The 67,487-nt window shown below is 52.0% G+C and overlaps 1 protein-coding gene and 1 long non-coding RNA gene across 3 annotated transcripts; both read right to left on the reverse strand.

Moving 5' to 3' along the window:
* Positions 1-18,980: 18,980 nt before the first annotated feature.
* On the reverse strand, positions 18,981-49,839 carry RIPK4 (receptor interacting serine/threonine kinase 4). 2 transcript variants are annotated; one of them, XM_070597916.1, is made up of 8 exons: positions 49,557-49,839; positions 35,568-35,859; positions 30,303-30,451; positions 28,680-28,729; positions 26,312-26,470; positions 25,084-25,187; positions 23,361-23,622; positions 18,981-21,445 (listed from the first exon to the last, which is right to left on the reverse strand). In XM_070597916.1, exons 1-8 carry the CDS (start codon positions 49,565-49,567, stop codon positions 20,286-20,288), a joined length of 2,187 nt encoding a protein of 728 aa, XP_070454017.1. In that variant the 5' UTR covers positions 49,568-49,839; the 3' UTR covers positions 18,981-20,285. The 2 variants fall into 2 exon arrangements, with proteins under 2 accessions (XP_070454017.1, XP_070454016.1); XM_070597915.1 differs by lacking the exon at positions 49,557-49,839 and adding an exon at positions 45,853-46,107.
* Positions 49,840-52,697: 2,858 nt separating this feature from the next.
* LOC139079965 (uncharacterized) lies at positions 52,698-57,063 on the reverse strand. Its single transcript, XR_011534025.1, has 3 exons — positions 56,884-57,063; positions 54,790-54,945; positions 52,698-54,428 (listed from the first exon to the last, which is right to left on the reverse strand). It is a non-coding gene; the product is annotated as an uncharacterized lncRNA (long non-coding RNA).
* Between the last annotated feature and the right edge of the window lie 10,424 nt (positions 57,064-67,487).

Genomic DNA, 67,487 nt, shown 5'->3' on the forward strand with positions numbered 1-67,487 from the left:
GGCAGCTGTGGGTCCCTGGGCCGTGTGAATGATTAACCTTGTCAGGGTGCCACTAGGGTCTGATGGGGACCTGGGCGCCCACAGAGATCGGGGCTGTCCCAGCAGCCTCTCTGGGGTCCTGCTCTGACCTCTGGGCTCCCAGGCTGAATGGTCTCTCAGGTGGGGAAGGAATCATAGCTCCCCCATGCCCCCCTCAGGTGTCTCTGCACACACTTTCCATGTTGCTGGATATCGGCCAGGCCACCTCCCAGTGTGGTTTGCTCCGCTCCCAACCCCAGAGGTATGTCCCATGATAGGTGATGTCAAGGTCGCCCATGACAGATGGAAACCTGACCCCTGCCATTTCTATCACCATAGACCCCCCCTCCCCGCGCCAGCCACCGGAACTGAGTCCTGGCTGCTCCAGCGGCGTCCCCTCCAGGATGTCCCACGGGGAGTGAGGCCGACGTTCTCTCCCCAGCACCGGGGTAGGGGGTGCAGAGCTGGTGGGGGCACAAGGTTCTGAAGCCCCCCTGTGCCAGGAACAGCACCCAGCAGAGAAGACCCCAGTACAGTGCGTGGCTGGCCAGTGCGTCCTCAGCAGCCTCGGGCTCCTTGCCCCAGAATAGAGGAGAATTCCTGCCCACCTACTTCTAGGAGCACCACAGGACCCCACGCCGAGGCCCTGGGTGCTCCATGGAGATCCTGCTCACAGTACCTGTGAGGACATCCCAGGGTCACACGGGGTCAGTGACACCTGGGCTCCCACACAGGAGTTGCTGATGCTGGGGCCTTGGCTCCTAAGGGACCCATGTGGGCAGCACCACCCAAGATGGAGAAGAGCCTCTCTTGGGAGCACGGTGCCCTGCCAAGGTAGCCATTTCTGGGGCATTTGGCACCCACCCCTCCAGAACCGCGGGAGAGGACAGTCCCTCACTGTCTCTCCCAACAAACTCTGGGGCTGATGGAAGAGGAAGGGTGTCTCTCTGAGGAAACTGAGGCACAGAGCGTCTGAGCAACTTCCCAGGGCCACAGAGTGGGAGAATTAACACAAGGCCCTCTCTCCCCCTGCACTCACCCCTCCCCAGCCCTCTCCTCCCCACCGGTGGCCCCCTTTCCCTTCCCCTCTCCCCCACCTCCCTCTCTCTCTTGCCCCACTCCCTACACTCTCCCCCTGCCCTCCCCTTCCCTCCCTTCTCCCCTTCTCCTCCCCTCTCCCCTGCCCTCTCTCCTTTCCCATCCCTGCCCCCCCACCCAGTCCTTCCAGACGGTGCCAGGAAAAGTCCTGGGGAGGACTGCGAAGGCCCCCCACCCACCCAATCCCTGGGGCCCGGGCAGGGAGTGTCCAGTTGATCAGGCCTCTCTCCCTCCTATGTCCACTCCTGAAGAGGGGGCAGCCTCGCCCCATGGGAACCACACACACCAAATGTGAGTGTGTGTGTATGTGAGTGCATCCATGGGGGAAGGTGATAAAGGCTGTCCAGTGCAGAAACTAGGCCCTCCAGGAAGCCCGTTGGTCCCTTCTTCTTTTTCTTCAAAGTGCCAAAATGTCCAGGAATGGCTGTGTGACTCAGCCTGGCCAGTGAGAAGTAAGATGAGGTCACTGAGGGCCTCTGGACAAAGTAGGACTCTGTGATCAAAGAGTTGTGAGAAGGAAAGGCCTTTTTGCTGCCTGCCCCTCCTTCTTGCACTGGATGTTGTCCTGAGAGGATGTGATGTCTAGAGCCCCTGCAGCCATCTTGTCACTGTGAGGAAAGCCAAGAAAATCTCGCCAACTCAATGCTCTCCCTCGACACCTTATGAGGCAATTGAGAGTATTGCTTTGGCCTCTGAGGGTTAGCAATCCTGCTGTTTACAGCAAAGCTTTCTAACCATGGCATCCAGGACCAGTCATTCTCCTGACAAAGAGCCAGAGACAGTCTCCTGATAGGCAAAGGGCCAGGAGGCCAGCTGGTGTTCCTGCTCTCTGCACGTGGTCATTTTGTGCAGAATTTGGCTCTGAGACCTGGCCCGACACCCTCATTCCAAGGTGCTATAAAGGAAAACTTTGCTCCTTGAGATTTCTCCATCTCCCCCTTCCCACAGGCCACACCGTCTGTTTGTGAAATGATCCTGGTTGCCGTGGAGACCAGGACACCTGCAGTGGAGCTTTTGGTGGGGTCCAAGGTTCAGTCCTGGGGGCAGGCAGTGGGGAGGCCCATTCACCGGCCCTTCTCTTTAGTGGCCTAATTATTCACTAAATCTTTCCCTAAGCGGGGAGTGGTGACAGACCTGCCCAGGGTCACCTCCTTGTCTTCACCAGTGCTTTCCTTCTGGCTCCTGGCTGTGCCCCAGCAGGGGGTCTCCAGGCAAATCTGACCCAGGGTCCCCCGGGAAGGAAGCAGATGCTGGCACCACACCCCAGGAGCCGCGGTGGGCCCAAGCAGAAGCCCACACGCAGCATTATCCCCCCAGGGCTGCGATGGGACCAGGGCAGCGGGGCCGGAGGGACACAAGTCCTATTTCCAGGCCCGCTGACCTCCAGGTGCCGCAGCAGACAAGCAGGTGGGCAGAAGTAGCTGGGAGGCACCCATCCTGCTCCTCTGCAAGGAGATGAAGCTCTTCTAACACCTGCTGGACAGACAAGGGAGCCTGGACCGGGCTCCATCTGGTCACTGGGGTTTCATTCAACACCTGTTTATGGAGCATCTTCCACGCACTGTCTCTCTGCTCTCAGGTGGGGGCTCCTGCGGTGGCAGAATAACACCCCCCCCAGGTGAGGGGGCATCTGCTGCAGCACCGGGGGCCTCCTCCAATGCTCCCTAGTTAGCCAGACAGCATCTTTCCAGGCAGCTGCTGGGTCAACAGCTGCACTAACAGGGCTCACGGCGGCGAGGGGAGTGGGCAAGATGGCTGTGGAGCTGGTATCAAGCGGCAGTGATTTTTTAAATAACAGTTTCATTAATATATAATTTATATACTATACAAGTCACCCATTGAAAGTGTACACTTCAGCAGGTTTTAGTATTTTCAACGATATTTAGTATATTTAGTGTGTGCAACCATCACCACAGTCAATTTTAGAATGTTTTCATCACCTCAAAAAGAAACTCCCTACCCTTTATTTTTTATGGCTTTTTTTTTTCTTGATGAGGAAGATTGGCCCTGAGCTAGCATCTGTTGCCAATCTTCCTCTTTCGTTTTTTTTTCCTCCTGAAAGCCCCAGTACATAGTTGTATATCCTTGTCGCAAGTCATTCTGGTTCCTCCATGTGGGATGCCACCACAGCATGGCTTGATGAGCGGTGTGTAGGTCCATGTCCAGGATCCAAACCTGTGAACCCTGGGCCACCGAAGCAGAGCACACGAACTTAACCAGTTGGCCATGGGGCCGGTCCCAAAACTCCCTACCCTTTAGCCAGCATCCCAAAATTCCTCCACATCCCCCAGCCCCCGGCAACCAAGAATGTCCCCTCTTTCTCTATGGATCTGCCTGTTCTGGACATTTCATATGAGGGGGATCATGTAGGATGTGGTCTTTCGTAAGTGGCTTCTTCACCACGTTTTCAAAGTTTGCCCATGTTGCAGCGTGTCCGTACTTAAATTCCTTTTCATGACCAAATAATATTCCACTGTTTGGCTATGCCACCTTGTGTTGATCTGCTTGTCCTTGACGGACATTTGGGTTTTTCGCATCTCTTGCCGATTATGAACACGGCTGCTGTGCTATTCGTGCACAGGCTTTCTGTGGACACAGGTTTTCATTTCTCTTTGGTGTATTCCTAGGGGCTGAATGGCTGAGTCGTATGGTGACTTTATATTTCATCGTCTGCAGAACTTCCAGATGTTTTTCCCAAGTGGCTGCACCATTTTCCATCCCTCCAGCCATGGACAAGCGCCCCTGTCTCCCCTCCTCCTCCCCAGCGGACTCTGCTACGCGTGTAACGGTGTCTCCTGTGGTTTTGGCTTGCGTTTCCCCTCTAAAAACGCTGAGCATCTTTTCAGGTGTTCACTGGTCATTTTTGCCTCTTCTTTGGGAAAAGCACCAACCATGGTAAAAATAATCAGCTGGACCTAGAGGCAGCAGGATTCGGGGGGGCATCTGGGGCTTCAGAGGCTGGAATCCTGGGTTTACATGGATTCTCCTGGCTGGAAATCAGGGTAATAACACTAAACTCCCGGGACGTTGAGAGGGTCGAGGTAATGTAAGTCCAGTCTCTGATGCTCACCGGGTGCTTCATAAATGGCTACTACTGTTTATTATTATAAAGCAAATGAGGGCTGGGAGCGTCCTGGCGCTGGCAGGGAAAATGGGCAGCATGGGGAGGCTTCCTGGAGAGAGTGGCTGGGGGGGGCTGCGGGCCGGGCCGGATGCCCCAGCAGGAGGCGGATGGATGTGCAAGCCAGGCCACTGGATGCTCACGGGCTGGGACGGAGGTCCAGGATGGTGAGCTGAGAGGCGGCTGGCGACAGGCTGGAGGAGGGGCCTTCAGTGGAGGGCCTGTGGAGGCGTCAGGCCTGGGAGCGAGAGGCAAACAGTCCTTTAGAGTCCGCTGGTTGCTGTGGGGAGAGAGGCCCAGAGGGGCGAGATGGAGGGAGGCCTGGGCCCTGGAGCTTCTCAGAGAGGCCGTCCTGGCCAGTGTCTTGAATTAATCTCAAGAGCTAATTCACGCAAACAGCAGGGAAGAGGCCAAAGCTCCCGCAGGCGGGAAACAGATGCCCTGACCGGGGCCTGAGTGCCCTCTGCAGCCTGACCTTGTCCTTCACACTTTCCCCCCAGAGCCACATCTGGCCAACATCCTCGTGCGCTCTGCAGTCTCCTGACCCCCTCCCGTGAGAGGTTCAGTAACTCGCGTGCCTGGGCGTGTCTGGCTGCACCCCCATGCTTGGCCACGTGTCTCTGTCCCAGGGCTCACCCAGGGGCTGGCGGCCTCACAGACTGGGAACGTGTCGCCTCGGGCTCCATCACCCTCGGAGGGCCCCCCCAAGTCCTTGGTCCAGAGACGAGAAACCGGTGACTTACCATTTTGAGGAGAAATCCTGTTCCCTTCATTTCATGTCTCATTTCGCAAATGACAAAGCACGTTGTCTTTGTAACGCACGTAATGTAACCTTTGTTAACAGAGTCATGGTGTCTGCGGGTCGCTGTAAAACCCGGAGAGTACGCTCCCTCGGGAGAAAATCGAATTCTGGAGCATTTAACAACAAAGTTTTAGACCTTTCAAATAACCAAGCATTGCTGGGAAGATGTCGTATAGGTGGGGTTGTCAGATAAAACACAGGGCGCCCAGTTAAATGGGAATTTCAGATAAACAACAATTTTTTAGTATAAGTATTCATAAATAATAAAGTGCAAGTATACATTATAAATAGTCATAAACTATGCATAAACTTATATACATCCCATGCAATATCTAGGATATACTTATGCTTTAAAATTACAAATAATTTTTAATAAACATTTCAAATAAAATGTTAGTTTAATTGAGAATTTTGAATTTTAATAAAAAATGAATAAACTGTATTCTGGACAACGTTTTCGTATAAGTCAGTCTCGTGTGATATTTGGGATGTTGGGGAGCAATGGCTTTTCCTTTATCCAAAGTGGGTTCATCTGGCCGGAGAACGAATTAAATTCACATGAGACAGAATAGCAAGAGAAAATTAAACAAAGCTTTATGAGGAGCCATGGCCCAGGGCCTTTCTTCCCGAAGGAAGAAAGGGCACCGAAGAAGTGAGGTATACAGAGTGGTTATATCCCCCCAAACAGGGTGTTTCACATATGATTGAAATGTCCCTCCCACAATAGTCACAAGATTGCCCTGTCGGCGCAGCGCTTGATGGACACAGCAGGTAGTGGGTCTGCTGTCTCAGTGGGCGTAGCTGGAGGCAAGTCTATTGTCTGGAGCTGGGTGGTCACAGGTGAGCGCAGCAATCAGTTCCTAGCCTAAGGAAAGGTGCTTAATCCTTAAAGAAATGCCAACGTTGGGAGGGGGAGGGAAGTCAGTTACAGGAGGTTACCAGACAAGCACAATAAAATGCAGGTTTAAGTCCTTGCCTTCCTCATTGATTAAGAGTTTCTAGAGAGAAGGTCATCTCCCCTTCCTCCTGGTACAGAGGGAGATATCTTTACAGACGGAGAGTTCCTTTACAATGTAAATGTCTCTTACAAAGGGTAAGTAAATTCTACTTTTCAGTTTCTTTCCTGTCTGCAAAGTAACTAGCCTCAAATAATCATCATCCCCAAGAGACATATCTTGGGGTGGCCATTTCCAGGTCCCCACAGGACATACTGAAAGTTTCCAGGCTAGTGCTGCCTGATGGGGTCCAGGGTCTCAGTGCCTCCCTGGGCCTCCCCCACCTGCCGTCTCCGTGTCACAAAGCAGGTGGTCTGTGAGCAGCTGGGCCAACACCTGCCTCCCCAGAGAGATCTCGCCCTCCAACGGGGGCAAGGCCTTGCCCGCCCAGCAGAGGCAGAGGCTCCTTCCCCGTGGGCCAAGGGGCCCACGCCCGAGAGCAGAGAGCCGGGAGCCAGGCCGACCTGCCCGCCTGCGGGCTGCTAGGTGGCGGGATAAAATCAATTCTTTCAAATGCTCGGACTGAGGATGGTCCTGCAGCTGGTCCAAGCTCCGTGCTGTCCTCTCTCCTTCCTCCCTCCTTCTTTCTCTTCTTTCTTTCAAGAGTAACCACAACAAGAAGCAGAATGAAATTCCAGGCCGTTCAGAAGTCCTGGCAGAATGCTGGGCAACCCAGAGAAAGGGGGACTCCTGCTACCAGACCAGTTCTGGGTGATTTCCCGGAGGAAAATGGCCGGTGTCCTGAGGGGTGAGTGGCCTTTGCTTTGTTTACGGCAGAGAGGAAGTGAAGGGCACCCCAGGGGTGAATCCCAGGATCAAAGAGGGGAGGTAGGGAAGACCACAGCCGCCAGGACCAGGCGCCCCTCCCCAAGGGCTGGACGGCCACGGGGAGGAGCACAGAGCCCTGAGCCCGGCTGAGGTCTCTCTCCCCAGCTGGAGGACACGAAGGTCACTGGGGTTGTTCCAGGATGTGCTCTAGAGAGGTGGCCAACCGCGGGCTGAGACCTGGCGGGAAGGACAGAGAGCAGAGGGCAAGTTCTAGAAGTTAGGAGGCAGAGAGGCAGGGCTGGGGGGCGGCAAGGGAGACTGCAGTGTCCTGGCCCGGGTGAGGGGGCGCTGGTGCAGCAGTAGAGACTGGAAAGAAAAGGCCGGTGTGAGGGAAGTGGGCGGGGGAGAGTTTACTCTCTGAGTGAGCAGCATCCTGGGGTCCTGGGGGCAGACCCTGCAGGCACAGGACAGGACTCACCCCGGGTCTCCCCAACACCAAGGCCTGGCACCTCTGACCTCGGGCCTCTGTCGGTGTGCGTCCAGAAGCCAAGGCCCGGGCTCCCACCGCTGCCCCTGCTCCTCCGTGGGCACGGACGAGATGCCCACCTCCTCATCCCCCAGGAGTGACCACATGGGCCTCAGTTTCAAGGAGCAAAGTCAGGGCAAATGGGCCCCCCACTGCGAAGCCCTGGCTTGGGTGAGCCTCCCCCCCAAGGGGTGGTGGGACCACAGGGAGCCCTTCCCCTGGGCCATGAGGACCAGGGGGTGGCCACCTGGAGCGTCGAGGCCCGCCTGCCCCGGAAGGCCGTGCCCAGGGAGGTCGAGGTGATGATTTCCTGTGGCAGGTCCTGACAAGCCACCGCTGGCGTTGACAAATAAAGGAAAAATGTGCCCGGATAAGTAGAAGCGGTTCCTGGTGACTTGGCAACCTCGGCATCGTGTGGTTGTCTGCGTTAACCCCTTCTCTCCCAACGTTTCCTCTCCCGATTGGAGGAGCCGCCCAGCCCCTGAATGGTCCCCCATCTGCATCCCTGGAGAAGCCAGCCCCCTCGGTCCCCTGAGTTTACCTGGATGCCAAGTGGGGACAATTATGCTCATCCAACTGAAAGGGGGACTCAGGGGGAGGCTGGGTTGAGTAATGTGTGAGCTTGGCTGGGCCATGGTTCCCAGACATTTGGCTCAACATTATTCTGGATGTTACTCTGAAGGTGTTTTGGATGAGATCAACATTTACATCCATGGACTCTGAGCAAAGCAGATTGCCCTCCACAATGGGGGTGGGCCATGTCCAATAAGTTGAAGGACTTAGAACCAAAGGCTGACCTCCCCAGAGGAAGAGGGAATCCTGGCCAGCAGCCAACCTTCAGACTTGAGCTGCAACATCAGCTCTTCCCAGGGTCTCCAGCCTGCCGGCCCACCCTGCAGATTTAGGAACTGCCAGCCTCCAAAATTGCATGAGCTAATTCCTTACAATAAATCTCTCTATATAGCTCCACATCCTATTGTTCTGTTTCTCTGGAGAGCCCTGTTGAACACGGGGAGCATCAGGCCATCGAGCTGCCCCTGCCCCCTGGCCAGGGAAGAGAAGGCCCAGCCCTGGGTCCATGTATTGATGACAAGCATCAGACACACTGCTCTCCAGACTGAGCTGGGGCTGACAGAAGCTTTCTGCAGGGGTCAGATTTGGGCCAAATAACCCGGCAGACCCCACAGAGCCCCTCTCCCCGCCGCCTGTTCCAGCCCCACCTCTCCATCCTGGACATCGCTGCACCACGTGTGGCGATCATTATTGCCGCTGCTAACAATGCTCTGCCGGGCCCCTGTGCCTGCCCACTCAGCACTTCACAGCACCCAGGGCTTTGCCCTGGATCTCCGCCGCCTTCCTGGGTGTATTTCTGCTCTGCCTTTTCAGAAGTGCTCCCACAGGAGGTGTGGTTTTGGGGACCCACCGCCTGGGCCTCCCCTTTTCCCACAAAGATGAAGACATTTCCTTCATGTTGGGACTCCAGTCATGCAGGGGTCCCACTGTGGAGGTCTGCTGGGGAGGGGCCCTGCCAGCCAGGACGGGAAGCGGCAGGAGGACGGGGACCCCTGGAGTCAGGGTTCCTACCCGGCCTCAGCCCACCTCCCCAGCCCACAGGAGCCTGGTGCTGAGAGCTCGTCCCTTCTGTTGGGAAGAGCCCAGAACAGACCAGGACAGCCCCTCCTCATTTGCATTCTGGGGCCACAGGAAGGAGCAGTGTTCTGAGCCACTGCCCACCTGTCTCCATAAAGTGTCCAGAATTCACTCGAGGAGACCCCAGGCTGCTCCCTGTGTCTCCAAACCCGCCGTTTCTGGCCAGAGTCGATATGACTCCCAGCACACTCATTCTTCCTCCATGGCTTTCCTGAAGGCACCGGCCTCACCCAGGACCGTCACCCAGCGGCCACCGGAGGGCTGACCCCTCAGGCTGGGACCTCTAGGCCTCTTCCCTCTCACTCTCCCAGAGGCCGGCTGCTTCCAGCACCCACTGTCCTTCAGAAGGTGGGTAGAGGGACAGAGAAGACAGTGGAAGAAGATAGATGACTGGAGAAATGAATGAATGAATGAATGAATGAATGCTTGAGTCTGACTTCTTCATATGGCACAGCTGGGTTCCATGACTTTAACACACCTATAAAAGCAACAGGGCAGATCATAAAACAAGAAAAAAAAGTCAATGTGAAAAATGGGGATACTCAATCTGGCTGGATTCCTGGGTGAGCCCCTCACCACCCACCTCGTTGGAGGGACTGGAAGAGGAACATGAGTAAGCGGCCATTTGCTCGTGTTTCTTCGGGTTCTGGCAGCCGGAGCACTTGTTTCTGTGGAGGAGCCAATAACACTGTTTTAAACTCGTTGAGCCGAAATGCACACAACACAAAATTAGCCATTTTGCAGAGAACAGTCAGTGGCACTGAGCACATTCACAATGTTGTGCAAAAACCACCTCCAGCTAGTTCCACATTTCCAGCCCTCAGAGTCAAACCCTCGGCCCATGACGCAGTCTCCCCCGCATTCTCCCCATCGCCCAGCCCTCGGCAACCCCCGGTGCGTCTCTATGATCTGCCTGTGCTGGAGAGTTCATGTAAACGGCATCACACACCAGGCGACGTTTCATGTCTGTCATCTTCCTCTCAGCATGACTTAGAGATTCATCCACGTTGCAGCACGCATCAGGACTTCATCCCTTTTTATGGCTGAGTAATACTCCACTGTATGGGGGGACCTCATTTTGTCCATCCATCCATCCCTTGATGGACATGCGGCTTCTTTCCCCCTTTCGACTGTCGTGAATGATGCTGCTAAGAGCAAGGTGTACGTGTCCTGATTTGAGCCCTTGTTTGCAATTCTGTGGAGTGTACACCACCAATGATTTGTCATAAAACTTGGAACCCCCTCAGTTTTCAGGCATTATAACATGACCAAGGGCACCGAGTCAGGAACCGCAGGGCCAGGCCTGGGACCAAGGTCTCCTGATTGTGCGCCGTGCTCTCTTCCTGCAGCCACCCCCACGTTGATAAAGGTCCCCGAGGAAGGAAATGGAAAATGTGACCCACTCGCCTACGTAGGTTGGGCAACACCCACCAGGCCAGGCCTCAAGCAGTGTTGTCAGGTGAGGGGCCCAACCGCCTTCCACCACCCACCACGGCCACGTGGAATAGCTGGGATGGCCCACCTGCTGGGGCAGCTCCAGGAAATCTGGTTAGGGCCTCGGAGAGGGATAAGGGTTCAAGCCTCACACGGTCGGAGGCAAGGCCTTTGCTTCCGTGGAGGGTTAATCCAGAGTCTGGGTGGAGCGAGGTGAGCAGGAGGAACGAGCTCCTTAGGGAGGCCCCACCCCGTTACTCAGCGCCAAGTAAACATCAGCTATTCCCACTCGGGGCTAAAGGGATGAAAAGGAAAGTTCCTTGTGGATGCCACCATCCCGAGAGGCCACCGCGAGCCTTTGAGGGTTTCTCTGCGTGGGAAGAGAAATCGGTGTCAGCTGATCAGTTCCAAACCAACGGAGCGGGTCTTTGGGGTCAACGGGGCTCCACGTCACCCAGGACGCCCCTATGGGCAGCTTCCTGTTCTCCCTCACGGAAGCCGTGACATTCTCTGCACCTGGTCTGGTGGCTGGCGCTTCGGAGAGGCCGGAGAAGGTCTGTTGAATTGAAGTTGAAACTCAAGGCAGATGCCCTAAAAAAGTGAAAGCAGCTGCCCTTGATTCCTGTAATTCGGGATCCCTCAGAGAGAAGGGCCTCCCACCATTGGGTCCTCCCTCGTGCCCATTTCCCGAACCCCATGGCGCTCTCTCGTTAGCAGACACACAAGTGGTAGACGGCATTGTCCATCTCTTTTGTGTTAGTTTGTCTGCTTTTTAATCAAATCAGTAAAAATACACAGTGTAACTCACGACAAGGAAACAGGACACAGCGGTCCCCCGCCACCCCCTGTCCTGCCTCCCAGCCCGCCTGACCCAGCTCTGGCCTGGCGGGGCGGCCATGTCCACCTCGCAGCCTCTCCTTCTGCTGTTCACCGTACATCACATGCTGACGCTGCTGTCTGTCTGCGTTTTCCGTTTAAGATTTTAGCTATTCATTTCCGACTGTGGAAGACGACGTGTAACTCTTTCACAACAACCCCAGCCGCACCCACAGCCACCCAGCAAAGTTATGTCATCGTCGTCGGTGAAATCAAATTCACTGCTCATCCATCACTACGACTCATCGATCTTTAGACCCCCCACCCCTCGCCTGTGTGGACCAAACGTGAAAACTTTCCCACTGCTCAGCTAGAAATGCTGCATAAAATGTGAAAATCCTCTTCAATGACTAGCGAAACAACCCAGGAGGAAAGGAAACACCATCTCCAGAAAGAGAAGAGAGACGTGAAGAGCAGCCTGGTGAACGTGGCTGCTCGGGGACCGTGAGACTGTGCCAGTCTCCATCCCTGGGGAGCGGGGGTTGACGTTCCAGAGACAGGAGAGAAGGCTGGGGGCCCACGGGAGGCAGCTGTTCTACGTGGGACCCTTGAAGGGCCCCTCCTGAGGGCAGAAATCCACCCGCCAGCAAAGGGAGAGGATCTAAAAGCGAATCCATCTCAGCTCGCGTCGTGGGCGGGAAACAGTCTCTCTGGGAACTTGTGATGATGGGCCTGTCCTCTGCAGGTTTGGGACTCAGATGTGTTCCATCCGCATGGTCCGGGACCCACAGAGACCTGAAAATGCATAAAAGTGATCACAGGCTATACAATACAAACCAGAAGTCCTACAAATACCAAATCTCTCAGGAAAGACGCAGCCTCAGCCCAGGCCCAGGAGGTTCCCACAGGGAGAGCTCTGCTGAAATGAGCTCACAATCCAAAATGATGAACCACGAGCAGCCATCCACCAGCAGACCCAAGAAACGGGGAAATGAGGTCCCTAAGAACCTCAGGGAAGAGGAGTGTCAGAGAGCGGCTTTAAATAGGTATGTTTAAAACTATTACAGACGTAAAACAAGGAATTGAACACAGACACTACTGAGAAAATAAGGCAGATTTAGAAGAAATGAAGTAGAACTTTTAGGAATGAAAAATACAGTGAGTGAAATAAATTTCTCAGCGGGTAAGTTAACCACGGACTAGATGCAGTCTCGTTATCACCAAGTCGGCTCCACTCAGTGACGAGAAGACACGGCTCCTATTTAGAGGTGAATTATGAAGAATTTAGCAGACGGAGATAAAAAGATGGAAATACAAACAGAAAGTTGGGAATTGAAGGAGAAAATTCAAAGGAGCTCTAGATTGAAAAATCGCTTTCCTCGGCCCGTCGACGGCATTGTTCTCTTGTCTTCTGGCTTCTCCTGTTGTCCGGAAGTCTGATGCCAGATGACTTAGAATCCCCCCCACCCCTGAAACTTTTAGGATCATCTCTCCATCCCCGTTCTGACACTCCAGGGTGTTGCTCTGACGGCTGTCCCCTCTGTCATTGCTCTCAGCACACGGTGGCCTTCTCTGAGATTCGTGTCTTATTTGGGGATGTTTTTTTCTTTCTCTGTTTCTGGAACTCCTATCATTGGGATGCTGGGTCTCCTGGAACGATTCTAACCTTCTTTCCTTCTTTTAACAGTTTTATTTCTCTCATCACGTTTATAATTTTTTCAATTTCTGTTCTGGTTTCCACTTACGTGAAATCTTCTGTTTTCGCTCTGAGATACTTGTAGATTTTTTTTTTTTTCTCCTGATCCATCCTTTGTCTTCTGATTCTTCTCTCTGCTCATTGGGCTGGTTGGGAGTAGCATCTTCGGCTTTCTGGTGAGGGGCATTCTTTGTGTCCAGAGGGATCACTGTTCATTTTCCAGACATGAGTTCGTAACAGATGTCTGGAAACCCCGTGTGCACGGGTGGGGCATATCTATGAGTGTGTGTCTCTGCAGGATGATGGGGGCGGGGACCTTGGAGCGTCAGGCTGCAGATCTTTTCCTGCTTGGAGCTGCTGGATGCTGAGGGAAGGGAGAGGCTGGAGGGGTGGGGCGGTGAGGCGCTTCTCACCTTCAAGTACACGGATTAGACCTAATTTCCTCCCACTGAGTTCCTTCCCCAAGCCGACTCCACACGCACCAGGAGTCATCGGGTCCAGGCACATCTGGTTCAACCTTGTCCCATCTGATGGAGTGGGGGCAGGGAGGGACCCCTGGCTGTGTGGGGCGAGAGGAGGTCTGCGTCTCCCCGTTACTGGTAAAGAAGAACAACCTTCTTGCGTCCGTCCCACCCTTCTCCTCGGCCTTCACAGTCAGGTGCAATCACCCCTGCAGGCTGACATTATTATCGTTAGATTCAACAGATTTGGTTGACTTTGTTCCTGGAGGCACAAGGAGAGGTCGGGAGGCGGGGGAGAATCCTGCTCTCCCCAGGAGTGGCTGGCCTTCTTGAATCAGCGAGACTTTGCCTGTGGGCAAGCCTCTCTCCCCACAACCACCCGGGAAAGAGAAAGAAAGAGGACGCCCCATGGCCACAGCCCACAGAGGAGGCTGCTTTCTCCCTGAGCAAGGGCCACCTCCCCACCAAGCCCACTCACAGGGCTCGCCAGGTGCCACCTCACCTCGGTCTCGTTTTTCCGGTGGCACAGCTGGTCCAGGCAGTGACGTGGGAGGAAGGAAGACACCCACAGGGACACCTCATTCTTCTTGGTTGCCACAGAGGGACCAAGGCTTAAGGAGACCTCCAGGCTCCATTCCAGGGGCAGCATCTGACCCAGACGTTGTCATATAAAAAGTGGGGGTCCTCCCCCAGTGCCCTGGATCCCCACTCTCTGGGGCAGCTCTTACTTGGGGGAGCACCTTCTGAAGATCTTCACACAACCCTGTATTTATTCTTGTAACTGCACACGATCCTACACGTGAAATGCTAAGGCGGGGACATCTCCTGCCCTGGAGCCTGCTTGCTTATGTCCCACTGCACTTTTTCTCTTCCTAATCCAGCATCTGAACACTTTTTTTTTTTTTTTTTTTTGAACTTACTTCTTTTAGTGCAAACATTTTCACTATAGATCTTAGCACTTTCCACCAGCCAGGGAGACTCCGTTTACTCTTCGTTACTCTCTGTTAACCTCTTCATCATCAGGGACCACAGCAGTTACCTGGGAGGCTCTGGAATGTTCTTTCCCTCCCGTGGAGAGCAGAGGCAGTCACCCCGAGAAAGGGGGCTGTTCCTACAAGCCTTTCCTCATTATTCGGTGGCTTCATTCCTTCAATTAGGTGGGCTCTCTCTTAGGTCCCACTTGGCTTAGGTACGCTGGGGCGCCCCCACTCTCCTCCGCTGGGATCCTGGCTCTGTGCCTCCCCTTCCAGGCAGAGCTCAGTGGCTGGAAGTGGCTGTCCTCCTCACTCCAGATGTGGTTTGGTGCTTCACTGAGCTCTGGGATCAGGGGTTCTTCCTCCACCTCTGACACAGCTAGCGGGTAGCCCCCCGACTCTCTCTGACCCACCTGCTGTGGCTTTGAAGTCACTGGGCACCATCTCCATTGCTGGGCTGATGGGTGGTTCTTCCAAAACACCCGCTGCCCTTCTCCCATGGTTCCGAGAGGGGCCGCCACGGATCAGGGAGCCCCATCCGTGTTCCTGAGAAATGGACACACACACATTCCACACACTACTTCAGGTCGTTTGCAGGTTGTCCCAGCTGCTCTGTGGCTCTCCACAGAGGGTTCCCCCATGTGAGACCTCCTGTGGCTGCAGCTACCCAGGAACGAGTCCATCTTGTCCAGTAAGAGCACCCCCGATTTTCCTTTAGGCAACTGCCACCCCCACTTTCAGGGGTGAGATCCTCCAGCCTGATCCAACCTGGTCAACCAGAACATTCTCTGCCCCTGGCTGCCACGATCGTTTTTAAGAACAGGCAGGGCCACACACAAGGGCCACCATATTGCATCAATTCTTGAGATGCCATTGATTATAAAATGTACCATTATCTAAAGCACTTCCAAAAGAGAAAAAACGCTGCCAATTTGAATTGTTAGATACCATCAACTCTCTCAAGTTAAAATTTGGGGGTTGGGGGAAGTCTAAGCATCTATGAAGTATGTTTAATTTGGGAGTTAGGAAGCGGGAATTATTGTGGAAAGAAGCTCTCTTTCTACTGGAATCCTCGAGCAGAGGTTATTTAAGCTTAGAGATGTCAGGGCCATATTTTTGCAAGGGGCCTGACCATTAGTGAAGCCAACATCGAGGAAAGGTGAGGCCATGCGAATGCCTGGATCCAGCCATTCCTGACACTGGTGTTTCATAAGGCAGTACATTTTTTTTTTTGCCAGTGGGGCCTAAAGCAGTGACTAGCACCAGTGCATGGAACAGACTGCACATCCTGTGTCTCTTCTCATGCAACAGTCACCATCAGTGCCACTGTCCCTCTGATCATGGATGTGTCCATGCAGACACAACAGAAGGCTTGAGCTCCAGCACCTGAGAATGTTGGTGCAAGGCCTAGTGTGGTGGAGTTCTGAACTTCTGACTTTATGTGATAATTAATTATAAAGGGAGGGAGGGAAGCAGGAAGGAAGAAGGATGGATGGAAGGAAGGAAAGTGGGGGAGGTAACTGGTGAGGAAATCTTGTCCAGGGTTAAGAGTGTGTTTTCAAGAACTGGCCACGACAGTGAAAGCTTAGGGGCAAGGATTCTCTCTCCTCTGAATGCCGACTTCTGTGAATGCCAGCTCCCTTTCTGCTGCCGTGTCACCCAGAGGCCTGCAGAACACCACCCACCACACCCATGCTTTTGCAATAAGCAGCTAATGCTTGGCACAGCGAAATGCCTCTGGAAGACAAAGGCCCCAGAGAACTGGAACCAGGCTCAATGACCCGGAAGAAGATGGTGACTCTTGGCTCATCAGTGCTGTGGAGTGGAGCGGTCGAGGGGTAAGCCAGCTGTTTGCTAAGGAAGCCCTTGGTACACAGGGACGCGGGCCACCAGCCATCACCGTGAGAGCTCCAGGAGGCTGACTGGCTGCCCAGCAGGGACTTCAGAAGGACGCTGCACTGGGGCCCAACATCTCCTAAGATTTGTAGGACACAGTCATGAAACCATGGAACCAGAAGGAATACGCCATTCATGGCCAGGCGGCCAACCTGTGCTCTGAGACAGCACAGCTTCAGGCGTGTGTCTGTAAGATTTGCTGACAGACAATAAAGTCGTGGTGCACCTGAGCCCAGCAGGGCCCGGCTCTCAGTTGGCTGGAGGTGAGCAGAGATGGGCATAAGAAGAGCCACGTGGACCTGGATTCTCCGTGCCCGGCAGGGTGGATGGTGGACAGTGGTGGGACTGACTCCGCGGCTGAGGGTGAGAGCTTTGCTAGTGGTTTGCTGGGTGGCCCCCAAGCTGGGTATCCTGGTCAGTAACTGGGGAACGTTTGGTGCCGACTCCCCCCGGTTCTGACCTCATCCCAGGCTGCTAGGAGGAATGCAGCGAGCAGACCATCTGTGGACCCGGATGTCAGGGCTTGGGGTGCTGCCCTGTGGCTCCCCTTGCTCCAGCTAAGGAGAACCACTTCTCTTCTAGAACCTTCCATCTCCATGTCTCAGAGCTGCTGCAGAAAGGCTGGCATGCCTGACAGTGCCTGGGGCTGGGGGCCTGGAGGGATGGGCTGGGGGTGTCCTAAAGGACCCTCAGCCCCAGAGCAACAGCAGAGCACATGTAAGTGAAGACCCACTTTTGCTTCCTTCCAGGAACAAAGGGGCAGTTTTTTCCTAAAGTGGAAGAACTAAGAGAAAAGATCATGCGGTCCTCAAACCAGGGTGAAAAAGCATGGAACAGGGATCAGAGGGAAAAGGGAAAAAAACGTTCAAATTTCTGAGAAGTGAAGGAAAAATGTAACATTGTTAACCTATCTCAAGACAGGAAGGGAAGTGACAGAGGTACCTAACAGAGAAAAAGCAAAGTTAAGCCAAATGGCAGAGTCTTAGTAAGACAAAGTTCATAGGTCTTGATTCCTGGCACAAAAGGCTTTTTGAAAGAATTGTCACTCCACAGGCTGGGGAACTTGGCTGGCGCACTGCTGGGCACAAGGCTGGGAGGAACCTGGCTGGCTCAGCCTCTGTGAAGGGACATAGGCTGAGGTAGCAGTCAGCATGGCAGAGAGATCCACCACACACTCGGGACCCGGCAAATGTGCACATATGTTGAGGATGATGGGGACGGACCTTCTCCTTGTCAGAGGAAGTAGATGCAACATGGATAAGCTAGAATAAATCCTGGGATGTTCGATTCTAATTGAAGGCATTGTTGCAAAATCATGGTTCTTAAAAAGATGCAGAGATGTGTACGTGTATATATGTGCAAGTTATGCACACACAGTTTCCCTACGTCTGTCTGCAGAGAGAGCACAGCCGTGATGACACCCCCGGAACAACGAGCACACCTAAGGCCCAGATCTTGGTTTCTAAAGACCATTCTCCACTGAAGAAACTGGAGAAACGGCTGCTTCTGAGGCTGGGCTGGGGGAAGCACAGATGAGCCTGGAACATCTCATGTGTCAGAAAGGAAGATGTGCTCAAAGGACGATGGAGATGCTTCACGGGGACACAAGCGTGACGGCACTCGAACTGGCCAACTCAGGGATAATTTGAACATCAAAATGAGTGATAACAATGGAGTGGAACCTACGGATCAAAGAGGACTCCGTGACTGCACACTGATAGAAATAAAAAATTAAAAGGAAAGCTACACTTCATACACAATAGCCCATCTGTGGTATTTCTGCCCAAAACACACAGCCTAAATTAAATCCTTAGCAGAATTAAGACAAACCTAAACTGAGGACATTCTACAAAATAACTGGGTGTACCTCCCAAAAAGGCAAGGTCATGAAGGACAATGCTGAGGAGCAGAGGCCTGAAGAGTCAGGATAACCGAATACAGCGGGGGCCCGGCCAGAGGCGGAAGGAAGACACCCTTCATTGCTGCTGGTGGTGGTTGTTTTTTCTACAAACAGTTTTGAGACAATCAGAAAATCCTTGAAAAGGATTTATAGATCAGGTGGTAGTATTGTAGCACTGTTAATTTCCTGATTTGGAGGGGCTATATAGGAGAAAGTCCTTGTTTTTAGGAAATACACACTGGAACATTTAGGAGTCCTGGGGCACATTGTCTGCAACCTACCCAAATAGATGGATGGATGGATGGGTAGATGGGTAGATAGGTGGATGGATGGACGAGTAGATAAGTGGGTGGGCGGGTTGATGGATAGACGGGTGGATGGGTGGATGGGTGCGAGATGAGAAAGAAAACAGAATGATCAGGCCAATGAGATAAAATGTAAAAAACTGAGAAATCTAGGTGAAGGGTACCCCAGAGTTCTAGGCACTATTCTTATATTCTTTTCTATAATTTGTCATTATTTCAAAACATAAAGTTAACAAATGAAAACAAGAACTATAAACTTAGGAAGAAAAAAAAAACCTTGTGTTGGGAGCTTCTTCCACCAAGACTAGGTCAGCTCCCCGCTGGTGCACAGTGTGGAAGCCGGGGTCCAGCCTTCCACCTCCTTCGTGCCCCCACGTCACAGGCAAATTCAGTGCATACGGACCGCCCTTACCCAGGGCATCTCCACACCACAGAGGACCGTCTCAAACCGCTGGTTTTCAGAAGTCAGACGACTTGAGCTCATTTATATGAAAAAGCAGTCTCACTGACTTCAAAAAAGTAGAAGAGTACTTTGCTTTATTGACATCAAACAGAACTTTTTTTCTTCTACGCGTTCTATATAACAGTAGCACAAGGGAGTTAAAAGCAGGAGGCATATTAAAACATAGCCACTTCTAAGCAGTCTGGATATTTCCTATCATAGAAAAGAAGTACCCTGCCCACAGATTCACATTAACATACACGGTACGTTAACATCAATCTCGGTACCGCACGCCGGGCCACGGGCGTGTGTGCGTGCGGGGTTGCAGGCTGCAGCAAACTCGCGAACAACAGTGTTCGGGGGGGGCACCACGTGGGACACACGTGACAATGAGGAATGAGGCTAATCTAATCTTTTACAGCCAGGAGTGTGCGGGGGTCTCCGGGAGCCGCCTGGGGGGGCTCCTGCGTGGTGCGGCCGTCTGTCCGGCAGGTCAGACACGCCCGTGGAGCCCCCACAACAGGGGCGTTCAGCACAGCCAGCCAGCCGACCGAAAATCAGAGCTGGAAAGAAACCGACGAGGAAGGAGGTTCCTCCACCTCGGTAATACTGTTTTTAGTCCAAAACTGAGGTTACTGGCTCTGGAGTTCAAAAAGCATTTTATGCCGTAAGAACGGAACGAGAGCAAGAAGATAGGCGTGTGGCCGCCCACGGGGACTGATGGAAGGACACATCTGGAGACCTAAGGGCTGGTAAGATAGCCGTTTTTTGTTTTAAAAACCAACCTTATTAATTCATACTCATTCCTCACAGACCAGACTATCCAATGATCTGAACATTTTGAACAGGTTTAAAGCAACAGTTGATACTGTGTTCATCTAGCAGAGATATTCTATTAAAACAAGAATCCCACTAAACTTTCTGGAACAGGCTGCGTGCCCTGCGGCCGCACATGAAGACAAAGGGCAGCTCCTCTGGTGTCTGCCTCCCCAGCTGGGGCCCCGAGCAATCATTAGGTGGCTCAGCTCAGGACAAGGCAGACCCAATCCTGCCCGCGGTTTTGTCACCGAGGGGCCAACATCAGGAGCAAGGAGCCCAATGAAATGACTCCGACCCATCGTCCCTGACACCGGGCGCACTGAGGGGTGGACGGGTCACACATCCTAACCAACTTCATCCAGGGGGGAACACGCCCAAGCAGACGCCCGGCACGAATCAGGAGTCGGCAACCCCCTGCCTCTTGACAGCCCGCTCGGTCAATGTTCCGCCAGGCCACTGACAAATGAGCGAAGCTGACCAGTGTGGTGTCATTCCGTCCCCTCAGGGGAACATGACGACGGGACAAGAACCCCGCACAGGGCCCCGGTCTCCGTGGGCAGCAGACTAGGTCTTGCTCCGCCGGAGAAGTGTGGCTGAGGGGCTGTGGCTGCCCTGGAACTTGAGGCTCTGCAGGTTGACGTGGGCCCCGTGCTTGAGCAGCGTCTCCACTGTCTTGGCGTGCCGGCCCTGGGCGGCCAGGTGCAGCGCGCTGAGGCCCTGCTCGTCGGCCAGGTTGAGCACGTCAGCGCTGACCAGCTCCTCCACCACCTCCGAGTGCCCGCTGGCGGCGGCCAGGTGCAGCGCCGTCTGGTTCCGGGGCCCCCGGGCCAGCACATCGGCCTTCTCCTCCACGAGCAGCTTGACAGTCGCCAGGTGCCCGTTCCGGGAAGCCAGGTGCAGGGCAGTGCAGCCCTCCGCGGTCACTGCCTCCCTGCTGGCGCCGCGATGCAGGAGCAGCCTGGCGGTGCTCGTGTGCCCCGTCTCCGCGGCGACGTGCAGTGGTGTCTGCGCGAGCAGGTTGCGGACATTGATGTCGGACCGCAGGTCGATGAGGATGCGGGCCACGCGGTAGTGCCCCCGCTGGGCGGCCAGGTGCAGGGGCGTCCTCCCGTCCAGCGTCTGGGCGTTCACGCTCACCCCCGGCTGTTTCGCCAGCAGCTTGACGATGGGCAGGTGGCCCTGCCAGGCGGCGTAGTGCAACGGCACCCAGGCGTCCTTCCCCTGCAGGCCCACGTCAACACCTCGGCGCAGCAGGATGCGCACGATGCTCTCCTGCCCGTGCTGGCAGGCCACGTGCATGGGCGTCCGGCCCTCGAAGTCCACCTCATTAATGGAGGCGTTCTTCTCCAGCAGCAGCCGCGTGCTGCACTCGTCCCCGTTCTGGGCCGCGAAGTGGAGGGCCGTCCACTGGTCCTCATCCGTGGCGTTGATGCTAATCTTCCGGGACAGCAGGAGCTCGACGACGCCCCGCACCCTCCTCTCCACAGCCAGGTGCAGGGGGGTGGAGCCCTTCCTGTTGGTCAGGTTGGGGTTGGCATTATTGAGGAGAAGCCACTTGACACACTCCTCCTGCCCAGCCTCCACAGCCAGGTGCAGCAGGCTGGCGCCACCGTCCAGGACCAGATCAACGTCCTGGGGCTGCAGGATCTTCATCAGCCTGCTGGTGTCCCCGTTCACGACGGCGTCCACGAGCTTCTTCTTCTGGACGTCTGTTGTGCCGAGATCTGCGGGCAGAGCAGACGCAGGGGTCAGGAGAGGCTGCTTACCTGCAGGTTCCCCCTGAGGCCCGGCTGGTGTCCTAACGGGGCCCACACCTCCCCACGGCCGCCACGTCACTTTTCACCTGAAACTGCTTAAGTCTTGTGCTGTCTGCACTGATTTAATCTTGGGTCTAGCGGGGAGGGGGAGAGCTTGGGCAGGTCAGTTAACGTCTCCAAGGTGCTCTTTTGTCAATTTGCAAAACAGAAATCATTCTGGCCATCCTGTAGGGCCGTGATGAGATCAAGAATGTAAAACTCAGGCCCCTGCTGGTGCTCAGAAATGGCAGTGATTACCAACAGGAAGGGAGGGAGAGAGGGAGGGAGGGCACAGACCGGCGCAGCCCCAGTCCACCTGAGAGCTAGCAGCTCCTACCTCAGCGACACCCCTCCAGGGCCCACCTGCCTGCTCCCAGCCCATCCTCCAAATGGTGGTTCTCGTCCCGGCAACACCACTAGAAAATTTCCTGCGATAACCCTCAAAGGACTGAGTCTCCGATTTCAGGAGGACCCTTATTCGCCATGAAAAGGGTTTTTAACATAAAAACTCTCCTGCATTGTCTAGAGTCCTGATTCACATTGAACAATATGCCCTCGCAAGAAACACTGCCAAGGGGACTTGCCTGGGAGGGCGGGGTGCTGGGTGGAACTAAGAGAATGCCATCAACCCAGTCTGGACCTGGTGTTTTTACTGTGACTTCTGAGTTGGGCCAGGAATTGATCCTCCCTAAGTAGGAAGACGTCATCCAGACAGAAAGTTCTACATCTTTCTCCGAGGGAGACGGGGTATTTCTTTCCTTTTATCTCATCTTCATGGCTTACCTCCCATCTGGCTGTCCAGCCACAGCCTTCCCCATCTCTGTGTCTCCGTCTTTTCTCAACCCTAAATGCCCTCTTTCAGCTCAAATTTTCCACTCTGAAAATCCCAGGAGGCCCACAGCATCCGGGAAAAGTGCTCCCTTCCTGGAGGAATTCCTCGATTCGTCAGGAAAAGCAAACATCCCCTCCTCCTGGTGTCTGCACCCCTTCCACGACCCTCCAGCACCGGGCCACCCCTGCAGTGCAGCCCCGAGCATGAGCATCTGTCCTCCCCTCCCAGGGCTGCAGCCTCCTGAGAGGCAGGACGTGACCGCAGCCCATCCTCGCAGGCAGCAGCGAGGGGCTACAGTAAGCACCAGCCCCCACACCCAAGGACCAGCGCTCAGGGCAGGGAAAGGGAAAAAAACACCCTCTAAAAAGAAAACCTATCAAAATTAACATCAGAAGACAGGATGAGCTAACTGAGAAGGGTCCCACCTAACAGGCAGCATAGAGACATATAGATGGGACCAGAGTCTAATAACCTCCCAGGATAAGTCACCCCTTACAATGCACAGCTGTAGTAGATGGGGACCCCAGAAACGAGAAAGCATGGGGCTATTTACCCAGCACTGTCTGAGAAAGGGGTGCAGGGCTGATATCAACAGAGAGAGATCTCCAGGGTGTGGGGTTCAATTCACCCACTGGGCTCCCTTGATGCAGCTTGGGGTTTTCAAGCTGCAAACCTGAGGTTGAAGCCTGCACTGGGTGTGGGCACAGGTAAGACCCCCCTCCCCCCACCACGCACAAGCAGGTGCGTGGCCCCATTCCCTTACACTTAAGTGACACCCCACAGAGCTGCCCAGCCAGTGTCCATCTGTGCTTTGTGCTCAGTGAACTAACTATGCCACTGACCCCCAAAACCAATTAGTGAAGGGAGGGAGAAAACAAAGAATTACTGTGTGGTCAAGAAACGGGGTGCCTGATCCTTTTTAGTCGCTCACGGACACCACACACCCTGCCCGCGGCCCCCCAGCCCCATGATGAAGCTCATTCTTCCCCAGGGTGTGGGGTCCTTGCTCACCGCCCGTCGAAGGCTCCCGCTCAAAGGACAAGGACAGCGACCCTCTAGAGGAAAAGGCGGAGTCGACGGAGGACACCCCTGAAAGCCTCTTGCCGCTGTTGGCCGAGGGCAGCTTGGACTCCGAGGAGCTGCGGCTGAGCTCTTCCGGGCCCTCGAGGGTCTGAGAGATGCCGGAGTCCAGCTGAGACAACAGCTCGGAGAGGCTGCAGTCGGTATCGAAGGTCGGGGCAGAGGCTCGCTTGAGGGGCGCGGGCACGGGTGCCTGCAAGGACGAGCAGAGGGAGGTGGCTGAGACCCCATCCACGACACGAGCGGGGAGGCAGAGGAAGGAGGGTGGATGGGAGGAAGGAAGGGAAACATGTGGGTGCACCGTAAGCCAAGCAGGGGACTCAACTCCCCGTTACCATCCGCGCGGCGCCAGGGAGCCCAAAGACACCGCGCTGGGTCCACCAACGGAAACGACATTGAAAGATAAAGTGGACTTGATAAAAACGGCAAGTCCAGCATCACGCTGCCAGGGCCCCACCTGCCCGGTGGCATGGCACAGAGCGCCATCCGGACAGAAGGCAGAACACAAATAAGCTGCCTAAGCGTGACGCCTGAGTGCTGGGCTGTGTCCGCCCGGCACGGGTTGGCAGGGTGAGAAACAGAGGAGGGAGCCGGGTCCCTGACCACCTGCGAGGCCTCCGTTGAGCCGTGCGAGTCTGGCTTGGGGGCCGTGTGGACAAGGACAAGGAGTGGAGCCAGCTACAGGGACAACACTGGGCTCCAACCCAACATGGACCAACGGGACCCTCTCCAAGGGTCTCTCCTGACCGCTGACGAGAAAGGTGGATTTCTGGTAAGTGACCAGAATCCGTGGGTAACTCATTCTTCAAGTTCACACCCACTTGTCCCCAAATCCTCCCTCTCCTTGGGAACTGCCCCAACTTGCAGCACTGACTCACAGGCGCTCGCTGGGTGCCTTCCTTTTTCCTCATCGGGGGCCAGCTCGCCTACCTCGGCACCTTTGCTCCCCAACCTCACACACACGCCCCTCCATGTTCAGACGCTGAGTGCCCCACAGAGGTTTGCTTAGCTCCCAGCCTAACGCCAATGGCCTGGGACAAACGCCAGCACCAGAGAACACGTCAGGAAGTCAGCTTCTCAGGCTTCACCCAATGAGTCTCATTACCTTACAGGTATTGGGTTAGGCCTGGCGTAATTTCTTATCACATCTTACGTCACCGGTGTGGCACTCAGGGAACAAATCATTTATGAGCAGTTAAAAAGTGCCAGGCCCCCAAGCCATGAGTGCAAAGACCCCCAGACCCCACACCCACTCCCCCAACCGGGCCCAGCAGGGGCCTCCCATCCCCTGCTGCAAAGAGCAGCCAATGGCGGCATCGTAACGCCCAGCACAGGCCTGCACTGTTCATTTGTGACCACAGCCAGGGTGGGGATGGTCGCAGTTGGGCAGAAAATGACTCTGGGGCCACCGAGGGTGGCCACAGGACCTGCCCTCCTGCCACCAAGCACAGGACTCCCAAGACTGGTTCACCAGAGCAGCAAGCACGTGGCCGCCTGGCACAGGATGGAGCTCAGATGGCAGGTCTGAGCCACAGAACAGGGGTGAGGGGTCCAGGCTGGCAGGGGAGTGTGCAGAAAGGAGAGGCCCGGGGTTCGGAAAAGTCAACCCGAGGCCCATGCAGCAAAAAGAACGCCTGCGGGCGATGCCCATTACCTCGCTCTTGGGCGCAGGCGGCGTTTTCACGTCCAGATCTCGGGTCATCTCTTTCACCTCCTCGTCAGGCTTTTCACACAGGTCCTCGGTTTCAGAAGTAATTTCTTTTGGGGAGAAAACGAGAAAGGGCACGTCACTCGGAAAAGGACTCGTGAGTACAGCTCTACTGAAACGTGCAACCTTGGGGATGGAAGAAGCAACACCCTAAGGGCACACGTCTTGGTGGACTCGGTCTGCACCGCAATTCCCACGCTGCTGGCCCCCCGCTGAACTCACAGACAATCGCCTGGGGCCTCTGAATGGGCCAAACCAGGCCTCCCACCAGCAACCATCTGCAGGGTCAGACTCAAGCAGGAGCCACGCTGTTGCAGTTTCCAAAAATCCTCAGGGAAACATCAGGGGACCATCTGCCAGACCCACCAGCCGGAGTCCCCCTGACGGCCAGGCTGCCAGCACCCAGCACCTCATTCAGGTTGTTTCCCTGAGTATTGCTGTTTTGTTTTGTTTTTTTGCTGAGGAAGATTCACCCTGAGCTAACATTTGTTGCCAATCTTCCTCTTTTTTTGCTTGAGGAAGCTTGGCCCTGAGTTAACATCTTGTGCCCATCTTCCTCTATTTCGTATGTGGGATGCTGCCACAGCTTGACTGATGAGTGGAGTAGGTCCATGCTCAGGATCCAAATCCGTGAACCTGGGCCACCAAAGCAGAACATGCAGAACTTTGACCACTTGGACAGGGGCCAGCCCCTTCCCCATGTGTTTTAAATGCAGTGATCGTCTTCATTTTCCTAAGGATCATTTTTCTAACCAAACAACACATCTGTTCCATGGGGACAAGACCCCAAGAGAAGTGCAAAGGAAGCCTCAGGCCAGCAGTCACAGCAGTCCCTAAAAGGCACATCGCTGCCTCGGACCCTGAACCACCAAGTATGGGCCCCTCCGGGCAGCAAGCCCAGCCCCGGGCGGGGGGTAGGGGTGAGCGGCTGGAGCTGACCACGCAGTTTCTGTCACGCCATCCCAGTCCTGAGGGCTGGAGGGCCTCAGGCAGGTGCCAACCTGTTCGTGCAGGGCTCACCTGGGTGCACATGTCTCTGCACAGCCTTCCCCATCCAGCCTCCTCCCCACCCCATCCTGGTCATCAACTCTGTCCCCTGTGACACCAGCAGAACAATCTAACAGCAACATTCCAGGGAGCCCCGAGGCTGGGACCCCTCGGGTGGAGCGCTCACCTTGGAAGGTGGGCCGTTCGCGCGGATCCCCATGCCAGCATCTCTGCATGAGGCGTATGAGGTTCCCACAGGCGCGCGGCCTGGGTCTGCAGACGGGCGGCAGCTCCGGGCGGTGGCCCTTCACCACTTTCACCATAATGTGCAGGATGTTCTTCTCATCTGCGAAGGAAACACGCCCGCGTCAGCACAGCTCTGCGGGGCTGGGGGCCGATTTCTCACCTCCGGGAGGAAAGGACGAGGAGCGCGCAGAGTGAAGCCCTCAATGTTCGTCCCCTGGAGCACTCCCCACCTGCACCCCACCACCGGGAGACCACGTGACTTCCTCTGCAAAGCACAGAGCTTTCTTTCATTCCTAGTCTTACAGGGCACGTGTGTTCTCTATTTTCCAGGTTTTAGCAACTACCTCTGATCTATCAAATGAAATCAGTGCATTGTATCACAGAGCAGATCTTTCTGGGCATGGAACTTAAAGGAAAACCGAGTTCAAAGGAGGAAAACATCGAATGAGACATGTTCCGCAGTGGGCAGTGCCTGCTGAAGGGAGAGGACACTTAGAAATCGTGGAGCCACATCATCCAGCCCCCAAGTGGACCCAAGCTCCCTGCAATGATGGACAAATGCCTGAATTCTGATGCCTACCTCTCCTCGGGGCACACAAATGGGGGCCTTTGCGCCCCACAATTCATAACGTGGGACCCCACCTGTCCTCCTTTCTAAACTCCATCACAAGCACGCCTGGACTCATTATTGCCGTCATCATCATCATCTTGGTCACAGACTGGGGGCGAAGGTGACCCTCGATGGGCCAGATTTCTGCTCTGCTCAGCCTAAAACCACACTGTCCATCAAGCTGCGTCTGAGCTCCTCATTCCCAGCAGCCGTCCGCAGCCGCACGGTTCCCAGCACGCCCACACGGGGTACCTCAGCGGGCAGCAGACGCAGAGCAGCAGGTGCGGGAAGTTGGCCCGGAGTCCCCGACGGCTGCCAGGACTGTATTCCCATGTTTTGTTTCACTTTCCCGTTAAACCTTGTGCAATAACCATCTGAGGTATCTACACATTATCTCCATGATAACTCAAGACGTCCAAAACCCAGCACGCCCTCTCAATAAAATGAAAGTAAATCCAACACCTGCAAGGCTTTCTACTGCCGAACACAGATGGAGAGAGTTCACGAGCCTCCTGTTCCTGCACCCTGCACTCCCCTATCTACCAAGCCACAGAGCACGCAGGCCTCGCCTCTTGGCCTTTACATCGTGAACCTGGCCTCAGGTGTTGCATCCGTCAGACAATTTCACGTCAGGCTGGCATGCTGCCACGCGGAAAAGAATTCAGACCACAGACCTCCATGGAGGAGGGCAGGGAGGGAGACGGGGGATTGGTGGGAAGACAATGGAGACACAACTCTACACTGGCCCCAGTCTGCACCTCAACCAGCAATGGACACCCAGACCTGGGGGCCATGCATTTACTCTGATCTGCATTTTTACGTATTTTTGGTCAAACCAGAAAATATCATGAGTAGCCCAGAGACGCCTGTAGAGGAAAAGGGAATCTTTCTCCAAAGAAGTGAAGAAGTGGTTGACTTTTACAATAAACCAAGTCAAGGCAGCAAAGCTTGGAGGACAGAAATCAGAACAGCTGCTGCCTGGAAGGGGGAAAGGATGCTACAGAGCTCGAGCCAGGTGGTGGCAACCTGGGTGCACCCGTGGGTGTCAAAATCCACTCCACGATTCTAGAGACTGGTTGCCCGACCATGTGAACGTACTTCACATGACTGAACTGGACGCTTAGAAATGGTAACGATGGTCAGTTTAATGCTATGTGTATTTTACCACAATTAAACATTAGAAAATTAAATAAAAGAAGGACTAGCTAGGAAACAATCACAATGGGCAAATCCAGAGACAGAAAGCAGATGAGTGTTGCTAGGGGCCGGCGGTGGGGGAATGGGAGTGACTGCTTAATGGACGTGGGGTTTTCTTCTGGGGTGATGAGAATGTTCTGGAACTAGATAGTGGTGATGACTATATAACACTGTGAATGTACTTAATGCTGCTGAGTTGTACACTTCCAATGGTTAAAGTGATAAATTTTATGTGATGTGTATTATATCTCACACAACACAAGAATTAGCTGGCACCTAAAAAAATAATCCAGTGAACAGACCCCTGCAGACCGGTGCCTTTTCCTGGATGGGAATGACACCACAGGAGCACTTTGTCAGCATATACAAAAGCCCACAGTGAGGTGGGCTGTGGGTCTCCATGTGGACCTCTTGGGCAGGACAGAGCAGCCTCACCACAGGAGAGAGTGCCCTCCGCGGCTCCAGGAGAGCCGGACCACTGCCCCAAGTCCAGGCCACTCACCTGCAAATGGCTTCTTCTGGGTCAGCACGCCCCACATCACGATGGCGAAGCTGGAAGGAAATCGGGCACGTCAGTGTCTGTGAACCTCTTTACATAAGGTCACGAGATCTCACGCTCAGCCACAAGCTTGAAGAAAACCACTCCAGTGTCTTGGAGAGAGAGATGACACCAAGACTTTCTCGTGAATTTTTTAAATGAGCAAACACTCTTATTGTGGGTCACACCACATCCATAGCTCAGAGGCTAAACAGACAAAACCCCGCCAACTGAGACCTAAGTTCCAGCAGCATGAGGGGTCCCCCAGAAGGATGCTGCTCTGTGACTAGACCATCAGCTCGCGGGAGAACGCCCATGCCTCCCGAATTCACCACTGTCTTCTCGCAAGCACTGAGCCTCAAAATGCTGACTACAGCTCTGGGTGTTGCGAGCAACCTGCTCACGGAGATTCCATCAGAGGGCTACTGAAGACAGCACACAGCAAAACGAGGTGGTGATCCCGCTGAGCCTCCCAAGGCCCTGTCTCGGTTGTTGGAAATTATCCACATATATGCGTAATATATAAAATCACTCGATACTACAAAAAAGAGCTCAATCTGACACTTTTTAAAAAAAAAAAAAACAAAACCAGGAGTGCACACCTTGAGCCAACACCCTGTGCCGAGTTGACGGTGGCTGTTTAGAGAGAGGCAAGAATTCTTCCTTGAAAATTGAAATCTGCAAGTTCAAAAGTTGAAACGCTCAACTCTAAAATAAACAGGGAATCTTATTGTCCCCAAACTCGACAAGCTGTGACTGGCCCCTGAAGATCCCTTCACCAGCAGACGTACAGCTAAAGCCCAGCTAAACACACACACAATGGTGACTGTCAAACCAGTCCACCGGGACTCCAGGCGGTGGGTGGCGATGACAAGAAAGCCAAGATCGAGTGCTCAGGGCTCAGGGTCACAGTTACCGTGTGTAAGACGAGAACCACAAGGAGGAGCTGAGGGCAGGCCCGCACACTCCCTCTCTCTGTTCTTCTCCTAGGAGTCTGAGTGACTAAGACCTTTACAATTTCGGAAAGGAAGGCATCGGATGACTCGTGGCTTATCCTCCAGGACATAAATCCCACGGATGGTGTTTTGTGAACAGTCCCCAGCGCGTCTGCACTCCTCTGTCAGAGGTAAGTGACACTTGGCAGAGTGAGATGCTGGCCCAGAGGGGACTGGATTTCAGAGAGCCCGAATCCACATGCATACAGACACGCAGACTGCTTAAAGCCGCAGGTTTTCAGCAGATAAGCTGTAAAAACCCACGTTTCTTAAAAATACTAGAGCTTTCACAGTGTGCAAGCAGCCAGTCTAGTTACATAACTGGCTCCAATCATTAACATTTTGCATCCTTGGCCAGCAGCACCCACAGGAGACAGCGGTCTCTTGTCTACCTGGGGTGGCCTGCAACCACCAGCTCAAAACCCCAAACCCTTTCATTTGGACTGAACCTCATGTCTGATGGCACCAAGGGGCCTCTGGGAAAAGCACCGCTCAGAGCATGAAGAATCGTTCAGAGCTTAAGAATCGAGGTACAAGCCCCCCGCGGGGCCAAGCACGCAAGGGCTCCGGGGGCTGCACACCTGTCACACACCTGTACACATCGTGCTTGGTGTCGAAGAGCCGGCTCTTTTCTCGGATGCGCTCTGGAGGGAGGTAGGCGATGGTGCCAAAGAGGCCGTCCATGCTGAGGTCGTGCGAGTGGGACAGCCCATTGCACTTGGCCAGCCCAAAATCGGAAATCTGTAACAGAGCAGTGGGAAGTAGGCTCAGCGAGCTGCTACTCTAGATGCTTTATTAACACCTCCCCTCTGCAGTGTTGGAGGGCGCCACTCCCCAACACGGCCGTACCAGCACAGTCGGGAATCAGCCCCTGAGAGCCATCACCTGAGCTCCCCCGGGCAGGCAGGCAGGCAGGCACAATTGGCTTAGAAAGAACGAAGCCTGAAGCCATCAAGAGCTTGATGCATGGGGGAAAAGGTGACACTTTAAGGAAGGAATTCACTAGAGGGAGAGAACTCAAGAAGAAATATAATCCTACTTCTGTCAGGCACAAAGTCTGCCATTGTGGTCGACAGCCCCCAAGGGCACGAAGGGAAAAGGCAGCCCTGAGAGTTCTCAGACAACACGTGAGAAGCCGGGTGCTAGAGCAGTGGTTACACAATCGCCCCAGCTGGGCAGGCGGGCAAGTGGCAGCAGGTTCCTTAAGGGGAAGTCCAAGTGCCTTAAAGGGAAGGGCACCTTCAGAAGCCCTTCAAAGCAAGCAAAACACACCACACAACCTGGTCCTCCATCTGCACCGTTCTGGGATCTAGACACTTGCTGGCTCCTTCACCAAATGTGCATCTCCTCCACCACAGGCCCACCGCCTGAGGGGCACCTGGACCCAGCTGCTCAGACCCACTCCTCCGCCTCCTCATCTCCTCTGGGCAAAGGTCTCCAGAAAGCTCCTGGAACCCATGATGGGGGAAGCAAGCCATCCCGGACTCCCCATGGGGCGCAGGCTCTGCCTCCAGCTCCCCACCTCCTGGTGTGAACCAGGCCCCCCGGAAGCCGCGTGTGTGGGATTGGGCCACACTTGCTGGCAGTAAGGGACTCAGGATGCCCATGGAAAATGGCCCCTTTGGATGCTCCTTCAAGGCTTACGGATTTTTTTAAGACTTCTAATTAACTCCGGGGCTCCTCCTCAAACACACCTACATAGGGATAGGAAACGGGGCTGAGTCAGGCCCTGGGTTCTGGGCTCACGGTGCCCATGGGTGAGCCAACGGCCTGGCGCCACCACCACGGAGCACGGGGAGAACTTAGGACTGGTGACTCGGTCCTTCAAGGGCTCTCTGATCACATCTGCTGGGAGGTGATAGGAAGGAAGCTCGCCAGACTGGACCCAGCTTCCACTTCTGCAGCCAGGCTGTGCCAGGACTGGCGTGGGTCTACAGAGTGGCCTGGCCCACTCTGGGCCCCTGGCAAGGTCTGTTCTCTGGTCTTCAAGAAACTCCTCACACTGGAAGGGACATCACCCCGAGTCTGCAGATCGGTAAAGCAGCTCGGGGCTGGGGAATCTCAAAACAAGTTTCAGCTCAAAACTCTCAGCAGCTCGAACCTTTAAAAAGATGGACTGGAATGCAGGGATCCTGGTACCCAGTGCCCCTCTTGCTGGCAGCTTTTTCTCTTCATTTCTGCCATTTTCAGACAAAGTCAGCCACTTGAAAATATATTTGGTGAAGGAAAATAAGCATGAATTCTATGTAACAGCTCTGGCATCAAAAAGCAAACTCGGAAATCAGAATTCTCTGATGGCTGCCAACTCCCCACCCTGCAGGGTGTCTGTTCCGTTCTCTCTCACCTGTCCTGCCCAGGGCCTGCCTCGTCTGCCCCCTGCTTCCTCGACAGGAGGACACCACACAATCCCTGGGAACAGCAAATGCCCTATAATTTACAAATGCATTTCCCTGTTAGCATCCGCCTCAGTAGTGCCCAGAGCTGAGCACTCACAGGTGCCCCCCAAGATGTGGGCCCTTCACCTTCCAGGTCCAGCTGGATGGGACTAACGAGGGGCATGGTCAGGGCTGTGCTGCCCCGGAGACAACGGCCATTTCAGACCCCAGGAGAACAGGACCCTCAGCATCCCTCTGAACATAGTCTGGTCTGAGCAAACTGGGCCAGAAATAGCCTGAGATTTTAAGTCAAGTTATCTCATTTTCATCTTGAAATGGGTTTACTACCACTACGTGAAAATTAATATTTTAATATTGATATTTAGTATATTTAATATTCATATCAAGCATCAATCGATTATGAAGCATCTTTAGTACACTTGGCAAAGCAGCTGGTTGCTGGGAAATTCTCAGTTCCGATCATCCTATCTAGGGACAGAAAGGGAGTCTTGAGAGGCACAAGGGATGGGGGTGGACTGACAACTGATGATTTCAAGATTTCCGATTACAGTTTTATTGCCTGAAATAACCACTGACTATCTGCCTAGAAATCCAGGAAGATCAACGGGGAGCACCAGCCGACTTGGAGCCTCCGCTGCCCCCCTGCCCCCAAGTCAACTACTTCTGAGAAGGAAAGAAACGTGTTATGCAAATACATTTTCTGTTTGTCTGCAGCCGTGTGAGGCAGTCACCTAGGCACTGCTGGTCCTGGGCCTCCAGGAGCTTGGGAAGCCGGGCGGGTGTCTGCCTCTGCCCGGTCATCACTCTGCTTTCTGTCCTCGGAGACCGGTCCACACAGGCTTTGCCCCCTCCCTTTCTCAGCCTCCCAGGATCCTTCAGAAAGGGCCACTCGGCTCCCTAAGGAGTCTCCCCCATTTACTAAAACTGCCCTGACGGGCCAGGCCTGCCAAGTCAGGTGTTTATAACACAGGAGGAAGAGGAACGCGTTCCAGCTGGGCAGCTCGAGAGCCGATGCAGAAATGACCGACAAGGAATGCAAGCCACCCGTGGGCCAGACAGAGAACAACACTCGTTTTCCTTTTTGTAGTTTTTTGGTGAGGAAGATTGGCCCTGAGCTAACATCTGTGCCAGTCTTCCTCTATTTTGTATGTGGGACGCCGCCACAGCGTGGCTTGATGAGTGGTGTGCAGGTCCGCTCCCCAGCTCCTAACCTGCAAACCCTGTGCCACCAAAGCAGAGCACACGAACTTAACCACTACGCCACTGGGCAGCCCTCAGTACTTGTTCTCCTAGTGAGCAAGTATTAAGTGCCTGCTGTGTACCCAGCCCTGCGGACAACTCCACAATGAAGGTTAACATCCTCAGCATGGAAAAGATGACTACCTACTGGCCACAAAAATACCTACACCAACGGCACCAACCCTCACCCAGCACTTCCCCGGGCCAGGCACTGAGCTAACAAGCACTTTCTCATCACGGGACCCCTTACAATGACAGAGAGGGATTACCAGCAGGGGACACAGTGGGGGAGGGGGCTGTGCTCCGAAGGAGGACACCTAGAAGAAAGATGTCACTGTGATCCTCTCAGGGACCCATCTTCCCCCCCAACCCCAAACATCCCACACGACGCGTTAGCAGAGCAGCAGAGAGAGTGGAAAGGGAATGAACTGAGATAAAAGCCCAGCCAGGCCAATGTCCACCTGTGACTCTGGAGAGACACCTCAAAGGGACATGGCTGCAGACACACCCGTCTGAGGATCTCGTGAGCCTCCCACGGTGGCCTCCCCAAGCACGTTCCAAGCATCCTCTATGACAACAGCAGTTCAGCATCCTTAAAGACGAGGGTAAGGCCCTCACGCACCCTCCATTCTAATCCGCCTATGCCTCCTGCTTGCCCTCCCCCCACACCCCAGAATTTCCCATGACTTTCGTTGGGCTGGTTCCTACACACAAAGGCTCTTCTCCTGCCCGCGCCCTCACTCCTGAGCAGGAAAGCTTGACACTCTCTGAAGACCCAGTCCCACCCAGTAACATCCCCCCAACCCCAAGGGGCTGCCTGGACACCTACTGCCCGCTACCCACTCTGCCCTCGTGACACCGAGGGCCACATGATATTTGTGAGCATCTCATATACAGCAGCAGGTCAGGGGGCTCTGGAGGCCGCAGACCCGGTTCTAACCTCTGCTCGATGACCTACAACTGGGGGACAGAGGCCCGTGCGTTAACCCCTGTGAGCCGCAGGCCCCCGCCCCAGGGAACCTTGCTTTGCAGACTGGGGCAGCTCCTGAGGTGGGGCCCCTGGCACACAGCAGGGACCTGTCATTATCTCCCGTTTCATGTATATATTCAAGTCTGAGACCAAAGGCTTCACTCTCCACGTGGTGACCACGGGACTGCACACTCCTAGTGACAACTCTGTGATGTTTTCAGGGGTACGGGACAACCAAGCGGAAGGAGGCAGGATGCCCTGGAATCCTGGAACTCCAGCACAGACTTGGGACCACCACAGTGCCGACTCAAACCAAACCTTCAGAGCTTGCCTCCGTTCTCTGGGTTTCCTGCTTCACTCAGCAGGAGAGCACTTCCGTCTTGCGCTAAAATCTTACTACTGAGGGACAACTTGTAACTACTGTCCGACATGAAAATGCACTTCCCCACCCACCCTGGGCTGGCTCAGCGGGCAGCGCTGCACCTGCTGCAAACTCCGGGCTCAGGGAGCGGCCGTGTGCATGTGTGCATGCCAGCAGGCCCCACCCCTCCTGTTACAGGTGAGGAAACTGAGGCCCAGCGAGAGCCAGGGGCAGAGCCAGGCTGAGTTCAGGCCCTGCCTGCTCCTCAGGCCAACAGGGAGGGGTCCTGCAAGCCGTGTGCAGCCCCAAATAGCCCGGTGTCAGAGCAGCAGCCAAGCCCCTGCTGAACCGGGAGGGTTTTGGGCCATCACTCCTGGGTCCTGCATGCACTCACAGGCCCACACGCTCTCCTGAGTGGAAGGGAAAGGGCCGGGGCACCTCATCTCATGGGCCAGCACAGAACCCCGGGCCTCCCGAGCGTGCGAACGTCACGACATGGGAAAAACCCCTGTCGTGTGCCCCCCAGGGTGTGGGCAACAGGACAACCCTGGACACAAAGGCCTCCCAAAGGAGAGACATGTTTAAAGAAATACAACCTAACGACATTAATAATTGCCAAGTGCAGGTGGCCGCCCCTGGGAGTGACCTGTGTTCATAAGGGTCCGTGTTCCAGATGCACATATTGGGGTGTTTATAGCAAGCATGACAAGACTGGGGAGTCCTGTGCTGAGAGAGGCCTTTGCTTCACGTTCTTCTCGCAACAACTTTCCCCTCTTCCACCCTCAAACTGACCTTAAGGTTCGACCCCTCAACACCATGTTTCCCTGCCTTCCGAAAGCACTCCCCACGCCGGCTGCCCGGTGCCCACCCAGGGCACCATCGAGTCCCTACCTTGACATGGTAGTGGGCGTCCAACAGGATGTTCGCGGGCTTGAGGTCCAGGTGGAGCAGAGGCGGGGACATGCAGTGCAGGAAGTTCATGCCCACCGCGGTCTCATGGACGATGCGGAAGCGCAGATCCCACGGCAGCGGCTCAGAGGCCAGCAGCTTCTCCAGGGAGCCCGTCTCCATGTACTCCATGACCAGGCCCACGGGTTCCTGGCAGATGCCGTACACGGGCAGAATGTAGCGAAACTTGGCCATCTCCATCTTCTTGGCTTCCTCCAGAAGTTCCATGCGCTCCCTGGAAAAGTTCGAAGACATGAGGGACACGCAGTGGTCACCTGGCCACCAACGCAGAGCACCGTGGCCAAGGGACAACCAGCTCCACACGGCTGAGAAAATTACTAAAAGGCACCCACATATGTGCAAGTGCACGCACATGCACGCACACATGGAGCTCACTTTAACGTCAATCAAATTCTGGGTCTTCCAAAGTCTTCATTCCCACAGCTATTCAAACACACGTGTGCACGGTGGGGTGATTATAAGAGAGAAGGAAAGAAATTCTAATGATTACCTGAGACCCTCAGGGAGCAATGAGCCAGTGCATGACCCGGGGCCTCAGAATGAGGAAGTCGACGCTGACAAGCCCTTTTCTTGGGTTGAAGGAAGAAAAGTTTAGGTTCAACTAAAAGTTGTAACAAATTATCCATCCAGAGAACCCAGCTCACCTTCTCCATTAAGCCCAACACTCTAGCTGGGCCCCCATTCCTGAATCCAACCTCACACTTAAATTAACGGCACATTAGTCTAAATCTGGGGTCTGCAGACTGCTGTCCAAAACTACCTTTTTTTTAAACCATTTTTTATTGTAGCAAAATATACATAATATACTATGTCTCATTTTAACCATTCCTAAGGGTCAAAAGCATCATGATCATTCACAATGTTGTGCAACCACCACCACTGTCCACACCCAACACTTTTTCATCATCCCCAACAAAAACTCTGCCCCCCTTCAACAATCACTCCTTCCTCCCAGCCCCTCGTAACCTTTCTTCTGCTTGCAGCCTCTATGAACTTGCCTCAGCATGATGTGTTCAAGATTCATCCATGTTGCAGCCTAATCAAAACTTCATGTCTTTTTATGGCTGCATAATATTTCATTGGATGGATGGGCCACATTTTGTTGATCCATTCGTCTGTTGACGGACACTTGGGTTGTTTCTACCTTTTGGCTATTGTGACTAATGCTGTACATTTGTACACAGAGGTGTATGAATAACTGTTCAGGTCCCTGCTTTCAATTCTCTGGGATAGAAACCTAGGAGCACAATTGCTGGGTCATGTGAGAGTCCCTATTTAACCTTTTGAGAAGCTGTCAAATGCTGTCCACAGCCCACCTCCTTTCTGTAAAGAAACTTCAACTGGAAAACAGTCTCCCCCACCCACGTCCACATGGGCTGTGGCTGCTCTCCCACTCACAGCAGAGACGAGAGCTGCCATGCAGACCCTATGGCCTGCAGAGCCTATTCTTACCCTCTCGCCCTTCACAGAAAGTTTGCCAACCCTGGTCTAAGGTCACTTCCTGTTGCAGCCCATGGATTTACAAAACCAGAATCCCAGTGTCATGGTCTGTGTTAGCATCACGGGTCAAAAGTCCCACGGTGCATCCAGGGAAAAAGGCTGAATCCCAGAAGACAGGGCTCGACCACGTGCAATCTAGGTCAGCAGATCTCAAACACAGGCACAGGAGAAAACACCCCGGAACCAGCTGAAATGCAAATTCCCAGGCCCCGGGGCTTGGCCAGTATCTCAGCCCCTCTGCCTTGCCTGTCCAACCCCTGTAGCTGGGAGCCGAGACCTTTAGGAGCACACACTAAGGGGCTGCACAGTGGTGTCTCAGGGATCCCTGGGTGTAGACCAGTGATCGTCATATACAGGTGACTTTGTCCCCCAGGGACACTGGGCGCTGTCTGGAGACATTTTGGTTGTCACAGCTGGGGGCTGCTCCTGGCATCCAGCAGGTGAGGCCTGGGATGCTGCTCAGTATCCTAAAGGCACAACACAGGCCCCAAGGCAAAGAACCATCCAGCCCAAAATGACAACTGTGCCAAGTCTGAGAACCTCTGGTATAGACTGAGCTAATGCATTTCAGCCAAATTTAAAATAAACTACGACAGTCTAGAATCACCCACTTAAGTACTCCCAGAGTTTACTTTAATTTTAACCTGTTTCTACAATCAACTAATATTCGATAAGGGAGCCAAGAACACCACAAACAGTGCTGGGAAAATGGAGAAACACATGCAGAACGACGAAACTGGATCCCTCTCTCACACCACTCACAGAACCTAACTCAAAATGGATCACAGACTCAAACATAAGCCCTGATACCATAAAACATAGAAGAAAACATAGGGAAGAAGCTCAGTGACATCGTTCTCGGCAAAGATATTTTGGACATGATGCCAAAAGCACAAAAAACAAAAGCAAAATTCAACAAATGGGACAACATCGAACTCAAAAGCTTGTGCACAGCAAAGAAACAATTAACAAAATGAAAAGGCAGACTACGAAACGGGAGAAATGTTTTGCAAATCACGTTATCAGATAAGGGGTTAATATCCAAAAATATATAAAGAACTAACACAATGACAACAAGAACAATCCAATAAAAAATAGGCAGAAGAACTAAATAGGCATTTTTCCAAAGAAGATATCAAACAGCCACCAGCCAGATGAAAAGATGCTCAACATCACTAAACATCAGGGAAATACAAATCAAAACCACAATGAGCTATCACCTCACACCTGTTAGAATGGCCACTGTCAGGAAGACAAGAGATAACCAGTGCTGGTGAGGATGTGTGAAGAGAGAACCCTTATACACTACACGTGGGAATACAAATTGGTGCAAATGTTAGGGAAAACAATATGAGCATCCTCAAAAAATTACAAATAGACCAACTGTACAATCCAGCAATTCCACTTCTGGGAATATACCCAAAGGAAATGAAAAAAGGAATTCAGTGAGATATATACATCCTCATGTTTACCGCAGCATTAACCACAATAGCCAAGATATGGAAACAACCCAAATGCCCATCAACAGATGAATGGATAAAAAAGCCGCGCTGTATCTATAATGGAGTATTATTCAGCCACGAGAAAGGACAAATTGTCATTTGTGACAACATGGATGGACCTTGAGCACATTATGCCAAGTGAAATAACTCAGAGAAAGATAAGTACTGTATGATCTCACTTATATGTGGAGTCTAAAAAAAATCAAACATAGTTAAAAAAAAAAAAAAAAAAACCACCACCACGGTAAAACGGTGGTTACCAGGGGATGCAGGTCAGGGGATATGACTGATGGTGTTTAAGGAGACAAACTTGTAACAAGTACTAAAATGGCCACAGAGATTTAACATACAGCTTATTAAACATAGAAAATAATATAATATGTACTGTGATAAATATCATTACGATGGCAACCATATTACAATATAGAAATGTATCAAAGTAACACGATGTGCACCTTAAGTTTACACAATGTTACTTGTCAAATATATCCAATTAAAAACATTAATTTGCTTCTTCTGGAGATCGGGTTTCTGGTGGGTGCTGAGGAACCTGCTTCCTAATAAGCTCCTACAGGAAAAGTCCTGAACCATATGCCCAGACATGCCCTCGTCAAGCTGGGAACCGCGTAGCTCCACTGTCCGGACACTGCCATGCAGGCAGCAAGCTGGGGTGGCCCCAGGGACTCCCCCAGAATGCAGATTCCAGCACAGGCAGCCTGTTCCCACTGCAGGGGCTCTTCTGGAGCCTGGATGTACCTGCCCACATCCCCCACCCAAACCTGCACCTGCTCCCATTTCCCAGCCTGCTGGAGAGTCCAAAACTGCACCAACAAAACGAGTCTGTTTCTTACTGATTTGATCTCCTCTTCGAGACTACAACATGCTCCCAGCTGCCCTTACGGTTACGGAAACATTTTCCAGGGAGGAAGGCTAGCGGGCAAGGAGGAGCCTCAGATTACACTGTTTACGGCACGCTGCAGCACCTGAGCTCTGCTTGCACTGAGCACAAAGCACTCAGGGTGGGCACCCTCCCCCGACCCCCCGCTGGTCGATGTGGAGAAGCAGGAAGCCGGCAGACACAGAGCACATTTTCCAGAGAGAATCATTAAGACTTGATGACTGATTGGATGTGGAGGAGAGAGAGGCAGCAAGGACGACCCTGGATCTCCACCAGGAGTCATTGGGTGGGGGTCAAGAGCTTGGTTTTGAACAGGCTCAAGGAGCAAAGAATCCCACTGGCCTTAGAAATAAGTGAAACAAGAATCAAGAGGGAATCATGACATGATGATAAAACAAACCTGAGTCTAACATGGCTTGCTTTCTTAGCATCTGGTTAAAGGGCCAATTAATGGAAAGCAAGACGTCCACAAGAGTGCCACGCCAGCCTCTGGCGGTCCCTGGACAGGGCCGAAGAGCTGCTCCCTCCCTCGGATGGAAACTCTGGACTGACAGATTCTGGTACCTCATCCAGGTGGGCCAGCCCCTCCCCACAGCCTCGGCCCGCTTGGCCAGGCCCCGAGACCACATGGAGGCAGACCTCAACCCTGTGCCCAGTCTCCAGGCATCTGGAAGAGGAAAGGGCTGGGTGACAACGTCAAGCAGCCTTTAAAACGAAGCCGGTCATTTAAGAAGGAGAGAGAAGACGACACCCCTGGGCCATCTTCTTTCTCCTACACTATACTGCTGCATACAACCCCCGCTTCTCACAACAGTCACTCACTCCCCAGCTGTTGCAATTGGGGCTCAGTTCCAGCTGTTGCTTCTGCTTCCTGTTAAGTATCAGTTTTGTGACTTGTCTTTTCCTACTGCTTTTATTTTCTTTTAAAGTGGCCAGCACCCCTCCCCTACCAGTGTATGTCCTTCGAGGGACACCGCGCTCACATGGCACTGGCACGTGTCCTGCTGCAGGATGGAGACCCACTTCCAGTGGGAGACAGTATGAGGCTCCCCTCCCGGTCCTCAGGTTTTCGGGAACTGACAGTTCAGGTGTTTACAGCCTGGCCGTGCACAAGGCTCATTTTCCCCTGTAAGTAGACATCCTGAGAACGAGCCTTCTACACCAACCCTGACTGATAACAAACACGTATTTTACAATTGCATCAAGTGGAAGCTCTGAGCCACTCTGCAAATAAAGTGTTTCCTTCCATTTGCCCAATGGGCTTCATACATAAACCCAGGGTGACTTCTGACTGCCGAGCTCATGAGCGACTCCAGAGCCATGCTGGTAGATCGCTGGTCTCTCCCCACACCGCATCGAGGTAGGCAAGTTCGCTGCTCTCTCCCCGGCCCCAGGTCCTTCCACAGAACAGACCCCATTTACCTTAGTCAAAAAAACAAAAGGGCCGGCCGGTGCCGGTCTGCTCCGGAAAGCTGATCATGGCTGGAACGTTCTGAGAGAGCCCAGACCCTCACCGGAACACATGCCAGGCAGGCTTTGCACAACTGATCATTTCGTCGAGGAAAACCAGCTATCCTGGAAAATCAGTCATCGTTTCCAGGAACAAAATTACCTCCTTCATGACAGCTCAATCAGAAATGCCTCAGAGCAGAGAGGACCCCACCCGCCTGTTGCCAGGCCTCCCCAGTGCGAGAAAGCGGGTCCCGGGATCGCCCAGCGGGAAGTTTAAGGGGACAGGAGGTAAGCTGCTTGGCACAGGCCTGGGGAACAAGGTTGGCCAGGGCCCCCTAAATGCCAGTACTGGTTGTGTTCAGAAAGGTGGGCACAAAAAAAAGGTTCATCCTGTTTCGATTTTAGTAATCCCTGAGCTCAAACCCAGCCGCCTCCATCCTCTGGCCCTTCTTCAATTGCTCCTGGACACCCCGCTGGGACGCGCCTCCCCCAAACCCTCCCTGCTGGTTGCCAATGGCTTCGGGCAGCCTGAGCCTTTCCCCTATTGATGTCCCCGGCAGCATTTGCAATTCAATAAGCCTGAACCGGGCCCTCTCCAGGAGCCGAGGAAAAAGACCGAAAAAGACTCCTGGTGCAGAAAGCAACCAGCAACTGTTTTTTAGTCAATGGCAATTATTTTTTTTAAATACACTTTTCCTCGAAGCCGTGTTTCTGGTTCACATTGATGACAACACAAAAGGAACTGTAGATCCATGACTATGATTACCATTATTATTTTAGGACCTGGAGAGATTTTCCAGCAGTGCCAGGGCCCAAGTGCTGGGTGGGGACCCTGGAGCGCACAGTCCTGGTCCTGGTGGCACCATCATCAACTCCCATCCTTTATTGTTAGGAGGGAAGTTCAAGGCCACTCGAATCCACTGACATCAGTCTTCATTAAAACAACCTAAAAATCATGACGGGCTAAAAGCGTCCCTACAATTAGGCATAATTCAGTAGACCGGCCTCACGGTTCTCTTCGGTCATCATTTCAGAAATGTCTCCTCCGCCCGCTTGGGGAGAGTCATTAATTGTGTTTCCCAGCAGGAATGGAGAAAGCGCCCCCACCTCTGGACCCCCTCTTGGTCCTAGATGGAAAATATCTGGGCATTAACAGGACCAAGTTGGGGTTCCATGTGTTAAAGCTACTGTCTCAAGAGCACTTACATTATTCCACTTTTCGTTCTCATTTAGGGCTGTATCTCCCCCATCCCAGGAGGGCATCGGGGGTAGGGAGAAACATCAGAAATATCACCAGACCGATCATTTCTAAGAGACGCTTTCTGGAGAAGCTCCGGGGTTCTCCTGGCTCAGTCACAAATTCCAAAGACAGTCCGAGCGCTCAGCAAGTCGAGGCTTCCCCTTCTGGAAGCATTTCCCCGGGGAAAAAAGGCGAGAACGGGCCCAGGATGCAGTCTAGGAAGGCAGAGAAGCAGTCAACTGCAGGGAGAGGAAAGACTCGGTGCAGAGAGAGCTCGGAAGGCGGGGGACCCAGAGGGAGAGCGGGCCCCCTGTGGGAGAGGCAGAGGGAAGTGGCTTGGCCGTCTGCTAGCGGAGCCTTCGGCAAGGCCTGCCCGGCGCGCGCCAATCCAATGACGTTCCCTGGGAGCCTCCAAGGGGTTCCCACACTGCTATTTTTAAAACTGACAAGAATCGGGCTTGTCCGATCATCAGCTTGTACTTACAAACCCTGGGTTTGCTCAGGCTCGTCCCGACCAGCCGGTGCCCATCTCGCTGGAGCTGCTGGGGCTGCCGCCTGGGCCAGGCCCTCAGCTACGCAGAGCCTCCTCTGAGCCCGAGGGAACGAAGAGATGGGGCCTCTGGGGTCACCTGTTCTTGTCTAAATGGAATGTCCCCACCCCTAGACTCTGCCTTGGCCCCCAAGACCCCCTAATGAGGGCCAGCCAGGGAGCCAGGTCTCCTCAAAGCCAGCAGACATGCCCTTAAGGAGCAGGAAACAGATCAGTGGGGCGTCTCTTGTGGACTCTCCGAAGGTCCCCTTGGAAGCCCCCCTGGCAGGCGTTTCTCTGCTCCTTGGGATCTTTGAGAGGTGTAGGGTGCTGTGCAGCCCCTGACGTTTCCCACACTGAAGTACATGCTCACATGGTCCCGGGCGGCTGCTGGGGATCACGCCCCGCTGTGGCCAAAGGGTGGCATAAGGCCGAGGGAAGGGCAGGAGCAGGGGACCAGGGGACCCTGGCCTGCCTGGAGGGACAGGCAGCCAATGAAAATCAGCCCGGCCTACACCTGTACCTGCGGTGGGTCCCCAAGTAACACATGGCGGGGGCCACAAATGACTCCATGTGCCCTGGGAAAGGAAAGGCCCAGCCCTCGTGGCACTGGTGAGAGATGTCATCCTTCAAGACAGCCAGGAGGGGCCCACAGCCCCGGGGGGGCTGCCCCCAGGAAAGTCCTATTCCCCACTCCAGGGAACATCTTGCAAACAGCGGGGTGACGATGGGAGGCAGCTCCCTGAAAGCGCACTGAGGCCAAACTGCCAGAATTTGGCAGGATGAGCAGCACAACTCTTCCAAGGTCTGGATGCAACCCTGCAGGATTGCGATGCGACCAGTTTCTCTTGCCCTGCGGCGGGAGCGACACAAATTCCTCTCAGGACCTGAAGCTGAATACACTCAATAATTAACCCAGTTTTCTTTACAAAGAACCGAGGTTTGACCATCTTCTCAAAAAATCACCCACTGCTGCCAACGCAGAACTCCAGCCCGCCCTACCCGGCCCGGCAAAGTGCAGGAGGTGGATTGCTTCCTGTTGGGTGATGGTGACCGGGACCTAGCCACCCAGGACAAGCCACCACCTGCCTAGTTCGGGCAGGGCAGGAAAAGACTTCCAATTAAAGGACAAAACACTTTTCAACCAGACTATGCAACATCCTAAATGACGCGCCTCCAATGGAGAAACCCTACCTGCCACTGGGCCACCCAAGAAACAAGGGCCTGGTGGCTGGAAATAACAGATTCTAAAGATGCAGGCTGATGAGTCAGCCTGGGGCCGGGTTTGTTTACTTTGCCCTTCCAATACCAGAAATTGGTGTTAAAACTGCCCCGATGAATAAAACTCGCTTGGACTGGAAGATTCCATCAGACAAATGTCCCAGGGAGTGTAAAAATACCCCTAGGGCAAGGTCTTGCCTTTCAGGATCTAACCACTGGCTGGTATTCAAAGTGGTTTGGATTCCATCAAAACAACCACAGTGCCCCTCCCGGCGTGAGATGTTCCCAGGATACGTGGCACAGCGAGGGGAGGAAGGGTTTGCACAGCTTCACAAGCATCTCACCTTTGAGTTACTTATATTTTTATGACACTTGTCACCACTCTGATTAAGTTTCCAAGGAACACAGGGGTTGAGGCTTGTAACAAAAACTGCAATAGCTCTACCGTGTAAGCGCCTAGGCCAGGACACAAACGCAAAGGCAGAGAGTGCGGGGGCCTCTTCTCCCCAGGGCCTGTTCAGTGTTGCTGGCCGTGGCAGCACACACTGCCATCCTTCTGTATACCTCAGTCCTGGGGACGCACACAGCCACCCCGGAGATGGGAATCCCCACCATGCTCCAGGGGAAAAGCTGGGTTTTGGAGGCCCCATCACTTAACAAGCTGCGGATCAGAAATCGGGTCTCTGAGACAGCAAAGGCTATGTGGAGTTTAAAAGGAGCTGCTGCTCTGAGTCTGTGAGCTTCCAGGCCTGGCTGTATCAGAGGGATTTCCATACTGAACGCAAACACAACCTAACTTCTAAGCAGAATACAAAATCACCATACAAGTAATTTAAATGTGCTCCACTGAAAACTCACACGTAAATTATTATTATTAAAACACAACCACATACGGCGAAATGCAAAAAAGGGAGCTGCTTCTGGACACCATCCTTCCAGCCGCTACCCCTAAATCACGCACAGACCATAATCGACCGAGGGAATTTAACTGGAGCGGCTCTGCGTCCTTTCCAATTGTCTTTATTAACTTGAGCACCCCCGTTAGGAAGGGATAGGCAGGTTGCGTCCAGGCTTTCGGACGGGGAAACTGGGGGTCAGGAGGGCGCCATGGCACGGCCACAAAGCGGGTTAACGCAAGGCCCCTCCCCAGAGGCTCGCCCTCGAAATTAAGCCAGCTAAAACGAGGGCGTGAGGCGAGGAAGCACTGGGCGGAACGAGCCCCCCGGGCCGCCTCCCCGACCCCACGGCCAGGCCCACGCCCCGAAGAGCCGACGCGCAAGTGCCCGGGCGCCGAGGGAGCCTGGGCCAAGCAAGCCAGCGCTTCCGACCGAAATAATTACCGTCTTACACCAATTTGTGTTTCAACGCAAATTACTAAGTAAGTCGAACGGAGTTTCACTCACTCACAAAGCCCAGATCCCCACACGGCAATTTCTCTAAGCCGGGCGCAGACCGCAGCGCCCAGGTGGGTCCCGGGCGGGCCGGACGCGCCTCTGGCGGCCGCGGGGTCCAAGGGGCAAGACGAACTCGCGACCCTGAAAATCTGGGGCCTCACGGGAAGCCAGGTGGCCCCACCAGGCACCCTACAGCGTCTCGGCCAAACGCGAGCCCCCGAGGTGCCCCCCAGGAGCAAGAGCCCGGGGACCGGAGCTCACCAAACCAGTCCCCGCGTCCCTGCGGCCGCGCCACCCGCGCTGACTCCGCCTGGGGCTCACGGCCGCGCCCGGCGCTCGGTTTGCCTCGGAGACCACTCAGGAGGAGAGAAGGAGAGCCCCGGAATCCAAGCCCCCCGACCCCGGCCCGCCGCCGCTAGGCCCTCCCGGCCGGCCGCCCAGCGCCGCGGCGCCCCCGCCCGGGCCGCTGACCTGTCGTCGACGTGCAGGCTGGGCGAGCACTTGATGGCGAGCCACGTCTTCCAGTGGACGTGGCGCACCTTGTACACCTGCCCGAAGCCCCCCGAGCCGACCTTCTCCCAGCCCGCGAACTCGCCCGCGTCGAAGGTGCGCAGCAGCCCGAGGGCCCACGGGCTCCCGCTCTCCCCCTCCATCGCGCGCGTCTCGCAGCCGCCGGCCCGCCGCGGCCGCCCAGGTGCCCAGGTGCGCGCCCCGCCCGCCGACCTCACTTCCGCCGCGCGCCCCGCCCTCCGCCGGGCCCGCCCCCGGGGGCCGGGTCCCCTCCCGCCGACCCACGGACGCCTGGGGTCTCCGCGCTCGCCCCGGGGGCGCAGAGCGTGCTCAGGGCCGGGCGGCGCGCGCACCTGCGGGCCTGCGTGTATTCGTGTGTGCGTGTGTATATGAGTGGGTGTGCGTGTGTAGGCCATTGTAGTCGCAAGCAGTTGTAATAATTCCTTCTGCCCACTTTTCCCCAGTGCTATCACTTTGCAAAAAAAAAAAAGTATACTCTCACAACCAGAATACTGACTTTTATACAATCCACCGATCTTATTCAGACTTCCCCCGTTTCATTTGTCCTCGTTTGCGTGTGAGAATTAAGTTCTATCCAATATTAATCGCCTGCGTAGGCGCGTGTATCCACCACCACAGTCCAGATAGAAAACATTCCTTCACACAAGGACCCCTCCCTGTAGCCCTTTTATAACCGAACCCACGAGCCCTCACCATCACTAATCTTTCCTTTATTTCTGAAATTCTATTTCAAAATATATTTGTACGCAGGAATCATACAGTATGAGATTAGGGGGAACTGGCTTTTTTCACTCAGCATAATTTCCTGGCGATTCATGTCTTGCTTTTTTACACCCAAGTTTCCACTCGGGAAGTAACTTTTTTTCATCATCCCAACAGCAAATCTAAAGTCCCCGTTACAAAGACAGCCAGGGGTTCCCCCAAGGCTTTGCTAGAAGACAACTTTTTACATGCACAACAGATTGCTTAAAAAAGGAAAGATATTTTTCCACCTTTGGGAGAAAAAAAATTCCCAGAGTGAATGTACTGAGCTCTTGGAAAGATATCTGGGTCAGAGGTCGAGAAGAGTAATCACAAACTTCCACGCCCCCAAACAACTCATTCCTGTAGGTCTGTAGGTGAGGGAAGGGTTATTTTTGGACAGATGAGATGAATAGTGGGGGCAGGATGGGGAAGACAAAGGAGGGAGCATTTTAAGGACATTAACTGTGTTTTTGTGTTAGTCACCTGAATAGAGAGGCTGATGTTAGCTGGCGTATGGAAGACTGTGACAGCTGCTACACAGCTTCCCTTCCACGGGGCACATGATAATCTTATTTTACAGCCAGTAATTGAGCCCCATTTCTGCTTTGTAAACAGCCCACTGCCTCCCGTCCCCCCCCCGGGGCTTCTCTTTGGAGAGGGTTCACAGGTGGGAACATGACCGTGCTTGCTCCGGGCCCTCTTAAGAAGGGCAAGCAGCCACATCCTTTCCCACATCATCCTGAAATCAAAATTAATCTCCTTGAGCCCAGAATGGCAAGTGGTTATTTCAAGCTTGTCGGTGGCAAAGGTAACTAACATTTAAGCTAACATTTAAAAAAAATAATTGGGATTTTGAATCTATAAAGATAACTTGAAAGTAAACATAGTCATTATTTTAGTGGGAAAAAAATGAATTGACTAGAATGAGAGTCATTGGCACTGTTTCCGGGGTTCTGCTGGAGGGACCTCTCTTAGACTCCGTGAAGATTTCTCGTCTCACCTGCGTGCAGTTCAGCAGCCCAGGTGACTAACAGTCCACCCAGGTCCAGTAATAAAACACACCAATTTCATTTATTTAATCATCTGCTTGCTTCACTCGACAAATATTTATGAAGTGTCTGCTGCAGGCTGGGGGCTGGGCTCCTAGGCCAAGGGACCAGAGCTCACGAAGCCTGTTACAGCCAGTCCCCAGCAGCAAGTGGAGGGGGTGCAGAGATGGCAGGGGATGCTGGGTGGCCTGGCCGGGCTCCTCCTCAGACTTGTCTGTGTTCCTTACGCGGGCACTCCGCCCACTCTGAGGGGCTCCATCCTTGAATCTGTAAAAGGCAAACCAACTTCCTTGTAGGAACTGTGAAGACCCAGAGGTTCTAGACCCTCCGGGATTACGAGAGAGCAATCGTTATTTGTGTTCATGGCTATCGATCTTTGCCAGTTAAGGTTGGCATTTCCAAGTATAAAAGTAACTTCTAGTATCCATTTTTTTAATGATTATTTTAGCGTTGTTTATTTTATGACGGAGGAGATAAACCTTTGTGGTTACTCCTTGGCCATCCAAGAAACCCCAAAGATAGTTTAAATGTTCAAGACATCTTACTCTTTTCGACAGAGAAAATTTGGTCTGACATTAAGATAGGAGACTAACGAGTCTAAAGGGAAGAAAATATTTGCAGTCTTATTTTGTGAAAATATTTAACAGAAATACAATAGCAAGTAACAGTGACAAACTAGCAGCACAGATTTAAAATGAACACCGGAGCAAATTGTTTTGTTAAAATGATTTAAATCATTTAAAAGGCACAAAATGTAAAGATCCATCTTTTTTGAACTGTAGGTAATTTATCACTTGTAAACTTTGAAAAAAATAAATCCTAACACACCATTTTACGTATGAGCGTGTCTCTGCTCCGTGAGCATTTGCAAATTGATATTTAATGCTTTCAATGTTAGTTTTAAAATACAACAAATCTATATAATAAAATTAAAAATAACCAAAAATACAAAAATCAGAATATTAAATAAGACGAAATGTATATTAAATTGACTTTTTCATCTTAATGAACTGTGGCAATTTTCTTACTATACAGAGAAACTTTATCCATAATTTTTTAAGCATCCATATTCTCTGAAATGATTGAACCCACTAACCATGTCAATAACTTATGTCAATGAAAGCTTTTAACCGAAGCATAAAGTTTCTCTTTAAATACATTTTACCTAACTATTAAAGTGGACCGATTTAAAGAAAAATATTAGGGCAAGTTTTGCATCTGCGACTTGGGAGGTGACCTTCGAAAGGATTAATGCGACCATGTCTGGAACGTGCCAGGGTGGACCACGCGCGCGAGGAAAGCGGTCCGCCCAAATCGTGGGCGCGCGGCTGGGGCAGCGCCAGGCCAACGCGGGGCTCCGGGTAGGGGATGTGGGGGAGGTGAGCCCGGAGGGCGGGAAGCTCAGAGACGTGACGCCTGACTCCGCCCGCGAGCGCGCGTGATGGGGGGAGGGACCGCGGGGAGGGAAGGGCGAGCCCCGGGGGCTTCTGCTGGCCTCCGGCGTAAGATTTCCCAAGTCCGCTTCCTCCTGCACCGGGCCCTCGGACGGCGCATCTCAACAGGCCGCACCTCTGCTTCAGGTCCTCCGGACATTCCTGGCCCCCAGGGGATGTCCCCTTCTCCACGTGTCCATTTAGCACCGCTCGCTGACCCTGCACGCCTTTGAGTCTCACCGTGGGGACAGCCCGACCCTGCAGGCCCGGGAGAAAGCGGGTGCGAGGACCGTGGGTGCGTTTGCGGGTCCCAGAAATGGGGGCGATAGGGGTCCCTGCCTCAGGATGGCCGTGGGGCTCCAAGGAAACAGCGCGCCTGGCAGGTACCAGGTGATGGATAAACAGCGCTGGTTGTTACCTCTGGGGCATGCGTCTGCTCTGCGAAGTTTAAACTCATCTTTGTCCTCCGCAGGGTCCCCGAGCGGCGCGCCGCCCTGACACAGCCCTCCCAGGCGAGTGGCTCACTTAGGTCCTGGGGCCAACCTGGGACTGGCCGAGCTCTCCGGGGCCCAGAATGAAGCCAGCGCCCCCAAGGTCCTCCCGCTTGACCGGCCCACAGGAAGGGGCAGTGGACCCCCGGCCGCAGATGGCGCCCTCCGCTTCCGTCCCCTCCCCGCCCCTCCCGGTGACTCCTCCAGCCCAGCCTCTTTCTGCTCGCAGGCTCCTCCCCAGGAAGGAGCCCTTGCTCTCCCACTGCAGCTCCTGCAGCAGCTTGCAGACCATTTTTTGAGAATTCCCTGCAAAGTTGAATGCTATTTGCTAAAAGAACATAACTTGTTCACTGCTGCGATTCTGCCTGCATTTACTCTGGAAAAGTGATTTGGGAAGAAGATTCTGTGGCAAGCATTTCCAGCGCCGTCCCTGGGGGTGGGGGGAGAAAGGAGGTGGAGGGACCAGCTCCTGACTTCTAGCTTTTCTCAAGCAAATATTTTCTTTTACACAAACCTCCCTTTTCAGAGATGCCACCTCCTTTGACTCGAGTGGTCCCACTTCTGTCCTCCCAGGTGGGTCTTGCTGTAAGATCCTTCATCACCTGCCAGCGGCGTGGGGTGTTATGCAAGAGCCGGCATTAGGCAGACGCTTGTTGAATTACACTTCCACCGTGGCCTGTCATCTCCTCTGCACTCTCATCCTCCACTCCCTGGTCTTCAAGTGTTGGACTCCTCAAGCCCCGGTCCAGGCTCTCTTCTCCCCAACTGCAGCCTCTCCTCTTTATCCCTAGTGATCTCGTCCGAGCCCACTGCCTCAGTTTCCATCTATTCAGCAAAGACTCCTACGTTTATATCTCTAGCCCAGACTTCTCCTCGGAGCGCCAGACCCCAAAATTCAACATGGCGCCCACACTAGGATGTCCCTAAGACGCCTCAAGATGTTTTAGATGAGCCTATGATTTTTGCCCCCAAATTGGTTCTTTCCAGAGTCCCCCATCTCTGTGAATAAACTGCCTTCTGTTCTGAAGGTCAGGAACCAAGAGGCGTCTGCTGTACCTCATGCCCCCTCCATCCCACGAGATCCAGTCCACTGCCAGCAGCCCCACCCTGGACCTGCCTTGGCCCACTCTCCAGAGGGCCCCTGTCTGGCCTTCGGTGGGCCTGCCTGTCTACACAGGGCCAGGAGGTGCCCACCGTCCTAGATCAGGCTCTGGGTACCTGTGACCCCGGAATTCCCAGCCCAATGTCCCCAGCTCATCCTCCAACCCCTGCACAGGTCCCTCCTCCAGGGGGTGACCCCACTGCTAGTATGAGCACCCTAAGGCCCAAGGCTAGCTGGAGGAAGCTGTTTGCAGGGGATATGGGTGGAGCTGGGGCACGGAGCTGGCATGTCCCCCAGTGGGCACACGAGGCCTCTCTCCGTGTGCACAAAGCTGGAGGTGGAGAGCAAGCGCTAGAGTCTGAGGGCTCTGGCTTGGGACCTGGCCCTCCACGCTGCTGTGAGGGTGTATTTGTCAAAATGGGAGGATGAATGCATTTTATTTAACATTTTGTCCGCTTGATTTATAATCTTCAACAAGTTAGATGCCTGGCATGTAGGTCTCAATTTACACCCTTCCCTGGGGGGAAATGTCAGCAGTCTGAACACCAAGACACTCGCTCCACCCTCCTGAGAATCTCTTGGCGGAACTCCGTCTCCCGTGCCAGCCCTGGGCCTAACTCACGGACAGTTCTGGGCTGGGTCATTACAGCCCCGCTCCAGCCTGTTCCTCATGCTGCAGGGGTGATGTTTGGAAAAGGCACACACACACACCCTCCCCTTCTCATTGTTTTAGGATGGAAATAGGCCTGCCTCTCTAACCTCATCCTCTAGTCTCCACTGCTCTGGGTCCTCCAACCACCCCACCCCCACCCGGCTTCTCCCAGGTCCTTCCTCTGGGTTCCACAGGGCCTTTGCACAAGCCATCCTGTCCATCTGGAAAGTTCAGCTGATGCCTGGTTAACTCCCACTCAGCATATCGTGTCTTCTCCCGAGTCCTAGACTGGCTCAGATTCCTCTGTTTCAAGCTCGAGGGCATGTGGCCAGGTGTATCATCATGTTTACTGGGGCCTGCTGATTAATACCTGGCTCCTCCCCTCTGGGCCCCGTGAGAGCAGGGTTTCCTCTGCCCCTCCGCTGGCAGAGGCGGTGGTATGACCCTGCCCCACTCGCCCGTCCAGGTTCATGCTGACTATCACCCCCTCTCTGTTAGCAACACACTGGCCTTTTATTCTTCCACAACCTGAGCGCCTTCCTTCCTTCCTCAGACCCTCTGCAGTCCGGTTCCTCATCCTGGGATGTTCTGGCACTGATGCTCCATCAGCCTCACCTGCCTTCACCTCCTCCTGTTCAATGTCACCGCCTCACCGACATCTTCCCAGGTGACCCGTCTAAAACAGCACCGATCCCCTCCACCTGGACGCTACCCTGCCCTGGAGCCCCGCGGGAGGCTGGTGCTCGGTTACCTCTCTGCTGACACTCACCCTAAGACGCCTGGTGGTTCAGGTACTCGGCCCTCCAGAGCACTCCTGGGGTGCCTAGCGGTCCAGCAAGTGCTCCCTGAGTCAGAGGTTCCCGAACGTCCTCTGCACACAGCACCCTTAGCATCTCAGTGATGTTTCTGCAGCTTCCCTGGGCCCAGAGAAATGCCGGCAGTTTCGTTTACTTAGTTAGGATTGAACAACTTAAAAAGTATTTCTGGGAGACAGCCTGGCAATTCCTCAAAACGTTGAGCATAGAATTGCTGTATGATCTAGCAATTTCACTCCTGGGTATATCCCCCAAAGAGCTGAAAACAGGAATTCAAGCAAAAACTTATACATAAACGTTCACAGCAGCATTGTTCGCAATAGCAAAAGGCTGAAACAGCCCAAGCGACCATTGATGGACAACTGGGTAAGCAGAAGGTAGGCTGTCCACACGGGGGAATATTATTCAGCCATAAAAAGGAATGGAGTGCTGACTCATGCTACAACGTGGAGGACACCAGAAGACGCTATGCCAAGTGAAAGAAGCCAGACACAAGATGCCAGTTATTATAGGAGTTCATTTATATGGAATTTCCAGAATAGGCAAAACCACAGAGACAGAAAGCAGATGAGTGATTGCCAAGGGCTGGGGGGGAGGGGAGAATATGGAGCAGCTTCTTAATGGGTGTGGGGTTTCGTTTTGGGGTGATGACGATGTTTTGGAACTAGACAGTCATTGTGGTTGAACACCACTGTGAATGTACTAAATGCCACTGAACTGTACACTTAAAAATGGTCAAGATGATCAATTTTATATTACGCATATTTTACCCCGATAAAAAAGGTTAACTTTATGTGATGTGAATTTCACTTCAATTTTTTTAAAATTTATATTCTAACAACTTAATAGCATTTTTTAAAGAAACGATCCACACAAATTGAAGAAAAAAATTTCTTTCATTCTTAAGTAAGCACAGTTATGCCTTAAGTAAGCATAGTTGTGCCTGTTGGGCACTGCACAACTCCTCAAACCTGGGAATCATTGGCCCCTGCTCCCCTTGTTTCTTGTCCCACACTGATTTTCACACAGTAATTGCTTTTGATGACAGCAGCCGCCAAAAGCCCAGCTTTGCCAAGATATGACATCATCGAAAGGAATGTAGCACAATCTAATGTTGAAAGGGTGAATTACATGGAGTTAGTTCACATGGTTTCTGATAGATTTTGCTGGTTCTCTCCCAAATTTAAAACATCCGGCTGCACCCCTGTGAGTTCTCGGCGCTGCTCCGGGGCACCACGGCACAGCCTGGGGCCCCGGGTCATAAGTATATGCTAAGTTAAGTTGACTGTAAAGTTAACACTTAAATGCGTCTTAAGATGTCCATCCTTTGTTTCTTCTTCCTCTCTCTTTTTATTTGTAATTAACTTTTCCTTCCAAACCTCTGGCCTATTTCTTCCAAAAAAGTGCCCACTTCTGGAAGAAATATTGTACACCCTGGAGGATTTCTTTGCACTCACACCCACTCCTGCTAGAGGTGGCAGGAGTTTGACACGTGCCGGCTGGTTCGCATCACCAGACGCATCAAGAAATGCAATGAGCCTGGAATTTTAAAATCGTGACACCAGCAAAAGGCAACTTTGTCCTGTTGCTCTGAAGTCAGAAGAAAGAGGCGACAGACCAATTATGGTCTGTCCAAAGGGACCAACTATGGGTCCCGTCCTTGAAAATGTTACAGAGCTTGATGGGAAGTGTAGGCGCCTTAAAACCTCTGTCTAGTACTGTACCAACTTCATGCCAATGCGTGTTGATGACGATACCAACTGAGGAAGTGTGAAGCTCTAAAACCTTGAAAACCAGCTTTCCTTCTTTTGAGAGCAAGATAGAAAGAAGAACAGGACCTATTTTCTGGACCTGCGATGTCAGTGTCACTGACCAGGGTCCAGGGGCCCCTGTTTGTTTATGTAAAAGGAATTTGAAGTTAGGAACAGTTAGTGAAAACAGTGAGTGGTGAGCACCTTAGAGCTTTAGAATAACCTGGGGCAGGGGGGTGAGTTAGGGGCCTCTGATCCTGAAAAACCATTTTATTTTCCACGGTGGGCGTGGGCCTGGAGCCCGCAGCTGAAGATGAAGTTGGAATGACCAGCATCAGATCTCGCACCGTTAATGGCGGTCTTAGTGACAAAGCAGGCTCTGGACCCATCTTGTCTACGGCTGGGGACGAGGCCCAGAGAGGTCCAGAAACAGCCAAGCCGTCCCTTCCGGAACCTGGATGCCTATTTCGGGAAGTTTCCTGAAAGCAGGTCAGCAGAGCCCAGGGACAGAGCGGTTCAGGGAGCAGAAAGTGACCGGCAGCCCCTGGTGTATTTTTACGAGACGTGGGGGAAGATCTGACCAGTTAACTTGCCCACTGGGGACAGCTCGTTGGCCTCCCTTGTCTGGAGCTCACAGCTGGCACAGACGGCATGCCCCCCGCCCTGCGAGCTCTGGATGACAAACCAGGCAGAACCACAGGAAAGGGCCCAGCTGGCAGGGCCTGCGCTTGGGACCCAAGCCTGTCCTCGGGGATGGGGCCCCTGGGGGGTGGGGCCAGGGCCAGTGAACAGGGCACAGACGTTGGGCAATGCTTGCTGCAGCCGGCCCCACAGACTCACCCAGGGAGAGAGGGCTGCCAAAATGGTCAAAATGTTCCACCACCTCCTCAAGGGAAGCGTTTGATGTTTTGTCAGCATCGTCTTAAAGCCCTTGAGTTGACTGCGGCGTCTTCACAGCTGTTTCAAGAGTCTTGGCAGTTCAAATGGCAGACAATTCTGCAAGGATCAGAGGACAGAGGTGAGGAAAGCGGCCGCATCAAGTGGATGGTGGAAACCCTGGGACTCCTCGCCTCCCCCGGGAGTGGCTGGGGGCGGGGAACTTGGGGGCTGTGCACCCGCAGGACCTGGTGAGACTCACTGTTACGGGCTGAATTGGGCACCCCTCCCCAAAAGATACGTTGCAGTCCTAACTCCCAGTATCTGTGAACGCAACCTTATTTGGAAATAGGTCTGTGCAGATGATGGAGTTAAGATGAGGTCATGAGGATGGGCTCTAATCCAATGTGACTGTGTCCTTAGAAAGAGGGAAAAATTGGACAGACACGTATGTGCAGAGGGAGACGATGTGAAGACACGTCTTGTACACGACACGATGTGCACAGGGAGAAGACGGCCATGTGGCCGGAGTGATGCATCTATGAAGCATGGAGCACGGTGGATGGCTGGCAAACACCAGGAGCTGGAAGAGGCAGGGAGGACCCTCCAGAGCTGGGAAAGGATGAATTCCTGTGGTTTGAAGCCGCCCAGTTAGTAGGATGTTGATATGGCAGCTCCAGGAAACTAATATACCCACTTAGATCAATATCTTTGTCACATTTACAGGGATCCTTATTTTGTCCCAAAACAAGAGACACTGAATTTCTCGGTGTCCACTCTGGGCCTATGACTGTAGCTGGTTAATAAGCTCATCTGGGGGAGGAGGGTCTATGATAATTAATTTTATGTGACAACTTGGCTGGGCCACATGGTGCCCAGATATTTGGTTAAACTTTCAGAGCGTTCTGTGAGGGTTTGTTGTTGTTTTTTGGGGTTTTTTTTTTTTGCTGAGGAAGATTAGCCCTGAGCTAATATCTGTTGCCAATCTTCCTCTTTCTTGCTAAGGAAGATTTTCCCTGAGCTAACATCCGCTGCCAATCTTCCTTTTTTTGTATGTGAGCTTCCACCACAGCATGGCCACTGACAGACAAATGGTGTTGGTCCACTCGTGGGAACCGAACCTGGACATCCGAAGCAGAGCACACCAAACTTAACCACTAGGCCACCAGGACTGGCTCCATGAGGGTGTTTTTAGACGAGATTAACATTCAAATCAGTAGACTGAGTAAAGCAGATTACTCTCCCTAATGTGGGTGAGCCTTGTCCAATCAGTTGAAGGCATAAAAAGAAGTAAGAGAGAACTCCTGCCTGATGGCCTTTGAACTGAAACATGGGCTTTTTGTGGGTCTTGAGCCTCCCATTCTGCAGACTGGAACTAGACCATTGGCCCTCCTGGGTCTTCAGCTTGTCAGTTCACCCTGCACGTCTTGGGACTTGTCAGACTCCAAAATCGTGTGAGCTAATTCCTTATAATAAATATATTTTTCTATCTTCTATCTGTCTACCCATCTGTCTATCTACCTGTCTGTCTATATCATCTACCTATCATCTGTCTGTATCTATGTCTGTCTATATATTATCTGTCTGTCTATCATCTATCTATCTATCTATCTGTCTATCTGTCTATCTATCTAATTTCCTCTTGGTTCTGTTTCTCTGGAGAACCCTCACTAATACCGGGCCTTAAAGCTTTCCTGTTTCCTTTTAACCCTATTTTCTAAAGCCAGGCAGTCTTTTTCTTGGCAAAACTGGTAGACTCACACCTTTGCAGGCTGTTTCATTTTTTAAAAGAGTTATTTCTAAGCCACAACCATGAAGCCTGATGCTGCTGTTTGAGGTCAGTAAAAAGAATTGTCAGGGCGAGAGCCCTCACCTGTCCGGACAGGTCCTCCCACAAAAAGGAGCAGAGAAATGAGGTGCTCTTTCTGGAGCTGAACCGGCTGTATTAAAATGATCTCAAAACGGGGCGTCCGCAGGTTGGCTGCCCCCCTCCCCCGCCCCGTTCTGATCCGGCCTTCCTCTTGCTGCCTCCTCCCTCTCTCCCAGAGGGAGTCCTACCTGCCCAGGGGCTGTCTGCGAGCCCCATATGCATGTCGCTCTGCCAGCGGGGTCTCTCCCATCGCTGTTCTGGATCAGACCTCGCCAGCCAAGACGCTTCTCCACAAGGCGTCTATTTGGAAAGGAATCTCCCCGGTACTACTTCTCACACTCGCCCGGTGGCTCTGCCAAATTCTCAAGGGAGCCTTTCCACGAGGGGACCCTCTGCCACCTGCGGGCCGAGCGTGGGAACTGCAGCCGTGGCTGCTGGGAAGTCGAGAGCACCCAGGGATGAGCCTACCAGACCCCCACCCTGAAGGTCACTCATCCACTTAACATATGTTTCTGGTGCACCTGCCTTGTGCCAGGCGCTGCTGTGGGCACAGGTGGCCATGGCCGGCTCTGCCCCCTGCGTCCCTCAGTGAAATCCCGGGGACCCAGCCTGATGGAAGCAAGCAGCACTGCTCAGCAGCCTGGGCCACCCCTCCACCTCCCCCAGCAGGTGACCTGGGCCCTCTTGCCTCAGTTTCTCCCTCTGTAGAATGAGGAAGGTGAGACTAAGGTTCCCCACTTCACAGAATTGTTGTGGGGATCGAATGAATGAATGTGTCCTCAGAACAGCATCCTCCCGTCTGTGCCCTGCGCCAGTGTCGGCTCTGCCCGCCTGTCTTCTTCCAGTCTGGGCTGCTGTCACCGGCTCTCAGGTGTGCACTGAAAATGTCTAACCTACCGTTAATCCCGTCTGGCGTATTCTCCCATTGATGTGGACAAATATAACGCATCAAATTATATTCAATGAAAGAGCAAGTTGTAGGCGTTTACCTAATGAGACCGATTTCTGTTAAAATATTATACAATCTGTAAAAGTAAAAGATCAGAAGCAACCCCAATTCGCGTTGGTGGGGCACTGGGTGGATTATCATGACTCATCCATGTGGAGGAGTACTATGCAGTCATGAAAAGGGAGAAGGATGATCTCTACACACGGCTCTGGAGAGATCACAGAGATCTCTGTGAAGAGAGCAAGGTGGAAGAGAGTGTGAAGTGAATGTTACCGTTTATCCAAGACAGACAGGTGACAGGAAGGCAGCTGCCTATCTATCCGCCATGTCTATGTATCTATCTATCAACTATTTATCTATCATAATTTGTCAATCAACTATCAACTATTTATCTATCGACTATCTACTATCTCTCTCTCTCTCTATCTAAACTGCTTCTATCTTGAAACTAAGCAGTGGGAGAATACTCCGAAAGTATTTCTGAAGGACCTCTAAGCGGAGGGAGAGCGGAAGGCCCACTGGGATGGAAACGCAACTTCTCTGCGTGTGCCTTGTTTTATGCTCTGACTGGGGAACGACGCAAACGTTTCACAGACCTATGAAACCAATGAGCCTTAAAAAAGCAATCCCTAAATATAAAAAAGAAAATAGGACAGACAGACCAAATGGGCATCTACTGAGTGGCCTGACCAACCAGAGGTGGGCTATTCCAAGTGACTTTAACGTGTGGAAATTTGGAAATCCTCCTAGTGGGAAATACCCCAAGGTCAAAAAGAACTACAAGAAAGGAAGAAAAATCATAGACCTTTTCCAATAATCGCGCAGTGGGCATCGTTGTTCAGAGGCTGGTGTGTGTGTTGAGGGATAAAGGAAATGTGATGTTCAGGTTCTGTCGTCACCTGTGTCCTGGGGTATGAGAGAATGGAAGTTAAGGAGCTCTGAATCTGAAAGGGAGATAGGAGCACAGAATAACCAGCAACGCTAATAAGCTCTGATAATGCAGGCACGCTGGAAGTCGCGCTGGTTCTCCCCCGCAAGGTGAAGACGTATTTAGGGGGCTCGCTCCTCCAGACAGCGATGCTCTTTCTTCCTCCTCTGCCCTGCCTGTCCACTAATTTTATATAAACACTAAGCTCCCATTTCTACCCAAGTGCGATGCATCGTACTGAATGCAGTGAGCCTTTAGGCTATTCTAAGAACAAAAGATAAACTGTATTATTCAAGTTTACTTATAGTTTCTTAAAAGGCCACCCCCCTCCCTAGCTGATTAGTTACTTCTATCCGTAAGCAATAGTGAGATTATCATGAGTTTTCATTTTTTACTCTTAATTTTACAAGTCAGTAACACGTATTTCCTTTTCTGTAATAATCTATCATTTACAAGGTATAAATCAACAGTAGGTCCGAGTTATACACGCAACTAATAATTCTGCAGAAATCAGGGTTTTCATGTTCTCTGTAACTGGTTCCAGTTCTGACTCCTCTTCTGAAGGTCTGGAAGGGTCGTGCAGAGCTGTCACATACACACTGTCCTAGCAGAGGCGTCGTGGGCGCTCCCGGGTGCTGACTTACGGAGGCGTCCGCGGTTTCAAAGCTCGAGGGATCTCCCATGAAAGTGACTTTAATTAACGTAATCTGTAAATTATTTCCAAACACACCTCTGCTTTGTGACTCCTCATTTCATTTGTAATTTAAAGCTTAAACAAACGATATGTTATTTAAACACATTTTTAATTTGTTGAATGAAAAGTTAATATTATTAAAGATACGGCTCAAATGTAAGACCTATTTAGTGGGAAGCTGGAAAAGATCAAAGGTAGGACTGCAGAATACGTGAAAAGTTTACTAATTTTTATAAAACTCTATCCTTATATGGCCTTCCCTCCTAAGGTGTGAGGTGCTTTTCTTTACCGTGTGTTTGCGCACGTGTGTGTGCACGTGCGTGCGTGTGCGTGAACCTGAACCAGACTCTCCTGCTGAGCTGCACCAGAGCCCCCTCCCCAGAGCACTGTCACCAGAACCACCCCCACCCCCACCGCCCACCACAGAGAAGAGCCGCTCTGTCTACACCGGGGCATTTGGGGGCCCTCTGTGGAAGTGACCCGCGACGCTGACGGGTCCACCAGCCCTACCCAACCCCAAAGAGCCTTCAGGATTAGCGGGGATTGGGGAAAGGCTCCAGGATGAGAAAACACAGAAAACAATCAGAAAATGGGAACAAAGAAAAAACAGAGACAGTTGAGAGACGAGGCGGGTGGGTACTTAAAACGAAAGACCTGTGTGTCATCTCAGAGGAACAAGATGTTGCACCAATGACATTGGGTCAGAACAGGCGACAGAAAGAGGACTGGGAACCAGAAAGAACTCTTGGAAACTAACACATGATGGTCAAAACTAAACATTTTAAAAAGCCAAGGAAATCCTCCAGAGATTGCAACAAAAGGAAAAGAGAGAAAACATTGAAGGAAAAAGTAAAGTAGATCCACGGAAGAAGCCCAACATCCGACTAGCAGGAATTCCAGAAAGGGAGAGGAGAGAAGGTGATAGGGTGCGAATCATCCAAGAAAGCGTGCAAGGAGTTTCCCAGGACTGACCGAGGACCCGAGCCTTCGGTACCCACGGCATGTGCATCACGTGGATAGAAGTGAAAATGTGTAAGAGAAGGGAAACAGCGACGAGAAGGCCACATAGCATCCTCATCTTCTCACACCCTCACCTCCCGCTGCCATGGGTGTACTCACCTGAAGGCATCCCATAATAGGATGCCATTTCTCTTGGGTAAATACCAGCTGTGGAATTGCTAAATTGTGGGGGAGATGCATGCTCAACTTTAAAAGATACTGATGAAGAGCTCTCCAAGGGAGCTAACCATTTTGATCTCCCACTAATGCTTGCTCCCTCCCTCTCTCTCTATACACACACGCACACACACGTACACATATATACATACGTGCACACACATGCACATCACACACAAACGCGTATACATATATGCACATACATATGCACATGCACATATATACATACATAGTCATATACACACGTATATGTGCATATACACACATATTATTTTATATATATACATACATATATGTATGTCTCAACAAAATTAATAGACTTTTTTTAGAGCAGTTTTAGGTTTACACACAGAAAGCAAAAATTCTCGTGTACCCCTTCTCCCCCTGCAACCGCCCCCCAATAACTTCCCCGATTATTGACACTATTATCAGTGTGGCACTTTGTTACAATTTGTGAACCAATAATGATAAATTACTGTTAACTAATCATTTTCAATTAACATTCACATTGAGGAGACTAACATTAGCAGTTAAGCTCATTAAACATTTAAAATATGTGGGTGATTATTTTAAAAGCCTCCCATTTTTCCAGTTTCTCATCACTTTTTAAGTGCTTTTGCTTTCCATGGAAATGACTTTTTCTGCGCCCAGCTGGTGTGCGCGGACCGTCAAGCGGTGGGCAGACAGGGCGGAGGCCGGTGCGTGAGAAGGGAGCCTGCTCTTCCCTGGGTAAATATTGACAGGCAGGCGCCTGGGGGAGCCGCCCCCGCCGGGCAGCTGGTCCCTGAGAGCACGAGGCGCCTAGGTGTAGAGCTCACGAGGGGTGACCTGCTCTCATGCCAAAGGATTCTGTAAGCTCCACTTGGACAGTGTTTTGAACCTATTACATAAAAAGTCAGCCACTTACTCTTCTCCAAGATGGTGAAAGAACTGGTATTACACTGAAGTCTACAACACCCACCACATGTCTGTGGTCCGGACTTACCACTGGCATGCCCTGATTAACACCCAACCTCAGTGACTTTGCCTAACTGTCTTCCAATTTGTCTGACTCTTACCTGTTATCACAGACACCAAGATTGGAGGGACGTTACTCTCAGGGACGAGACATTTATGCAAACCATGGTGCACAGTGGACAGCTTGTGTGGCTAACCAGAAAGAAATCGGTAGAAACATTAAAACAATATGGTTTTTCTGATTCAAGATTTTAACTCTTCAATTTGCAAAACAAAATAAAAGCCTCTTCAGGCAACTGCCAAGATATTTGTATTACTTATTAAAAGCATAATTTAGGGGGCCAGCCCAGAGGCATATTGGTTAAGTTCATGTGCTCTGCTTCGGTGGCCCAGGGTTCGCAGGTTCAGATCCTGGGCACGGACCTAGCACTGCTTGTCAAGCCACACTGTGGCAGCATCCCACATAAAGTGGAGGAAGATGGCACAGATGTTAGCTCAGGGCCAGTCTTCCTCACACATACACACAAACACAAAGCATAATTTAGTATCAAAGATTTTTAAATATTGTCAACTGTCTTGAATAAATTTATGTTTGTCTCCCACAAACCCTGACTACTTGCAGGGTACTTATGGCATGGTTTTTTTCTTCTTCTTCTTCATTTTTTGTGAGGAAGATTGGCCCTGAGCTAACATCTGCAGTTTTCCTCTATTTTGTATGTGGGACGCTGCCACAGCATGGCTTGATGAGCCGTGCATAGATCTGCGCCCAGGATCCAAACCTGTGAACTCTGGGCCGCCAAAGTAGAGAGTACGAACTTAACCACTACGCCGCACCAATGGGCAGGCCCCACTTCTGGCATGCTTTAAAGCAGTAGTTTAAAATATTTTAGCCTACAATCCGAATGGGCCTATATTTCCAGGATGATCTCTGGAACAATATTCCGGGGTGGGCATAGTGGCCCCTCCGTGCTGGCTTCCTGTTCCCTTCCTTGCACTGGCAGGGTAAGGCCCGAAGCAGGAGGGAAATACCAGCTGGCAGGGGCTCTCCCTGGTGCCTCAGGGGTACAGAGAGGATGGAGTGCCCCACACACTACAGGCAGGCACAAGAAAATGCAAATAGCCATGGGTCAGAGGAAGAAATGGAGAGAAATAGTCATTGTTGTGAAAACCACACATTGCTCTGTGCTAAACTATTCAGCACAAATCATGGGATGTGTGCCAACGAATGAAAACCACCTTAAAAACCCTCATTACAAGGAAATTCAGAATATAAAGAGTCAATGTTTCTTTTTTAAAGATGAATTCTTCACTTTCTTAGGGATTTGTCTTAGGTTTTCCTTCCTTGGCTTTGGTAAACGCTAATTAATCAAATTATAAAATTTGACTTATTCATACCTTTTTTGGAATAGACTATTACATTAGAAAGTGACATATCTTTTTGTATTTAAGTCTCAAAATCTCCATAAAGTGTTCTGTGCTTATAGGGAAAGCAGAAAGAACTCTCGTCTTACTGTGCATTCTAACCTGGCTCCCCGGAATTCTCTTACTGGCAAAGTGTTTGCTGCTGCACTGATAAACACGTGCTCCAAAGTGAAACATAAAACTCATCAGTAAAGTATGGTTTAGTGAAAAATTCTTAAAGCATGTCTCTCATAGTTTTCCCTGAAAATCGACATGAGATGAAAGTAGACATCAGTGAGGCCCACGTGCAAACCGAAGGGTTGAGCACAGGAAGAAATAATTTAAATAAAATTAAATTGTAATAAAAAATTTAAAGATAAAATCGCAATAATGATCAGCAAATTTAAATATTTCAGGAGACCTGTGAATGTGTGTGTGCGAAGGTGTAGAAGAAAATATTGTCTTATTTCAATTGACATTTCCTATGAGAAAAGCTCCCTATGAACAGGGCCTCAAATTTTGAAAGCAGAACTGAGCCAGGAGCAGCTTTTACTATGGGACATGAGAGCCCAGGCATATACTGCCCGATCTTAAAATGTACTACACCTGCATTCTTACCATTTAGCAATGGACAACTCAAGGACATTCTGGCTCATCCTAATCCAATAGAGATATTTGGGACCCAGGTGGTTTATAAGCTTATGAGGCAAGGGCCTCAGGCTCCCCACATCAGCACAAAATGAAGAAGGTTTCTAAGAGTTAATGCTGCAGGAAAATAGTGCTAAATTCTTTTCTCGTTATTGTATCAACAGCCCCATTGCCCTGATTCCTTGTATAATCAGACACTACCCCAAATTTGTCAGCACAAGAGAAGTTTGTGTCACCCATAGGTCACCCAAAGTTATGATAAGATGTGAAGACAAACACCCTTAGAGACACATTAGGTTTTTGGTAAAATGTCTTTCCTTATCCTTATAGCCAGAAAAAGATCTTTAATAACATAAAGACATCAAGGAATTTTTAAGCTAGGATGAAGCTGTCCATTGGATGGCTATCCAAATGTAAACACATCCGACTGCTAAATTAAAAAAAGATCTATCCGTTTAAATGAATTAAAAACCAGAACTATAGAAAAATACACTATTCTCTTTAAAAAATCCTAAACCTTTCTAAAACCTCCAATTTCTGAACTTCCATTTTTTCCCCAAGTCTTAACAATAAGTAATGCACTTTTAAAACTTTTCTTAAAAGAACTTCAAATCGAAATACACTTAACTGGAAAAACCCATTCCTACCAGGTTGCACACAGTGTGTTTTAACAGTGGCAGCCAGGAGGAAGCCGGGCTGTGAGTTCAGCCTCCGAGAGCGTTTGCGTGGATTCTGAGCCCATTTGATGTCAGCATGAACGTCCACAGTCTGAGACCTCATTGTATAACAATGACACAATGACGCTGATGTCACAGTCTTGTCACTTCAGTCCAACTCTAAAAGAAGTCATTAAAGACCTATTAAACTGCCAAGATTAATTGAGGGGTTATCTGCCGATCTGTCCAGAACAGTTGTCTGTCCTGTATACCCAGTCATCCCCTAACTTCAGATTCAAAAGGAAGTCCCAATTTAAAGCATATTACGATGGTTCAAGAACCTTCAACACGTCATACTTTCAATGTCCTCGTTAAATCCGACCACAGAAAAAAATTTCTTGCAAGAGTGTTTTATTTATTACAAGAAAAGAAAATGGCAATTGACACACTGTGTTCTGGAATCCATTGTTTCACAAAGATCAAAACCTTATATTTTTGGAAAACATTCCTGAGCAAGAAGGACAGGCCAGAACGGTTTCCAAGGGTGTGTCCTGAGCGCTCCCTCAGTCGGTGCCTACTGTTTTACCTGGCTCGCACCCTAAATGATGCCCTGAAGGCATATCCTTGTGGATTATAAAAAGAGCTCCTTTAACTGGGTCTTGTGATAAAAGCAACATTACTTTTTGCAAGACATTCTAAAAATGAAAGGTTATTAACTTAACATTTACGGCTTTTGTCTAGTGGAGGATTCTATTTACATCAACTTCAGAAGGTAAAAAACACCAAGCATTGATGCAAGAGAGTCTGCTGCCAGCTACAGAATCCTGAGCTTCGTTTCGCGTCTAGTCATGATGGGACCGTAATGAACTGAAATTGTCACTACCGCTACCTGCTCTTTCAAAGAACAGGAAAAGACTAAGAACGACTTCAGCACTGGGGCACCCAGGCTCTCAATAGGTGCGACCCAGTTTAATATTTAAAGTTTGTAAAATACATTCAGATTTGATGTAACCACCAGGCTCTGGATGCTGGAGAGATTCCAAATTTAAATTCCCTTGGAAAACTGACCATCGAAGAAATGAAGTTCAAAGTTTCTATGGAGTAACGTGCTTAGAAAATAAAGCCACAAAATGTACAGTAATGAACTGTTCTTGCGCAAGAACAAGAGATGGAGCTCAGATTGCATACAAATGGGCATATTATTCATGCGCATTAAAAAACAGAAGCAATAGTGAGCAGCGAGTGGCTTTCCCCTTAGCCTTGTCATTGCATTTTTGTTAAGAAGTCTGTAAGAACTCTATTTTGGAGCATTGCTCTTGGTATAGGATCCTCCAGGGGAACGTGCGCTCTCCCCTGAGCTTCTCTTCAATTGCCCCTACATAGATCCCGCCACCACCACGGCTTAAACATGTCCGTTTTTCTTCATCAGTTCACAGGAAATTGGTTCAGACACTCCCAGGAAAGGGAGGGATTTAGAAAGGTTATCATCTCAGTGACATTTGTCAAACATTATTGCCAAAGACAGAACAAAACTTAAGTCATGTTTAATTGGCAAAAAACGACTCGGGGTTTCTAAGTGATTGGACCTAAATCACTCATACAACCCAAGTCAGAAAGACCCTCAGGTAGAGGACACGAAATAATACTTTAGGGTTTTTTTTTTTTAAAAGATTTTATTTTTTCCTTTTTCTCCCCAAAGCCCCCTGGTACATAGTTGTATATTCTCCATTGTGGGTCCTTCTAGTTGTGGCATGTGGGACGCTGCCTCAGCTTGGCTTGATGAGCGGTGCCATGTCTGCGCCCAGGATTCGAACCAATGAAACACTGGGCTGCCTGCAGCGGAGCGCGCAAACTTAACCACTCGGCCATGGGGCCAGCCCCTACTTTAGGGTTTATGATCAATATTTGGAACCCTCGAAGGTTCAGAGGAGAGCCGGAGAGGAGAAAGCGTCTGGAGAGAATGCTGAAGGACTGCAGCACGTTAAGGAGTCGGTTTGTGGGTTTGAGAAGTGAAAGGTTATTAGACACACGCCTGTGATCAGCTCTTCTTCATCTTTACCTCCAACAGAAAAAAAGAGGATACCCTCCATGATCCCACACGACGGGTTTTTTTGGATAGGAACACAGGCGATGGTGTGAAGTTGAGAAATCTCTTTCACTTTCTTCATTAAGAATAAAACGAATCGTGTCTGGGGCGGTCTAGCCGTGTTTCTGTTCTTGGTTTGAAAGAAGGGTGGCACATTGCAGCTGAGGGCTGTAAAACTTGAGTTGGTCCCAAGTGGAGGGAAAAAAACGTTCGGCTCAGCTCTGAGTCACGGGAGCCAGGGATGGGCTGCGCACCGGGAAGAAGTTCCCACGCGATTTGCACGGCAAGCCGGAGGTGGCCGTCAGCCCTGAAGAGTCAGGAGTCTGACTGCGGCTGGTGACTAAGCAGTTAAAATACTTAGGCTTTGAGTCCACCTGAAGGCAGGTGTGGGGCGGGGGGTTAATTACAGCCAGAGTGGGAAAGCTCGCCGGCGGGAGCCATGGACGACAGGCAGTTAGCAGCCAGTAAACTCATTTAATTTTTCCTTGTTGCCTTTTAAATTAAAAAGGGGGAAAACATAGGTCTCCAGTTAAAGAAAAAAAAAAAGTTTCTGTATTATTGGGTGCCTCACTCAGACAGTGGTTATTTCGGGAACATTCTGACGAATCCTGGTGGGATGCTGTTAATCAGGAGCCTAAGAATGTCACCTTAGGGTGGGATTTCTACACCAACATCGTTCTTTTCTTAAAAGGAATTATTTGGCCCAAGTAGGGGACTAGCAGATGCTCAAAATTCACGGTTTCTCCAAAAGTACTGACACTGTTCTAAATACCAGAGAGGAAACTCAATTCTACAGACATGGTATTACAGACTCATTAAGACAAACTCTAATGATCACGTTTTGTCACCGGCAATAAGGTCAACCTTTTTTTGTTTTTTTTGAGGAAGATTAGCCCTGAGCTAACATCTGCTGCCAATCCTCCTCTTTTTGCTGAGGAAGACTGGCCCTGAGCTAACATCCATGCCCATCTTCCTCTACTTTATATGTGGGTCGCCTACCACAGCATGGCTTGATGAGCGGTGCCATGTCCACAGCTGGGATCTGAACCGACAAACCCTGGCCACCGAAGCAGAAGGTGTGAACTTAACCGCTGCACCACGGGGCAGGCCCGAGGTCTTCCCTTTTGACAAGAAACCCCAACCATCTCACAAGGGCATGACAGCCATCTCTGGGGGTCATTGGAGTGATTAACCGAGCTAATGTTGGTGGAGCTCCTGCCCAAGCAAGAGTCAGTACATCAGACTATCACTGGTCTCGTCCTAAACTCACAGGTTGGCTATTTAAGTACAACTCGTT

This window comes from Equus przewalskii, chromosome 27 (genome assembly GCF_037783145.1).
Source record: "Equus przewalskii isolate Varuska chromosome 27, EquPr2, whole genome shotgun sequence".
In the NCBI taxonomy this organism is placed as follows: Eukaryota; Metazoa; Chordata; class Mammalia; order Perissodactyla; family Equidae; genus Equus; species Equus przewalskii.

Excerpts from the sequence above, each read along its gene's own strand:
- RIPK4 (XM_070597915.1), bottom strand. The coding sequence starts at position 46,034 with ATGGAGGGGGAGAGCGGGAGCCCGTGGGCCCTCGGGCTGCTGCGCACC. Across the intron at positions 26,471-28,679 it reads CCAGAAGAAGCCATTTGCAG|ATGAGAAGAACATCCTGCAC; the intron begins GTGAGTGGCCTG and ends TTTCCTTCGCAG. Across the intron at positions 21,446-23,360 it reads GCGGGAGCCTTCGACGGGCG|ATCTCGGCACAACAGACGTC; the intron begins GTGAGCAAGGAC and ends CTCTGCCCGCAG.